Below are 71578 nucleotides of genomic sequence, written 5' to 3'. Positions count from 1 at the left end.
CTCCGTGCTGGACAAACACCTTGTCAGCCAGGTCATGACTATGTCCCAGATCTGACCATGGTAAATCCTCAGTGGCTGCTGTTGTCTGCGTAAGTGAATTCAGCTTATGCTGACCAACTCCTTTGCTCGAGTTCTCTACTCCTGAGCACCGTGAGAGTATGATTTGGCTTCTGAAAGCCACGCAGGATGTAGATGCCAGGAGCTCAGTCCCAGCACAGCTCTGGTCTCATTGCAGGTCAGCATGTTGGGGTTCCTGTTCTAAACATCAGTCTCATGAGCTTGGTTAAGAGGAGCCCAGCTCTGAGTCATCTATCCCTGGGTTCCTCACAACATTGGGTTTAAGGATGGGAGCTTGGGACTTCCCTTGCAGCCTAGAGGTTAAGACTCCACGGTTCCATTGCAGGGGGCATGGGTTCAATCCCTTGTCAGAAAACTAAGATCCAGTATGCTGTGTGGTGCTCCCTCGCTGACCCTGTCACCAAAAAAAAATTATGGGAGTTTTGAGTCCTAACACTGGGCTATGGGAAAATCAGCCAGAAGTAAATGTCCCCCTTAACACTACAGGAGGACAGCCCTGGAGGGCCTGCCCAGGCCCCAGATTCCTTGCCACTGTTATGTCTTGTGTGGACTTCCAAGCACATCAAGAGGCTCCAGGTTTTATCTGTATTAAGTACTTTACCTCTCTAGTTTCCTGACTTTGTGCAAGAATTCTTCTTTGAGTAAACAAAGTACCAAAAAACCAAAGCAAGTGTCTTCCCGGGAATAAATAACAGCAGCACTAAATTAGATGATCGATGGTTAAGTTAGCCAAGGGATCCATACAGGCAGGCAAACTTGTTCCAAACTCCATCTCTGAAAAAGCAGCGCCATAGACACAGAGCGAGATGCAGAAATGCCTTTAAATTGGTGATTCATTTGTTTCTTAAACAATAATTTCCCTCATGCTCTGTGCATTTACATAACCACGCCATGAAAACTCTTAGGAGTCAGGAAGGAGAGTCAGCGTGGGTGGTGGGGGGCTTAAGTTCATCTTTCATCATAAGATCATAAGACTGTCTCTATCTGCTAAATGTTAGCCAAAACACCCCAAACACATACTGCTTTACTGGGACCTTTCTCTGGTCATTATTAATTAATTTATTCATTTATTCATTAAAACTTTCAGGGTAATTTGCCATCTGAAAAGACAGATGATGGCAAAAGGTTTGTGGTGCAAAGTCTACAATATCAGCCTGAAAGAGCCATTTGACAAGGTTTAAAAGATTTTCAATGGTGAAAATATAAAAATCAAAGGGGAAAAAGAGGAAAACTTTTGGTGCTAACTTATAATATGCTAATGTATAAGAAATGCAATTACATATTCATCACTTGCAGTGAAATGGTTATTAAAACAGTATGGTATTCTAAAAATGATAGGGTTATTATAAAATAATAGGGAATTTATCTCACCTTCTTTTGCATTAAGATACAATAAAATTACACTCTGAAAACAAATTATGCTTCCTGTTATCTTCACAAAACAGCAAGGCCTGGGCCGTCCGCTAGAAACTTTCTTTGCCTTGCCGTGTCGCAGCATCAATTTCAAAGTCAGACTTTCTTCCTTCCTTTGGTCATGACATTTGAGAACTGGAGAGAAACTTCTAGAAGGAGACTGAATCCCTTCTTAGATTGCAGAGGCCACTGTGGCTGTGTGTGGTTGCCTGACTCTGTGGGTTAGAGAGAGATGGAGTGAGGAATCCCATCTCCCTAAGACCCTTCCTTTAACCTGGGCGCTGAGCTAAGCTGCCCCATGTATCACCTGAGGCCCACCTGAACCCCAGGCTGTGGCCAGCTCTACAGGCTGCTTGGGCATGGCTGGTGTTTGTGGTGGGAGGGGGGTGGCGGGTTTCTGTGCTGCTTGTTCCTGAGACACACTGAGACACACTCTGTGCAAGGCATTATTCTGAAGCCATTGCTAATGGAAAGAAGCAAAAGACAACCAAATGCAGAGAAGATCAAGTGTTCAGAGTGGCCCTGTCCATTTCCTTTATGGTGTCAGGACAAGTGAAATACATGTCATCCAAGTCCAGGTGGTCCCTGAAAACCCCTCCCTCCAGCCCTGGCTGGGAGAGGCATGTTCAACCATGCATGCAGTGGCTCCAGAAGGAGACCCAGGGACGGAGACAGGTGTCAGGGAGATTAGAAACAAGGCATCATTGCTGTGTGTGGTCATGCAAGCTGTCCCAGGGTCCTCGTCTGGAACAGCACAATGAGAATAACCCCTTTGCACAGGGCCTTGGGAAAAATCAGAGGGATAAGGCCTGGCAGCCCACAGCTGAATACACAGCTCTGCCCTCCCCAGTAACATTACATGTCTTTACCTCTGTCTGCTATTCTCTTTCTGAACAGAAAAATCCAGGAGGTCCTGCAAAACCCCCAAGCATCACCCTGCTCTCACTCTTGCACTTCGCTGACAGCTGCAAACCCTGTCAAGTCCTGACTGTCCCCGGAGGAGTTGGAGACGTCAACCCATAGGACCCCACAGCGCCACTCACCACCCCTCCAGGAGTGCCAACCTGAGACGGTCTGATCATGTTTCCCAGGGAAGATACACTTATAATTTGTCTGGCTTCTTAATTTCTCCAAAGACAATGTGACAGACTGCTCTTCCCCTCTGTGTTGGCTTTGATGATGTCTTCCTTTGTTTTTCCATCTCGCCCACTCTTCCCTCACTCAGCCCCCACTTCTGTATTCAATTGTCACTTCAGTATTAGCCCACTGTCTGCCTGGCAACCCACTATTATGCACTTATTTTATTACTTGGTTTCCTACCCTGATCTTGTGATTCATTTCTAACCTTTACCGACTGTAACGTAACTCCTTTACTTTCTTTCCTCCCCACCAGCCCCCTCCACTTTTAACTTTCAGGTGTCAGTTTCAGGTAAAGCTTGCTGTCCTCATGTCCCCAGAAACTGGCCTTATCTGCAGTTGACAGTCTTGTTTTTTTCACTTAGAGCCATCAGTTTAATCGAATCAAGAGCTGTACTTGATGTTTTCAAGTCAATTTGAATAAGATCAGGAGACATAAACAGGAATCAAGAAAGAAAATAAGGTGATAAATTGATCCCACAGGCAGATACTGGACAAAAGTCCAGACACTCCTTTTTCTAACCTCACCTGGCTTGATTGTGTAACTAGAAGGTTACATAAACAGAGGTCAATGGTCACAATTCTGATGACCCATGCATAATGTTTCTAAATAATTTTAGAATCGTATGGGACAGTTTAAGAAGAATTAACGATGTCTGGCTTTAAGGATATCCCGTGCAAAGGAAACCCAGTATATAAAGCATTCAAAGGTATTTAACACAATAAGCCCTCTTCATGTCAGTGATAGCAGGGAGGTATCAGGTGGAATTTTCTGGGGGTGATGCTTAGGGAAAAAAAAAAAGACAGGAGGAGAATCTGGGAAATCACAGAACATTTAGAGTTGGAAAGGAACACATGGATCATTTTATCTAACTCCCTAAGGTTTAGATAAGGAAATTGAGGCCCTGGGAGTTTAAGAGATTTGCCTGAAGCCTAGAGGCAGGTCTCTGAACTCCAAACCCCAAACTTTTTCCAGCAACTCAGCAACTGGAAGCATAACTTTTGTTAAAAGAAATAACAATTATAAAAATCCTATTTCAAGTTTTTATGACCATAACTTCCTAATTCTCTCTCTCCCCCATAACACATAATTCAGACACCCTAAAATAATTCATCCTGTAAAAGTACAGTGTATAATTCAGTAGTCTTTGATATATTCACAGAAGTAAGCAACCATCACCCCACTCACTTTTAAAACATTTCATAACCTCAAAGGGAAATGAGTTACTCATTCCCAGCTACTCCTCATTACTATCTCCTAACCTCTTCAGTTCAGTTCAGTTCAGTCACTCAGTTGTGTCCGACTCTTTGCTACCCCATGAATCACAGCACGCCAGGCTTCTGTTCTGTTCTGTTCCCTCGCTCAGTCGTGTCCGACTCTTTGCGACCCCGTGGACTGTAGCCTACCAGGCTTCTCCGTCCATGGGATTCTCCAGGCAAGAATACTGGAGTGGGTTACCGTTTCCTTCTCCAGGGGATCTTCCCGACCCAGGGATCGAACCCAGGTCTTCCGCATTGGAGGCAGACGCTTTAACCTCTGAGCCACCACCACCAATCCCCTTTCCATCTCTATAGATTTGCCTGTAAATTAAATTAAATTTTCTGTAAATGGAATCATACAAAATGTGGCCTTTTGGAGCTTCCTTCACTTAGCATAATATTTTCAAGGTTTATCCGCATTGTAGTATATGTCAATACTTCATACCTTTTCATGGCTGAATAGTATTCCATTGTGCGTTTATATCACATTTTGTTTACCCATACCTCTGTTGATGGACACTTGGGTTGTTTCCATTTTGGGGCTATGAAGACTGATGCTGAAACTGAAGCTCCAATACTTCGGCCACCTGATGCGAAGAGCCAGCTCATTGGAAAAGACCCTGATGCTGGGAAAGATCGAAGGCAAAAGGAAAAGGGGGCAGTAGAGGATAAAATAGTTAGATAGCATCACCGACTCAATAGAAAGAATTTGAGCAAACTCCGGGACACAGTGGAGGACAGAGTAGCCTGGTGTGCTGTGGTCCATGAGGTCACAAAGAATGGGACTTTACTTAGCGACTGAACAGCAACAACAAATGGATGATGTTGCTGGCCTTGTATGAATTTACTTGGTAACTGTGGTGGGCCATCTTTCTCCTAATCTTGTCTTATATCAGGGCATATACTAAAGACCAAATATTCCTGGGCCAGCCCCCACCCCTCCATAGCTGGCATTGCCTCTCCAGCCTTAAACTTCACATTATCTCTAAATGGCTTTTAGAGAGCCATTTCATGTGTTTTATGAAACACCCCTTGTGACATTTCTGCTTTCTTCCATGGATCCCTTTCTGCACTCTTCTCTTAAAGATCTTTTCAGAATTCTGTTAGACCAACCCATCCATTTTCATTTTGCAGATCTGAGAGAGCCTGTGGACAGGATTTTATATGAAAACTTTCTGTTTTCTGCCTCTAGACCCCTTCTATTCTCAAATCTGATCTTTACGATTCTGAGAAGGGAGGAAAATGGAAGTTGATTCTAAAACACTGAAACTGAATATCAAAGAAATTAACACAGTTTTTTAGAGACCAGCCCGAATCTGACCCATGTCAAGATAAGCAAGCTTTCCAGGAGACCTCATGGCAATGATTCAACTTCTAAGACAAAGATCAAGGAGCTGGTGTGGATGAGCAGAAATTAAAATTTTCTGTTAAAATTATTCATTTACCTTTGAAAAGTCCATAGTTAAAGCAGGACACACACAATTAAATTGGGTGCCCCAAATTAAAGTATGTGAAGCAGCTATAAAAACGGTGTCATGACATGAACATTATGTATCTCAGAAATGTGGAAGTGTTGCCCTGTAAGTACAGCAGAGGTGGGAAGGAGCTGAGTAACCCTCATCTGTTCTGCACCTCTAACAGCAATCCTGACAGAGGCCGAGTTAAAGTTTACCTTTCAAGATCTTTTGAGAAAGCCTTTGCTAAGCAAATTAACCATGTCAACAGGATTTCTGGTGACTGTTGAAGCTTCTTGAGAGTTCCAGCTGTTCCCTAACACATTAAGCAGAACAGAGATGATGGACACACTTATGCGCTGGTGGGTACTGCACAGGGACAAAAATGCACAGGCAATCCAGATCTTACAAAATGAAGTTCCCATCTTCTTCACCCGTAGTTAACTTAGCCCAGTTCTTGCTTGTTTTGAATATGATGCTGCTGCTGCTGCTGCTAAATCACTTCAGTCGTGTCCGACTGTGTGTGACCCCATAGACGGAAGCCCACGAGGCTCCCCCGTCCCTGGGATTCTCCAGGCAAGAACACTGGAGTGGGTTGCCATTTCCTTCTCCAATGTGTGAAAGCGAAAAGTGAAAGTGAAGTCGCTCAGTCGTGTCCGACCCTTAGCGACCCCACGGACTGCAGCCTACCAGGCTCCTCCATCCATGGTAGTTTCTAGGCAAGAGTACTGGAGTGGCTTGCCATTGCCTTCTCCGTTGAATGTGATACAATACCTTATTTCTTAAATTGGAAAATTATTTGCACTTTTGCTAATTCGGCCAAGACTTCTCTGACATTAGTCCAAATTACAATGGGGCAAGCTCTTCTAGATGGGGCTTCCCTGGTGGTTCAGTGGTAAAGAATCCACCTGCCAATACGGGAGACACAAGTTCGATCCCTGGTCCGGGAAGATCCCCTGGAGGAGGAAAAGGCAACCCACTCAGTATTATTGCCTGGGAAATCCCAGGGACAGAGGAGCCTGTTGGGCTATAGTCCTTGGGGTTGCAAAGAGTCGGACACAACTTAGCGACTCAACAACAACAACAAAGTTATTCTGGCCGTGATATAGAGATCTGCAGACTACTGAGTTCTGCTGGTAAGGAATATTTTGAAACTGGATAGTCATGCAGACAAATATAGGCATTGGGAATATAGAACCAAAAACTGAAGTTTAGACACAATAACTTAACCCTGTCCTTAAAAATCACTTTGTGGTAAATATCAAGCAGTCAGAGGAGGTACAATTGAGAACAAGGTTATCCTTAGAAAAGAGAGAGAACAGGTAAAAGGGCCTGGAATCTCGGTCCACCTGCATGCAAGCACCACCTGCTGCTGCTACTGCTGCTGCTAAGTCACTTCAGTCGTGTCCAACTCTGTGTGACCCCATAGACGGAAGCCCACCAGGCTCCCCTGTCCCTGGGATTCTCCAGGCAAGAACACTGGAGTGGGTTGCCATTTCCTTCTCCAATGTGTGAAAGTGAAAAGTGAAAGTGAAGTCGCTCAGTCGTGTCTGACCCTTAGCGACCCCATGGACTGCAGCCTACCAGGCTCCTCCATCCATGGGATTTTCTAGGCAAGAGTACTGGAGTGGCTTGCCATTGCCTTCTCCGAAGCACCACCTGGGGGACACATTATTGTCCTCATTTTGCACAGGAACCTGTGGTCCAGCGAGGTTCATTCGCATCCCCCAGGATCACAATGCTAGAAGATGCCATGGGCAACCACACGGGGGAAAAGATGAGCTCTCCAGAGAAGCGATTCTCTGCAGAGAAGTTTTGACTGCGAGGGAGCGAGGGGTGCCCTGGTCCAGGCTGGAGGGAGATTCCAAAAGCTGGGGTCAAGACAGAGACCCTGTGAGCAGGAGAGTGTGGACGGAGAGTGTGAGGTGGAAGGTCTGGAGGGAGTGTCCCTGAGGGAGAGGCCGAGCCTCACTCTCCGATAAACTACCCCCCAGGTACTTGGTTCACTGTAACCATTCGGTATCTGTCATCAGACAAATGATAGCAGAGATTAGTCTGGAAATGGGAAGATCAAAGCACACTTTCGGTCAGGGAGGAGTCTGCACAGGTGTGGACACTGAAGTGTGTTACAGAGGACAGTGGACTTCTGGGTGAGGCTGTCCCTTAGACTAGAGCTCCTCCAGTGGGGTGATTCTGTCCTCACCCTGGGAATATGTGTCAGTGTCCAAAACCCTGAGTATTCATTGGAAGGACTGAAGCTGAAGCTGAGGCTCCAACACTTTGGCCACCTGATGTGAAGTGCTGGCAAAGACCCTGATGCTGGGAAACACTGAGGGCAGGAGGAGAAGTGGGTGACAGAGGATGAAGTGGTTAGATAGTATGATTGACTCAATGGATATGAGCTTGAGCAAATTCTGGGAGACAGTGAAGGGCAGAGAAGCCTGGCATGCTGCTACAGTCCACTGGCTCACAGAGTCGGACACAACTTAGTGACTCAACAAGAGGCATCTTTGGTCGTCACAATGGGGTGGTGACACTAGCATCTGGGGTCGAAACCAGAGACGCAACTCAGCCCTGGGTAACGGCACAAACAGCCCCGCACAGAGAATCCCTCCACTTGTTCAGTTCAGTTCGGTCTCTCAGTCATGTCCGACTCTTTGGATCCCATGGACTGCAGCATGCCAGGCTTCCCTGTCTATCACCAACTCCGAGAGCTTATTCAAACCCATGTCCACTGGAAATACCAATAAATGATGGGTGGAGAAGCTCTGCCTGCTACAGTCTACCTCTTCACTCAGTTTGGTGCTCACCAGGCAGCCTTCACTTCTTGCTTGTTCTGCTTGGTTGCTGGTGGTGTCACCATAGCTACTATGGTTTCTGCCAGCCAAACTACTGATTCCTCCTGACAGGGGCAGATTCTGTTCACCAGAGCCCATGCTATTCCCAGGCAGCACGATCACCACTGGGTGTCCTTCAATGTAAGAAGATCTATGCAAGAAAATCCATGCAGTGATAATATTCTGTTCAGTAAATGCTATTCTGATCCCATTTAGCAGATGAAAAGACTGAATCTCAGAAAAATGAAGCAGTTTATTTCAGGGGACAACTGCTGGAACAGGAAGCCACTCGTTGACCCTGAAGTCTATACTCTTAAACCACTGCATTTAGCTGTCTCATTAAAACCATCCAATGCTTCTTTTTTGGACCCAGCGGTTTACATATGTATTTTCCTTTAATCTTCCCAGTCATCCTATGAGTAGGAGGTCAGATGGCTGTCTTACAAAGGCAGAAAATGAGTCTCAGAAAAGTTGCAGCTTGCTGGAGATAACTAGTGGAGCTAGGACTCGCCCCTGGTCTGTCTTTCCACCAGCCACAGTTCTAATCACAGTAGCTGCAAGAAACGAGAAACCCTAGATGGTAGAGTTGGGGCCTATCTTTCTAGAAAGGGAGTGTTTTGCTGTAAATTAAGAAATTGGCACCAACTGATACATCAGTGCCTTCCTGACAGAATTAAGTTCCTAGACCTTCATGGCAGCAAATCAGACCCTGAGCCCAAGCAACAGCCTCAAGGTGATCACCCCCTCACCCTGTGCCATCAGTCACCCGTGACATCAACCTGTGACACAACCCGTACTCATTATAACGAAGCACAATGCCACACAAACAACTGTAGAAACAAATACCAACGCCACCTTATGAATATTAGCGTGTATAAGTTTGACATTTTTGCAGATAGCAACAGTGCAGAAAAACTTCCACTTGCAGCATCAAGCTCCCATGAAAAATGCCCCAGCGATATCTTTAGGCATTATTATCTAGAATAAGCGTCAATAGCTATTACTTCCTGAACATTTGCACTGATGATTCGGGCTCAGAAGCGTTCCATCAGATGAAGATGAGCATTCTGATACTGCTAAGCACACAGACGTCCTTGAAGTGTGCTCCTTTCATCAGTTCTGCTAGGTTAACTTCCACGGCTGGCCCTACTTGAACTCCACTCTCAGCAGCCAAACTCTGCCCGGCACTGTCCCCTCATTAGTAAAAGAAGCAGAAAGCTAATTGGTTTTTAAGCTGCTGATTCTCTGCATTCATCACTAAGACACCACAACCAGTTCCTGCCGGAGTGAAGGCCCATTTGAGCCAAGGCAAAGACTCAGCGGTCTTTTGTCTCAGTTTATGTGACGACCACTGGTAATTGGAAAATTACCTCTAAATTCATCTTTCAGAACACAACTAAAGTCTGGCCTAACCGTTGAAGGGTGCTTAGTCTATAACTTCCTGACAGGCTACTGGAAAGAAGCCAGATGAAAGTCTCAGGAAGAAAGTGAACATATGGTGCTAAAGCAAACAGCAAGATGAAGGGTGTTGGTACCCATCCACTCCAGAGCCCAGCGTCTTCTTTCTCTGGAATGCTCCTTGACTTGGAGAGCCTGTTTGCAAGAGCTAAATACTTGCACAGGTTGGTGAGAAGACTGAGTTTCAGGAGTCACAAATGCTTATGTCTGCTGTTGTCAAAGAAGGTCAAGATCATCAGCAGTTGAGACATGCCTGGTGGTTCAGTGGCTAAGGCTCTGAAGTCCCAAAGCAAGGGGCCCCTGTTCAATCTCTGGTCAGAGAACTAGATCCCACATGCTGTAAGTAAAGCTCCTGTATGCCATAACTAAGACTTGGCATAGCCAAATAAATTAATTTATTTAAATATTTTTTTAAAAGACCATCAGCAGTGCCTTGCTCTGTCCACCGCAGGAACTCAAGACTTAAAAGTGCATTATATCAACTATAATTCAATTTTTTTTAAGTAACTGATAGATTTATAAAGTTTTTTTTTTAAAGGACATTGACATTTGGACTCTTTGAGCTCACTCAGCAGATGAATGTCAGGTGCCGTTCACACCTCTGAGGGACAGAGGGGATCAAGGGAGTCCTTCCTTCCTGGAGCCACATTCTAAGGGGAAACAAACAATGAACAGGCAAACGTATGAACAAGAATTCAGATGAAAGAGAGACTAACACACGGGGTGGTGATAGAAATCGTGTGTTGGAGAGGGGAGTATTCTAGACTATGGTTATACCAGGGAAAGCACACTTCTGTTGAGCAGGAGTTGCCATGTTTACTTCAGAAGGAGAAGACCCCCCTCCTAGCCCTCCGCCGCAAAATGGGCCTGCATTCGGCATTTATGAGGGAAGCTGAGGCCAGGGAGTCTGCGGCCAAGAAACAGTGGGGCAGAGAGGGAGGTGGTGGGTTGACCAAGTGGCTGCTGGCAGGTGCTGGACAGGGTGGACATCGCCACCTCCTTCTAGATCAAGCTTTCAAGGTCAACAAACTGCAGACTAATTTCCTCATGCTCCAACCCAGGCCGTTTAAAACAATAAAGACTAAATGGGCCCCAGTGAGCATCTTCATGAATGGTAACCTGATGAAAAAAATGTTTTGTCTGTAATAATGAATGTGTCTTTCATGCAAGAGAGAGATGAGCTGGGTCATGTTTATGATCTTTGTGGCTGTAGGAAAATGATCTCCGCTCCTTACGAAGCTAAGATGACAGCAGCAGCTTGCCTCCTTGCCACGCAGTCATCTCATCCATCACCCTTGACAAAATGACACCTGTGTCATCTCTTTCCTGCAGTCAGTGGAGATACAGCAGGCAGTCCCATCAGCAAAGATCATGGTTACCACTGCGTGGTCGAAAGCAGGAATCTAAGCAGCCAAGGGCACAAAGAGACATGACAGCAGAGATAAGGAAAGGAGAGAACTTTGTAAAATAACTTTGGTGGCATTACTCCCTGAGGCAAAGCCCACCAGTGGCTTTCTCTGGAACCCAAAGAGAGTTCGACTTCTGACCTGGGACCATCTGTGCTCCTGTAGGAGCTGGCCCTGCACTTCACCACCTCCCAGAAGTTCGGAGAGCAGGGAACGAGGGGTAGGGGCTTAGACGGGGCTGTATGGCCCAGGCAGACACAGAAGAAGGCAGATGTGAAGGAGCCCTGAGGGAATGTTTCAGCGTTGGACTAGTGAAGAGACAGGAAAGTGAGAAAACCTGCAGGATGCAAGTGTGTGTGTGTGTGTGTGTGTGTGTGTATGGGTGTGTGCGTGCGTGCGAGTGCATGCTTTAGGGAAGATGGTAAGAGGTGTTTGATGGTGGTGAGAAAAACTTGGGCAAGACTGGATTTAGGTTCTGAACACAGTCTAAAGTAAAGGGAGTCTGAATCCACATGAAAGCCCCTCAAACAGCAGCAGGAACCTCTCACTTTGAACACAATAGGTCCAATATCACCAGCTTTCCCTCCTGAGTTGGCGAAGGTCACCCTGTCTCTGGTTAGCCCCCTGGGAGCAATTGTCATGTGGTTAGGAGCTCTGGCAGGAGCCCTGGAGTCCTGACGCCCACCTGATGTCATGCACACCTGTGGTTCAAATGTTCAGGCTGCGGCTGAACTCCCAGGCATTTGACCTCAGACAAGCCATCCTTGTCCCCATTCCACCAGGAGGAATGGAGGACACCTGCACCAGCATCGATGTGGTGAACCTGATAGCACTATACAAAGTTTAATTATTATGACTCAGAACTTTCATTTGACAAAAACAATGACTTCATAAGTTCATAAAGCGCTTACGAGTACTCTTGGAATGATCCATGGTGCCAACCATCCAGTCCTCTCCTTCTGTGACTAAGTAATAGGAAGTGATGGGAAATATCCCATTTGGCTTGGGGCCAATCTGGCTCCTGCATCCTTTTGTTTGATTGACAAGAGGACTTACAACTTCTTTCAATTAGTTGCCACGGTTTGAAACTCAGAGGAATTTACTTATACGCTTAGGCCCTGACTTGTCTACAAAAATAAGGCTCAAGGCATTGCCTCTCTGTGGCTGTGGCTGAGTGGTGCTGGGAGCACCAGACCCCTTAGGAGAGGACATCCCCCTGCTTCTGGCAACCAGAGTCACCCATGGGCCTGGTCCCTAGAGTCCATGGATTTGCTGCTTTGTCCTAGATTTTAAAACATATCCTTTATCCTTGGACAACAAGGAGATCAAACCAGGCAATCCTAAAGGAAATCAACCCTGAATATTCATCGGGAAGACTGAAGCTAAAACTCCAATACTTTGGCCACCTGATACAAAGAGCCAACTTATTGGAAAAGATCCTGATGCTGGGAAAGATTGAGGGCAGGAGAAGGGGGCGACAGAAGGTGAGATGGTTGGATGGCATCATCAACTCCATGGACATGAGTTTGAGCAAACTCTGGGAGATAGTGAAGGACAGGGAAGCCTGACGTGCTGTAGTCCATGGGGTTGCAAAGAGTCGGACATGACTGAGCAATTGAACAACAGCAATCCTTTATCCATAATGCCAGCACTCTGGGGTGCTTCATGGAAACAACTGCTATCACAGGGCACTACGTAGATTTCCAAGGGTGTGGAGGAAATGAATCTGGTAAAACAGTCCCCAATGCTTCCGCCTCCATGAGGCTCTCTTCCCATCTCCACGGACACCCGGGCACTCTGGGACCCAGCTCACAAGGCTTAGCTCCCAGACGCTATCCCCACCCCCTCGTCAGAGGCTGTCCACATGTGGACTTTGTGGGTAAGAGGACTTTGGAGTGTGAGCTATTTAGCGTTGAAGTCAGAGTCATTCTGTCACATCAGCGTAGTTCCAGGGCTGTGTTGCAAAGGCCAACATGGCCCTCAATGTCAAGATAAGACATGGGAGTGACATGGGAGTGTGTGAGTTCTGCTGCACACACACAGACACACTTCCATGCAAGTCGTATGGAAAAATACAATATCCTTCCCAAGATTTCTGTCAATTTGCAAGGGGCTTAAATCCTTATGGTTACTGGGATGGGATGGGAGAGGAGGGGGTGTGTCCATGGAGGGGGTCATTTGAGGGATCGCGGGGTGATGGTACTTGATATCTTGATGGTGGTGGTGTGGGCACGAATCTACATGTGTGAAAGAACTACACATACACACACAGAGGAGTGCACATAAAACCGAGAATTTGGGTAAACTCTGCGGACTGTGCCCATGTCTGTTTCCTGGTTTGGATATTGCTCTGCAGGCCCTGTCACTTCCTTATAGCTCAGTTGGTAAAGAATCTGCCTGCAATGCAGGAGACCTGGGTTCGGTTCCTGGGTCTGGAAGAGCCCCTGGTGCAGGAAATTGCAACCCACTCCAGTATTCTTGCCTGGAGAATCCCATGGACAGAGGAAACTGGCAGGCTATAGTCCATAGGGTCACAAGAGTTGGACACGACTTAGTGACTAAACCAACCAACCTGTCAATCTAGAATGATTTTCAAAGCAGAAAGTTTAAAAACGAAACCAACACTCTCATGGTGGCCTCTGTGTCCAAACCCTAGTTCTGGGTTAATTTTATGTGTGGACTGTTCCCCCAACCCACACCGCCCTGCACACCTGAAGACGTGGAAGCCAGCCCTTCCTACACATACACAAACATCCCATATGCACACAAATCACCCCCGAACTGAGGATTCTGTGTGTGCAGCAGAGCTCACTGACAGCTGGAAGGATAGACACACAACCTGCAGCTTAATAAGATAACCTCAGCTTAGGCGATAACCTCAGCCTTCCCTGCTGGCTCAGATGGATAAGAACCTGCCTGCAATGCGGGAGACCCAGGTTCAATCCCGGGGTCGGGAAGATCCCCTGGAGAAGGAAATGGCTACCCACTCCAGTATTCTTGCCTAGGGAATTCCATGGATAGAGGAGCCTGATGGACTACAGTCCATGGGGTCACAAAGAGTCAGACACAACTGAGCGTTTAACACTTTCACTTCTAGGCAATAGCTCAGCCATTTCACAGCACAGTTGACCCCCTGGACAACACTGGCTGGAACTATGCCAGTAGGTCCCTTAAACAATGAGTGTTTTCAGTAGTAAATATGGCAAGGTTTGTGGTGGTTGGATTCCTGGATGTGAATGTAGGGGACCCCTGATGGGCGGGAGAATTGCAAGTTACATGAGGGCTTTTGACTCTGTGGAGGGTCAGTGCCCCAACCCCGCGCTGCTCAAGTGTCCACAGTATTGTCCGGTGGTCCCTCTCCCCATTGTCTCTACTATTCTCCCTGCATGCCCTCCTCCTTCAATATCAGACAAGGAAAGGCAAACGCAGTAGAGGCGAATTCCCCAAGTCTAATGTGAGCAATTTCCTTATCTCACCTAGGGTGTTGGCTGGGAACCTCTTCTACCCTCAGGCAACTTATCAAGGTGATTATCCACGTTAGGACAGTCCTGCTCTCCAGAGATATGAGTCAAGCTGCTTTAGACAATGGGTCTCCCCTTGGGTGGCTGCCAGAGGGGCTCCTGGCCTGCCCCAAGCAGCCTCTGGGAGACCTGGCTGATCTGCCAGCCTCCCACTGGCTCATCTGGGCTTTTAGTTTGCTTTCCAAGCCCCTTCCTTCCTTCCATCTTTCCTCCCTTCCTTCCTTCCATCTATCCATTCACAAGTATTTGGCTGAAGTGCAACCCTGAGGACCCCTAAACTAAAGAGAAGCCCATTGGCTCTGCATCTCAGGAGGCAAGCCCTACACACAGAGACTCTGAGTCCCTGTCACCCACAATGAAGCCCTTGTTCCAAAGGAAAATGATCCCTTCCCCTTTCCAGAGTCATGATTCTGAATCTTAATTCTGTAGAATATATATTTTGGAACACGTCTTGATGAAAACCCAGAAGGATTTTGGGGAGAAGATATAAACCATGAAAAGACTCTCAGCTTCCATCTGGGGATTGTTTCCTGTTGCTGTTTTATGGCAGGTAGCCTTTCTAAACCCTTCAGATTGAGAAGTTAAAGAAGTATCAGACACGTGTTATGTAACAAGGTCATAGACAGCTAACCTTAAAAGGTAAATGGAACCCACTACACATTTATTCTGAACACTTGACTCTTGAAACCAGGTAAATTTATTGCGTAAAATGATTGCACAACTATTCATTCAGGTCCATTCATTCAACAGACATTTGTTGAGTGCCTTGCACGTGGCAGGCCTGACCCAGTACCGGGAAGAAACAAACAGCAGATTAAAAAGCACACACACACAGGAGGGACCTTGGCCCTCGGGGAGCATGCATTTTAGTGATATTTGTTGTGAGCACACCATGAGCCTTCAGGTTTTAGAGGTGATGCCAGCCACTCTGGAATGCTGGGGAACATGAAGCTGACAACAGACGGGGGGTTCAGGTTTAAACAGGGAGGTCAGAGAAGCATCAGAAGAACCGAGATCAAAGTTTAGGGGAGGCAAAACTTTTCCTTTGTCCTCAAAGGATCTCCAGCTGTGCCTGAGAATTAAATGATCTAAAACAGATTAATAGGCTTCCCAGGTGGTTCAGTGGGAAAGAAACCATCTGCCAATGCAGGAGATGCAGATTCAATCCCTGGATCGGAAAGATCCTCTGGAGAAGGAAATAGCAACCCACTCCAGTACTCTTGCCTAGAGAATCCCATGGATAGAGGATCCTGGTGGGCTACAGTCCATGGGGTCGCAAAGAGTCAGACACAACTTAGCAACTGAGCACTCACCCAAGACAGGTTAACAGGAGTAACGCAGATTGTTGCATGGACTTGGGTCCCCCCAAGGGAACAAAGACCCAGTAAAAGGACCAGGTCTGGGTGTTTATCCACCAAACTGGGCAAAGACAGGCAACTATGGAAAAGTAATAATATATGGGGAGACTAAAGGAAGATAGGAAGTATTTGAACAAGTCTGCTTGTTCAGATTTCTTTCTGCCTCCACGTCCCATCTCTTGACAAGACTGTTTCTCTCCTCCTAGTGTCAGGAAAGCAGCATCCATGTGGGGGTTTCATCTCCTGCTTTCAGGAAGAAAGAAAAGGAAGGGGGGGTTAGAGGGTCCTGCTTGCATCTGATCTTTTCCAAATGCCTTTAGCTCAAAATAATCCTTAGCCAAAGCAAGGTCTTTGGGGTGGCACATTCTGCATCTTTCAAACTGCAAAGTCCTTGAGGGACACCCAGTTTAGGGTGCGTGGGACAATAAGGGGCTGTGTGGCAGGAGCAGGTGGGAGAGAAGTGGTCACTTGTCATCTGGGGATGGATGGGAGACACCAACTCTCATGGCGTCTGGGGGTCTCTGTGTGGGGCAAGGTGGTGTTTTGAGCAGAGGTGAGATTCTAGTCACCTGGGCTGGGTGGGAGCAGGGGAGGGTCGGAGAGATGGTCAGAGCACTGGGAACTGAGCAGGGACCCATCGGTGTGGTTACCATTGACCTTGACAAGAGCAAGAATGGAGTAGCTCCTGCGAAAACCAGGACATCCCAAGCTCTCCTCAGGACCGGGCAATGCTGGACCTCACTCATCTTAGGTTTTAGAGTAGGATTACCAGGCAGAATATCAGCGAGATAGTGAAGGATAGGGAAGTCTAGTGTTCTGCACTTCATGGGATCACAAAGAGTGATCACACAACTTAGTCACTGAACAACAACAACCATGTTGGTGAATGTAGACCTTTTTTTAACACTGAACCTACTGGAGAAATATAAAAATGTTAAATAATACCTCTTTATCTGCTCTGTGCCAAAAGATTTAGGGATGTCATTTTGTTTTTAAGGCAGATTTAATTTTAGAACTAGCAAAAGAAATCTAAAAAGTGAAGCTTAAAAGACTTGCAGAATTCCAACAACATCAACTCATTTTATTATAAATAATAATCATTGCACAAATCAGTGAAAAATATTAATACCTGACATTTATTTTGTATTTACTATAACCCCAGCACTGTGTTATTTTTCTGCACTTGACATGGATTATTTCATTTATTCCCATAATAATAAAATTAAGAAGGCACTATTTTTAGGCTCAAGTTAGAGATGAAAAAATAGCAGCTCAGAGAGGGTGAGTAAACAGTTGAAGGTCACACAGCAGGGAAGCAGGGTACCACTTTTACTGCTACTTTATGCTTCCTCTGAATGTTGAATAACAGTGAGACACTTGCTTGGGTCATAGAGATAAATGGAACAGTCCATAAACCCTCAGCATTTATTTTAGACTTTTGATCCTCCAGAATTTTTTTCCAACAACAAAAAAGTAAACCACCTTTTCTTTTGCATTAGTTTTATGTACTATTTTTAAAAATTATGTACAGAAAAAAAGAATCCTTTCCATTGACCTCTTCAGCAGACCAGCCCACAAGTTAACTACCAATCATGGGCTGCAGTTTCCAGATTTTTACCCCAAAATATGCTTGTTATCAGACTCCAATTAATCAGACAATGTAATCTAGCATTAATTATTTATTTATCTACTGATTTCCCCACTGTTTCTTCATGTAGAAGCAGGACAAAGTAGAGGTCATAATGGTAAACTTCTGGACAATTCCAGAACACTTCCTGAACTTTTGCTTAACAGTAAAATTGGGCTTCCCTGGTGGTTCAGCTGGTAAAGAATCCACCTGCAATGTGGGAGACCTGGGTTTGATCCCTGGGTTGGGAAGATCCCCTGGAGAATGGAACAGATACTCACTCCAGTATTCTGACTTGGAGAATTCCATGGACTGTATAGTCCATGGGATCACAAAGAGTTGGATACGACTGAACGACTTTCATTTCATTCCCACGCTTGTACCCTGCCTCTTCCCTTCTCACAAACATCCCACACAATTTTAAGAATTCTCTCCCACACCTTCTCTGTCCCCAAACTCTTCCTCCGAGGCCATGTCCACCAGCAATGCTGAATGGCTCATTATATAAAAGTACATTTGCTCTGCGTTCAAACCAAAGGTCAAAGTATAAAGACCCGTATAACAACAACAATGTTTACCAAACAGGTTAACTGGCATGTTCGAAAATGGACACTCCTTGGCAACCCATTGGTTGAAGCCAGAATGACAGCAATCACATCTCAGGCAAAAGAGAGAGGCTGTTTAGGTACTGTTTCGGGACGAATTATCTACATGACATGCAGAGGAGCCAATCGAGTCCTTGTAAAAGTGGATTAAAAAATAATTTACTACCAGTTGCTAGTCAGGCTTCGGTGCAACAGAATAAACACAGAAACAACCAATTATGCAGAAGAAAACCTTGTTATCTGCTCTCCAATTCTAATATTTAACAAAGTAAAAGTTAACTTTCACTCTCCTTTTCCTTAAATTGAGTTGATTATAGTAACACCCACAGTTGAGGATCTTAGCACCTCCTAACCTATTATGTGTTAAATTCTCTTTACCTGAGAGCAGGCCCACCATCCATTCAGGCAAATGGCCCATGGATGTTGAGTCTGGAAATTCTGGGATCAGATCTGCTTTTGAAAGATCCTCTTAGCACCCCCATCTCCCCACAATGGAGCTATCTGAGTTCATTATCAACACCTACTGCATGAGTGAACAATTGTTGAAAACAGTAAAAAGTTCTAGGAAAGCTTCTTAAAATGAAGGGTTTCAGAGATGTCTTTCCATTGTTCAGGTGATTATCCCTGCAGGGCGACAGTAGAAAACCACCCTGACATTTATTTATGTGAGACTCAGGATATAAAAATCACACTCACCCTTCATGTATGCTAGAGAAGCCAGAAACATGAATGGTGAAGCGTTACAGGTGCCAACATCCAGCGATTCCACAAAGAACTGTGGAGGGTCCCCTCTGTCCCAGGTGTACTGGATACAAAACTACTGACAAAGACCCCTTGTCGCAGATTTTCTGGCAGTTCCAACCTTTAGTTAGCATTGCATCATCAAACTCCTTTTTCACTTGGGAAGCTCAAATACTTCAATGCTTACCACGTGGCTTGTAAAGATTTTGCACTCAAGTTAGGGGGGCAGGGACTCATTAAGTGGTAAGGCTCATGACATCACTGGAAGCCGTGAGCAGACAGAATAATTTCAAAAGACTATGACAGCACTTGCTGGCCTGCCTCATTTAGTGCTGTTCTGTAAGACATTCATTTAGTATTTTTTGTTGTTTCAAAATATTTTTACATTGACCACATATATCTCTGTGTAAATCTATTACATTTCCTAATAGTGTTAATAATATATATCGTGTCTGTCCCATGCATCCATGCCTCCTGGGTCAAAAACAGACTCTAGAGGTAAAGCCTGTGGCCAAGAGAGCTAAGTAGAAGGTGCTCGGACACTTGCACCAAGCACTAACGTAGCTTCCTGCCCTTGTTCGATGTAAGCACCATACCCCTCTTGGCAGGACCCTTTTTCACTCTGAGCCACAATGGCTGGTCCAAAGCTGATAATGTGGGCGGGTTGAGGAACAATACTGCCCTCGATGCTAAAAGGCCAGAGGCTACAGGCTCCTGAGTGTCTCCTAGGAACCCATCCAGCAAGCAGCTGTCAACCACACAGAAGTCCCCTGACATCCCATGCAAGAGGCATGGTGAGCATCTTTGTCTTCTGGAGGAGCCAAATGACTGACAGTTAAACATGGCTACCAGAGGCTGGCTCATCCCAACCCCAGATGTGTTTAGGAGATGAAATAGCACTTACCTTAGGAAGAGCAGGCAGGACCTCCTGGGTCTCAGCTGGGCTACATTACACCCAACAGTGCCATCAAGGACACCAATGATGGCAAAGCCCAGCCAGATGCAAAGCTCTGAATGTTAGAACAGACACACAGCTCAGCTTACACTCTGTGTGTCCACTTGCAATAATCAGGAGATGGATCTGGATGGAGCGGGGATAAGGAACTGCAGAAGAAAACATCTGGGAAGAGGTACGGGGGTAAGTGAAAGTGTTAGTTACTCAGTCATGTCCGACTCTTTGCAACCCCATGAATTGTAGCCCATCAGGCTCCTCCATCCATAGAATTCTCCAGGCAAGAATACTGGAGGGGGTAGCCACTCCCTTCTCCAGGGAATCTTCTCGACCCAGGGAATCTTCCTGACCTGGGGATCAAACCTGGGTCTCTTGCATTGCAGGCAGATTCTTCACCATCTGAGCTACCTGGGAAACCCACCAAGGAGGCAACTAAATCAAATCTGAGGCATTTAGACTTGATAGTTGTGGGCCCAGGAGTTAATTGCTTTTTTCATTTTCAACTAAATGCAAGTGGCCTGCCTCCTTCTCTATCTCTAACCCCTGATTAACAAGGATCAAGAGTTTAACTGATGGAAACTGCCCCCAACTCTGGTTGAAACAGGGTCACATCTCATTTTGCAAGTCTCCTGTGCTCCAAGAGCCTATTAGCAGAAGTTCAGCATCTCTTTCTGAAGACATCCATCCCCCAACACACATCCCGCCTCCCCTCATATTATATCATCCAAGATGGCAGGGAGGCTCAGGAAGCAGGAAGGGAAGGGTCAGTTCAGATTCCACAGAGAACCCAGAACGGACATGACAGTCACCTGCCTCCTTGAAGAAGCAAGCCCTGCCAAAATCAAGCTTCCACATTCCGGATCCTTCCAGAGACTGCCAGCCATGCCCACTGCCTTAGGATTGAGGTTGACCAACAGGTGGGCTCCAAATACTGCCCATCTTTGGAACCCAGCTCCAGCACTGCCTGGGGAGCAGCTTCACCAGCCCTGCATGGCAAGGGACAGGTTCACTTCATCGTGAGCCACACGTGAGGGCTCCTCCCCATGCCCTGGTCAGTGGGGCTACCTGGACATCCTGGAAGGAAGACAACCTTCTGGGGTGTCCCTCCTACCTCTGCCTTCTGAATGAAGGCCCTTTGGAGGCTCCAAAGTGACACGTCCTTCAGTGAGAGGTCTTCCAGTGAGTCCCAGAGATATCTGAAATGAGTAAAGGAAACACTTTACAATCTTTGCTGGAACTTCCTACATGAGAACCTGTTTGGAAAACCATAGGTCTGTCTCCTTTGCTTTATCTCCTTCTAGTACTTCATCCACTTCACCCTTCTCTCCTCTTCAAGGAGGCTCTCCCCTGCTTGCCCTCCACCCCTTAAAAGCCCCTACTTTTCCCTCCAAGCCTATTTCTGTTTCCCCTTTCTACATCTCCCCTTTCCTTTAAAAAATGTGCTTTTAATCAGTAGTTGAAATTTCTAAACACAAATTTGTAATAGAAATACTGGCAAAACATTGTAGCTGGATAAGCATTAGAGCAATAACACAAAATTATCCGAGAAGGCACTAAAGAGGTTGTGATTGTTCAAGCAGAAAAACTCATTTCAATGATTTAAAAGAAGTTATTGAAACACACTCCTCTTTTCCCAGTAACATTCAAATATTTATCTTCTCCTCATAAAGCACATAAATTGTCATAGAAACCAAGACACAGTGTTAAAACTAGCCATCCAAGTTTTTAACCCACAAACCTATTACAGCTGGTATGTGAGGGATTTTTTCTTAATTTTATTGGAGTATAGTTGATTTACAATGTTGTGTTAGTTTCAAATGAGTTTCTTTCAAAAGCAAATTTAGTTTTATTCTTTGTACTATCAAAAAAACAACCCCCCAAAATGAGTATGTACTATACACAATAATGTGAAATAAAATGAGAAGAGGCTTGGAGAACGAATGGGCAGACACATAAAAGGCACGTTGATGGACATAGTTCTCTGGTTGTGGACGGGAGGAAAACCCATCACTGGTTTGTTGGAAGATGTGCTCAAAGTCCATTGCTCCCCTGAGGTTGTGGAGGCACCCCCAAACCCCATCCTCAAGATTGCTGTCTTCTTTCTCTAGTTTTTGCTTACTTTCCAGTGTGCATTTTGTTTGTTTTCTAGTGTGGGAGTGTGCTAAGTCACTCGGTCATGTCCAACTCTTTTGTGATCCCATGGACTGTAGCCCACTAGGCTCCTCTGTCCAGGGGATTTTCCAGGCAAGAATACTGGAGTGGGTTGCCAGGCCCTCCTCCGGACTCAGGGATCCAACCCACGTTTCTCATCTCTTCTGCACTGGCAGGCAAGTTCTTTACCATTAGAGCCACCTGGGAAGCCCCATCCACGTGTATTTATTCACAATCAGAAACTAAGACAATGCCACTAAATTTTAAGATTTTGAAAAGTAAAAACAACACGGAATGAAATTTTCCTGGAACAGTGTAAACCATACCTTAAAAAAAAAAAAAGAATGAGTGAACTGAAAATGATTTTAATCATCCGTTGGCTCCAAACTTGTATTTATTTGTATCTAGTGGAGACCGAATTCCTTCTGGAGAAATCAAAAATCAGTCATCTCCATTAAAAAGAACTTATTGAGGTGAAATTCCAACAGAAAGTAACTGCTTTAAAGCAAACAACTCAGGAACACATAGCTGGTGCACCATGACTCCTTCTGAGTTTAAACTCTCCTCCTCCCATCTCCCCCCCACACCCTTTCTGCCCCTCCTCCCCAGTAATCTACTCCACTGACTTTCATTTCTCACCTCCCCACCATCATGTCCTGAGCTCCCTCCCATTCTCCATCACACCCACCATACTTCCCCCCTCTATTCCCAATCTTGCTCTCCTCCATAATCCACTGCCGGCCCCAGCCCAGGCCTCAAGATCCTCCTAAGAGTTCCCTCCTCTTTCTTCAACTCACTCCATCTGTCAAAACTCCCTTCAGTTCATTCTTGACTTTCTCCCATTGCCCCATTCATCTATCGTCCCCCAGGTCTCAGCGCCCCCTGCAGGTCCCGCTCCACTCCCCCATCCATTTCCTTTCGTGGCCTCTCAGCGCCCCCTGCAGGTCCCCCCCTACACCCCCATCCATCTCCCGACGAGGTCTCAGCACTGCCTGCAGGTCCCACCCCACGCCCCCATCCATCCCCCAAGATGGTCTCAGCGCCCCCTGCAGGTCCCCCTCCACGCCCCCATCCATCCCCCAACGTGGTCTCAGCGCCCCCTGCAGGTCCCCCTCCACGCCCCAATCCATCTCCCTTCATGGTCTCTCAGCGCCCCCTGCAGGTCCCCCTCCACGCCCCCATCCATCCCCCGAGATGGTCTCAGTGCCCTGTGCAGGTCCCCCCCTACACCCCCATCCATCTCCCCACGTGGTCTCTCAGCGACCCCTGCAGGTCCCCCTCCACGCCCCATCCATCCCCCCAGATGGTCTCAGCACCCCGTGCAGGTCCCCCCCTACACCCCCACCCATCCCCTGACGTGGTCTCAGCGCCCCCTGCAGGTCCCCCTTCACGCCCCCATCCATCTCCCCTCGTGGCCTCTCAGTGCCCCCTGCAGGTCCCCCTCCATGCCCCCATCCATCCCCCCACATGGTCTCAGCGCCCCCTGCAGGTCCCCCTCCACGCCCCCATCCATCCCCCCACGTGGTCTCAGCGCCCCCTGCAGGTCTCCCTCCACGCCCCCATCCATCCCCCCACGTGGTCTCAGCGCCCCCTGCAGGTCCCCCTCCACGCCCCCATCCATCCCCCCACGTGGTCTCAGCGCCCCCTGCAGGTCCCCCTCCACGCCCCCATCCATCTCCCCTCGTGGCCTCTCAGCGCCCCCTGCAGGTCCCCCTCCACGGCCCCATCCATCCCCCCACGTGGTCTCAGCGCCCCCTGCAGGTCCCCCCCTACGCCCCCATCCATCCCCCCACGTGGTCTCAGCGCCCCCTGCAGGTCCCCTCCACAGCCCCATCCATCTCCCCTCGTGGTCTCAGCGCCCCCTGCAGGTCCCCTCCACAGCCCCCATCCATCTCCCCTCGTGGTCTCAGCGCCCCCTGCAGGTCCCCTCCACAGCCCCCATCCATCTCCCCACGTGGTCCCGGGGCCCCCTCAGCTCCCGCCACGTCTCAGTGCCCTTTGCAGGTCCCCCTCCACTGTCCCTTCATCCATCCCCACTGGCCATTGTCTCAGCACTACCTGCAGCTCCCCCCGCAGCTCTCACCTCCACTCCCTCACTTTCTGCCTCCTCCATCATCCTCTCCCCAGGCCACGCCCCTTGCATGCTGCCCCGCCTTTCCCACTCTGCGCCTGCGCACTGCCGTCTTTGACCCTCGCACCCAGTCGGCGGGCAGCAGCAGGCAGTGGCCTGCAAGCATGCGGCACGAGGCGGATTCCAGTGGACTTGGCGGGCTGGGCGTCCAGGCCACGCTTCTTGGGTGAGGATCCTCCCCAGTGGGGCCAGACTCCAGCCTCCTCTGGAGGAGGAGCTGCTCCGCGTGAGCGCGGGAGTGGGAGTGGCAGAATGGCGGGAAAGGTTCCTGAGAGCTGCACCAGAGAGGTGGGGGAGGGGCCCAGCCATGGAGGGGCAAGCGGAGAGAGGTGGTCCAGGGAGGGAAAGATGCCCCACGCCTTGAAAGGGCATGTGGTGAGCCTGAGGCCTGAAGGCCAAGGCTGCCTGGGTAGAGGCCCTAGGCCTGAAGCCTCCATGGCTCAAAGGGTGCTTAGTCTGTAATTGTGCGCTGGTGGGAAGCTGGTTCAAGCCACCCTTCTGGACCTGGAATGTGCCTTTGCTGAAAGCCTGGCTAGTCTCAAGCCTTCCAGGCCTGGCATGTGCATTTGCTGAAAGCTTGCCCAGGCTCAAATCTTTTGGTTCTAGAATCTTCTAGACAAACACCTACCTTAGCCTAAATACTGCTTAGCCTCAACCCCTTCTCAGCCTAGGCTGAGTTAACTTAGTCCTGACCCATGTGAGCCCCCAAGTCTTTGGGGCCTGGAACCTTATTGGGCCTTGATCAGCCCCAAAGCCTACTAGGCTGAACCCCGCACTGTGCCCACCCAGACAGGCTTGCTTCTTTCTCTGACAGAGGCGGAGTCATAATGGCAGGGGCTGAGCTCTCTGTCCCCCCTGAGCAGTTCACCCAAATCAAAGAACCAGAGTTGATACCAGACAGAGCCCTGGAGAAGGAGGAAGAGGGAAATGACGGGGTGTGCCGAGTAAAGGAACAGTCGGGCTCTGCGGGTTCGGATGTGGAGAGTGCTCAGGGGCCCCTCCAGACCACGATCCTGGAGGAGGTGCCAGAGCTGGTGCTGGCCGCCCCGGAGGAGAGCGAGAGGCACATCCTGACCCTGCAGACCGTGCGCTTCCCCTCGGAAGAGGCTGAACTGCAGGACCTCAGCTGGCTGGATCCCCAGCAGGAGGACGAGATGCAGGTGATGCTGCACCAGGCCGAAAGTGGGGTGCAGTCACTGCTGTGGCTCGGGGAGGCGGCCCAGCAGAGCCTGCACCAGTGTGTCTTCAATGTCCAGGAAGAGGTGTACTCACTGCAGGAGATGGAGGTGATGCAATTTCAGCTTCTGGAGGAGAATGTGACCGGGGCCATTGAAGACTATAAGTCTGCAGTGAGCCTGGAAGAAAGCACTGGATCCATAAAGGTACACCTGGTTTTAAGAAAAGGAAGGGGGAGCCAGAAAACTATTTTTTAGAGTTCTCCTTCCCTGGGTTGGGAAGATCCCTCAGAAAGGCATGGCTACCCACTCCAGTATTCTTTCCTGGAGAATCCCTTGGACAGCGGAGCCTGGCGGGCTATAGTCCATGGGGTCGTAAAGAGTCAGAAATGACTGAGTGACTAACTTGTGCAATTTTACATATGGCCAAGCAGTTTAAATTTTGTATTTTAAACACAGGGACTTCTCAGGTGGTCAGTGGTTAAGACTTCTCATTTCAATGCAGGGGGTACAGGTTTGATCCCTGGAAGCTAAGATCCCATATGCCTATGGCCAAGAAACCAAAATATAAAACAGAAGCAATATGTTAACAAATTTAATAAAGACTTTAAAAATGGTCCACATCCACACACAAAAAAAATCTTAAAAAAAAGATTAAATTGTTGCAATAGTAATATGTCCCAGAAAAATCATGGAGGAACTTGTGCAGTTTTTTGAGAGCTTAAGAAGTTACACTTTACAGCTTTTTATACAAATATGTTATCACTCGTATTCCAGGTTATCCCAGATAACCTGGAAAACTCATTTCAACTTTCCAAAAGATGTAGGTATGGCAGAGTCAGGTGGATAAATCCAAAACTCTGTGCTCCCTCTGGTTGTTTCTAGGAAGAAACTGCCTACCAAGGATTACATTTTTCTTCTGTGTGATCAGTTCATGCCAATGAAATTTAAATAAAATAATGTGTATCAACTCCTAAAAAAAAAAAAAGTTACACTAATTAGAATATGATAAAATCCATTGAGTTTTTAAACTGTATTAATGTTCCATTCAAACCCTTGATGCTTAATAATTACAGTTTAAGCAATTTGGTTGCAACAGACAATTTTCTGTACATTTTTGTGTTTTCCTCTGTGGATGTTATGGTTTCATCAAGGCAAAGAGTTAAATCAGGCTGTAATTAACAGTATTGTACTTGTTTGAATACTTGTTTTTGTGTTTTAGCTCCAGAAAGGTCAGGAAGAGGAACAGCTGCTGGCTGAAGGTGGACTCAGTGAAAAAACAGAAGAGCAGTTTTTTCTTGTGGAAGCAAGGCCAGATGAAAGAAGAGATGAAATTGTTCTGACATTTTCAAACTTTAATATGGAAGAACAAAAAGAGGAACCTGAACTGGGTCAAGCACACCTTGAAAAACCCAGCACTACGAAAAATCAAAACAAGGCGAAGGGTAGGCCAGTTCATTTGGTTCAAGAAGCTCTGCAAACAGGGCAACTGATTCTCTTTAGTGGGGGAGATGACAATTTGAGTTTGTAGTGGTTGCTTTAGTCATTTTCAGAATGGCAGGAAATTTTGAACTCTGTCTTGTGAATCAAATGCAAAAGAGTTTTGAGTTTTGTGACCAAATGTTTTAAAAGCATAGTACAGAGACTCCCTTCTATTTAGGTGCACTTAAATAGAAGCTTGGATTTCCAAGGTGGCTCAGTGGTAAAGAATTTACCTGCTCGTGCAGGAGACGCGAGTTTGATCTGTGGGTTGGGAAGATGCCCTGGAGAAGGAAATGGCAACCCACTCCAGTATTCTTGCCTGGGAAATCCCCTGAGCATAGCAGCCTGGCAGGTACAGTCCATGGGGTTGCAAAGAGTCAGAAAAGACTTAGCAACTAAACAACAGCAACAGATAGAAGCTTGGGCTCCATCTGCTTCCTACTTTGCAGCCCTGGGGGTTGGGTGGTCTGATGGAGACCAAAGCAAGTGTGTCAGTGCTGGGAGATGGACAGAGTGATGCCCAGAAGTCAGCCAAGACACCTTTTAAGGGGAGGGGATGTTTAGGTGAGGCTAGGAAAGTGGATAAACCTGACCCTCAAAAATGATTTGTTCAGGTTTTTTAAAAGTTTAGTTTCTCTCTTATCTAAATCAAGAGATTTCACCCTTGAAATTTCAACTTTTAGCTCTTTTATAAAAAACTGTATATGGCCACCCTTGACTGTTTGCTCCTTCTGGCAACAGTTGGTCAGGGCTAAAAAGTGATTCAGTTTAGAAAACCACACTGCCACCACTGTCCCTTCTTCCTTGTGGTTAGCATCATCTCAAAGTATTTTGCAATTTCTTCTTTGACCCGTTGGTCCTTTAGGAGTGTGTTGTTTAACTTCTATATATTTGTGAATTTTCCAAAATTTCTTTCTTTTATTGATTTCTGACTTCAGTCTGTGATGGTCAAAGGGCAGATTATTTCTGTCTTTTAAAATTAATTGACACTTGTTTTCTGGTTCACCCTATTGTCTTTCCTGGAGGTTCCATATACACCTGTGAAGAATGTATATTTTGCTCTTGTTGAGTGGAGTGTTCATAGAAGTCTATTCTGTCAAACAGGTTTATGTTGAGTCTTCTGTTTCCTTGATGATGTTTTGCCTCGGTGTGCTCTTCATTGTTGAAAGTGGGTTGTTGAAGTCTCCAGCTGCTATCAAAGGCTCTCTTCCTATTTTCAGTTCTTTCAGTTTTTGCTTCAAGTATTTTGGGGACCTATTATTAGGTTCACGTGTGTTTATATCTGTTATATCTTCACGATGATTTGACTCTTTTACTATTATCTTCTTTTTAAAAAATTCTTACTTATTTATTTTTGGCTGCAAGGGCTTTTCTCTAGTTGCAGCAGACCAGAGGCGACTCTCTAGGTTCGATGCACAGGCGTCTCATCTTGGTGGCTTCTTTTGTTGTAGAGCACAGGATCTAGGGCGTGTGGGCTTTAGTAGTTGTGGTACATGGGCTTAGTTGCTTTGCAGCAGGTGGGATCTGCCCTGGATCAGGGATTGAACCCCATGTCTCCTACACTGGCAAGTGAATTCTTTCCCACTGAGTCACCCAGGAAGTCTTATCTGTTCTTATCTGTCTCCTGTAACAGTTTTTGTCAGAGTCTATTTCTTCTATTAGTATAGCCACCCAGCTTTCTTTTCGTTACCATTTGCATGGAGTGTCTTTTATTGGGTCACCATGTTAGGTTAAAAAAAAAAAAAGGATGTGCCAAGTTACTTTGATGTATTTAAGTGGAATTTGAACACCTAAAGGAAAATGTTTACAAACACATAAATGTTGTCTCTCCCTCCTGCAGAAATAAAGCGAACCTTCCACTGCAACTTCTGCAAGTTCGCCTCTTCTAGAATTTCAAGTTTCAATCGTCATATGAAAATTCACAGCACTGAAAAGCCCCATGTGTGTCACCTTTGCCTGAAAGCTTTCCGTACAGTCACCCTCCTTCGGAATCATGTCAACACCCATACAGGTAAACAGCTGAGGGGGGCATTTCCCTTGCAGGATGCGTGTTGAGACTTGTGTAAGAAGGCAGATCCACCTGTTTCTAAATTAAAATGGTGTCTTTTTTAGACTTTAGTTTTGTCTTTTTTTTTTCCACTTTGGTTAAAAACATTGGATGGTCCAAAGATTTTTCTCATATCTCTCTGGAGCATTTGGTTTAAAGAGCCTCTTCTGAATTTTTAAAGCATTTTGAGACTATCATTTATACGTGATAATTGCCTTGAAAAACTGTTGTTAAATCTTGTTTGAAAGAATAAACTGTGTGATTTTACAGGAACCAGGCCGCACAAGTGTGGTGATTGTGACATGGCATTCGTCACCAGTGGAGAACTCGTCCGGCACAGACGTTATAAACACACTCATGAGAAACCCTTTAAATGTTCCGTGTGCAAGTATGCTAGTGTGGAAGTAAGTTCACTCTTTGTACTTAGTGTCTTATTAAGAAGTTTCTGTAAATCAAACTGGTAATAGCATCTCTTCCAATATCTCATTCTCATTTCTAAATTTAATTTTTTAAACATGATTTCTTTTTTTTTTCTTTGATACCAACTAGTGAAAGTAACAGAGAAGGCAATGTCACCCCACTCCAGTACTCTTGCCTGGAAAATCCCATGGACGGAGGAGCCTGGTGGGCTTCAGTCCATCAGGTCACTAAGAGTCGGACACAGTTGAGTGACTTCACTTTCACTTTTCACTTCCATGCATTGGAGAAGGAAATGGCAACCCACTCCAGTGTTCTTGCCTGGAGAACCCCAGAGACGGGGGAGCCTGGTGGGCTGCCATCTATGGGGTCGCACAGAGTTGGACACGACTGAAGCAACTTAGCAGCAGCAGCAGTGAAAGTAATATATTATGGTGTACAGATTACAAGTAATCTATGGTCCTTGAGAAACAATTCTCATTTTTGTTTAAACATTCTACCCAGCATTCCATGTAGCACTCATTCCACAAAATCGAAATGTATTTGCTCTAACACAGAACACAGATCCGGTTTGAATTTTTGCTGAAATCTTTGAGCTTTCTTCAGTGGTACTTTGTTCCATGCAAAGCAACTTGCCTAAAGATTTAAACATGGCCGTTTCTGCTCTTAAGGACAGAGACCCGCTTTTTCAGTCTTCAGCTTTGTCATGATCATTTCAACTAGATTGGTTTATTTATACCTTCCAGAAAACTAAGCTCATCCTCAGTAAAATGACAGCAGAAGAGTACAGTTACTTTTTAAATTTTTTATTTATTTATTTTTATTTTTGTCTGTGCTGGGTCTTCGTTGCTGCACTCAGGTTTTCTCTAGTTGCAGCGAGTGGGGGCTCCTCTGTAGTTGTGGAGCAATTGTCTCTAGGGCATGTGGGCTTCAATAATTACGGCTCCTCGGCTCTAGAGCACAGGCTCAGTAGCTATGGCTCACAGACCCAGCTGCTCTGCGGCATGTGAGATCCTCCCAGACCAGGGATCAAACCAGTGTCCCCTGCATTGCAAGGCAGATTCTTAACCACTGGACCACAGTTACTTTTGAATGTCACTTTTCTGCAAGTTTTAAGGACTCCACCGTCCAGTACAGCACATGCTGGGTCCTGAGCAAGGAAAAGACACTCAATCTCAATGAAGCCAAAGGGGACAGTGAGAGTTTAAATGCAATAGTGATGCAACTGTGTTTCATCAACTAGGAAATTTCACAGTGTAAGAATTTGATTCCAAAGATAATTTTTTTTTGCTATTACTATTTTAAAAAATTGTTTCTCATCTGAGTTAAAGGTTGTAACTATATAATGAAAATGTAACCAAAAGAATGTGTGTGGGGTCCAGCCACTCAAAAGCCAATAAACAGGCCAGGTTGGTGGAAAGGAAGGTTTGCTTTATTTCAGGTGCCGGCTTAACTCAGTCAGTAAAGAATCTGCCTGCAATGCAGGAGACCCAGGTTCGATTCCTGGGTTGGGAAGATCCCCTGGAGAAGGAAATGGCAACCCACTCCAGTATTCTTGCCTGGAGAATCCCATGGACAGAGGAGCCTGGCAGGCTACAGTCCATGGGGTCACAAGAGTCAGACATTACCTAGCGACTAAACCACCACCACCAGCAACTTGAGGGAGAGGGTGGCGGAAATCTCTCCAAAGGCCAGCTCCCCGCACCCCGACAAGCAGAGGGTGAGAGCCTTTATAGACAGAGCTGGAGGTGGGGAGCTACATGCAGAAACAGCAGTCATCCGTAACACTCATCTTCAAATTGGTCGTCACTGGTTGGACCAGCATCATCTTGGTTGTTTTCAGTACAGTTAATCTTTCCGGGAGTTGGTGATGGACAGGGAGGCCTGGCATGCTGTGATTCGTGGGATCGCAAAGAGTCGGACATGACTGAGCGACTGAACTGAACTGAATCTTCAGTTCCGGGATCGCTTTGTTCCCGTTTCTTTGAGGCCATTTCTCAGAATTGTGGCAGCTCATGTCCTAGGTACCGTCTGGCCTTCATGTAGTTAACTTTTCCACCTGGTGTTTTAGTATCTGTAAGACAGTTCACAGGATATGGCCCAGAATATCATCTATAGCCCTTGAGAAAGAACTAAAGGCCTTTCACTATGCTTAATGAAAACATCGTTATTATTTAGTCTCTTTTGACTTTGTTTTTTCGTTCGTTTCAGCATTTCTCACTTTCTGATTGAACTTATTCTTTGACTAAACTTCTCCACAACCAAAAGGCAGGCAGAGAACCTGTTGCGGGGGGTGGGGTAGGGGCGGGCAAGGACCATAGGATCCTGAAAGTGAAAGTGTGAGTCACTCAGGTGTCCAGCTCCTTGTGACTCCCCCATAGACTGTAGCCCCCCAGGGTCCTCTGTCCATGGAATTCTCCAGGCAAGAATATTGAAGTGGGTTGCCTTTCCCTTCTCCAGGGAATCTTCCCAAGCCAGGCATCGAACCTGCATCTCCCGCATTGCAGGCAGATTCTTTACTGTCTGAGCCACCAGAGAAGTGTAGGCTCCTGCTCCATTTCAAAAACACAAATGGGGGGTTTCACAGAATGAAGCCATCTGGAGGTCGTAAGCATGGTGTGGACTTTTGCTTGCTGTCCTGCCAGTTCTCAGCACACACTTCCCAGGTTCGCTGAGCCCTGTCCCCGGGGTTAGCCTCAACACCAAACCTCTGCTGCTGCCATCATCTTGTTGTTGGTTTTTTTTTTTTTTTTTTTTGTACTTTTGAAGTCTAGCATGCTGGTCTGCTCTAAGGAGGAGTAGCCCAAGTCCCCTCCCTGACATCACCCCTATACACAAGTGCCAACAGGAGTGAGTAAGGTTGGGGCACAGGTAGAGCAGCTTCTGAACTCCCCTCTCTTCCTATCCTCACTTTCACAGCCATCCAGAGAAGGTTTACACACAGCCTTCTTTGATGGGCTTCTCTGGTGGCTCAGACAGTAAAGAATCTGCCTGTGGTGCAGGAGACCTGGGTTCGATCCCCGCATCAGGAAGATCCCCTGGAAAAGGGAATGGCTACCCACTCCAGTGTTCTTGCCTGGAGAATTCCATGGAGAGAGGAGCCTGGCAGGCTACAGTTTATGGGATCACAGAGTCAGACACGCCTATGTGACTAACACTTTTCTTTGATCATGCACACTGTGCAACTTATCAAATCTTTCATGCTATGATTTTAAAAGTTCTTTTTGTTTTGCTTTCTGGTACACCCAAAGATATCTTTTTTTTCTTCTAAAAATCTAAGCTGGGACTTCCCCGGTGGCGCAGTGGATAAAGAATCAGCCTGCCAGTGCAGGAGTTCAATCTCTGGTCTGGGAAGATCCCACAGGCCCCAGAGCTACTAAGTCCGTGGGTCACAACTACTGAGCCCATGTGCCGCAACTCCCAAAACCCGTGTGCCTGTGCTCTGCAACAAGAAAAGCCACCGCAGTGAGAGGCTGACACGCTGCAACGAAGAGTAGCCCCCACTCACTGCAGCTAGAGAAAGACTGCCCACAGTAACGAAGACCCAGTCCACCCAAAAATAAATAAATAAAAATGAAAATCTAAAAGCCGAATTTTTTTGGCTTCGCTCTGGTTTTCCAAGTCTTCCCCTGTTCTAGAATGTTCTTCAGGCTTGTGTGTAGTTGCCGCACATCAGGGAACCCAGCCCTGTACAGCCCTCCTAAAATTACAAAGAGTCCACTCAGCGCTTTCTGACATCTGTATTCCAGGCATGGGTGATTACCTTCTGTTCTACTAAAGGTAGATAAAGGCCCCAAATAAGTGATCACAGAGTAAGAACAGTTCTTGAAGGTAATAAAATAGGCAAAAAAAAGATTAAATGAGAGGCGTGTCTGCCTTTTAACTGAATAGGCTATATACATTCTAATCAAATTAGAATGTAGTGTATTTTTTTTCTACTTAAATGTTACTTTTCTTCTACTTAAAAGTTACTTCTCTGGTGGTACAGAGGATGAGAATCTGCCTGCCAATGCAGGGGACACGAGTTCAATCAATCCCTGATCTGGGAAGATTCCACATGCTACGGAGCAACTAAGCCCATGCATCACAGCTTCTGAAGGCTGAGCACGTAGAGCCCTTGCTCCACAGCAAGAGAAGCCACTGCAATGAGAAGCTCGGGCATCACAACCAGAGCTCGCTCTCTGCAACTGGAGAAAGCCCACGCACAGCAAGAAAGACCCAATGCATTCAAAAATAAAATAAATAACTTTTTTAAAGTTACTTCTCATGGAGAAACTACTGCCGGTGGAACCTGTTCTTTTGTTAAAAGATAGTTATTTGACTGCTCGAGGCTTTAGTTGAGGCACACAGAATCTTCACTCTTCGCTGTGGGTTGTAGCATGTGGGATCCAGTTCCCCGACCAGGGATCAAACCTGGGCCTCCTGCATTGGGAGCATAGAGTCCTAGCCCACTGGACCACCAGGGAAGTCCCTGTAACCTCTTCTTAATTACCAAGAAGGCTTTCCTCCATCCCTGGACTCTTTAGGGTCCACAGGACTTGGAGCTGTGAAGTGCCTCCAACAGACGCAGGTCCATTCAAGAGCTCATGTTTCAAGTTTCTCTATTTACACAAACAATAGTCTTGTGGCCTTCGTGCTTCTGCAGCATAATCTAAACTTTGTCGCTTTTGAGAGGATGTTGCCTTAGAAATGAAAATAAAATCGTGTTTGCACTGAGCATCTGGATTTCCATCTTCTCTTGCAAAGCAAAGCTGAAGATGAGAGTCTCTTGATCCTCCCGCTCATTATCGCCCAAGGACCTCAGCACACACAACTCAGATGAAGGACACCATCCAACCCAGAAAGAAAAATGAAAGGCTTAGCGTGTTTTCCGGGGTATGAAGTGGGCTCTGATGTTAACGCTGGACTCATTTACATATCTTTTATAATGCTGCTTTATTCAAGAGTCCGCAGGTTTGACGTTTCCCTTGCAATGAATATCTTTCATTTGTTTACCAGGCGAGCAAGCTGAAGCGCCACATCCGCTCGCACACGGGTGAGCGCCCCTTTCAGTGCTCCCTCTGCAACTACGCCAGCAAAGACACCTACAAGCTGAAGCGGCACATGAGAACACATTCAGGTAGGAGTTTCTCCTGCTTAAGGCCAAATAGGTAAAGCATTGCTTTCTCTGAGGGCTTCCCAGGTGGTGCTAGTGGTAAAGAACCTGCCTGCCAATGCAGGAGACACAAGAGACGCGGGTTCCATCCCTGGTTCAGGAAGATCCCCTGGAGGAGGGCATGGCAACCCACTCCAGTATCTTGCCTGGAGGATCCCATGGACGGAGGAGCCTGGCGGGCTATAGTCCATAGGGTCGCAAAGAGTTGGACACGACTGGGCGACTGAGCACACAGGCACGCGTGGTTCTTGAACCATGAGCAGCCACCAGATGTTAGGAGAGTCGCTTCTTCTGGCCCACTGTCCACACAGCTGGACGTGACGTTGTCGGGCTTGATTTAGGAATCTCGTGCTCATTGGGGAGTCAAACGTAGGATGAAGGAACTGAAAAGGGAATATTGAGGGAAAGAAAGGCTTTCGGCTCCAGGTGTCCTTTGGGGAGCACCAGGGTTTTCGGGGTGGAGCACCTCAGCAGAGGGTCACTGTTGTCCTCCGTGTCCCAGGTGAGAAGCCCTACGAATGCCACATCTGCCATGCCCGCTTCACCCAGAGCGGGACCATGAAGATGCACATCCTGCAGAAGCACAGCGAGAATGTCCCCAAGTACCAGTGCCCACACTGCGCCACCACCATCGCCAGGAAGAGCGACCTGCGTGAGTGTCTGGCACCCGGAACCTCCTTTATTGTGCTTTTCATTGGTGTGTAGTTGCTTTGAGCTTCCCTGGTGGCTCAGACGGTAAAGAATCTGCTTGCAATGCAGGAGCCCCGGGTTCATTCCCGGGATCAGAAAGATCCTCTGGAGAAGGAAATGGAAACCCACTCCAGTATTCGTGCGTGGAGAATCCCATGGACAGAGGAGCCTGTCAGGCTACAGTCCATGGGGTTGCAAGACTTGAATATGACAGAGCCACGAAGACTTCCACTTTTCATAACTGCTTTACAGTACAACGTGACTTAGCTATATGTATTCATATATACCCTCCTTCTTGAGCCTCTCTCCCACCCCGCCCCATCCCAGCCTTCTAGGTCAATCCCACTAGGTCTGCCCGGAGCACAATGAGCTGAGCTCCCTGTGCTGTACAGCAGCTTCCCACTAGCTCTCTGTTCTACACATGATACTGTATACATGTCAGTGCTGCTGACTTCTTTTGGCTGCACTGTGTGCAGCTCTGGGATACCTGAGGAGCCCTGGGCCTGATGCCATGGAGGCAGTAGGATTCAAGAACTGCTCCTGGGGTTGGGTTTTTTTCCCTTTGGTTGTTGGTTTTTTCAGAGGTCCTATGGTGCCATCTTGTGGCTATATCTCATAATTGCAGTTTCAGAGTTTGGTCCAGGTCCCGTCTAGGTACACAGATGAGCTCTCACAGGCATTTGAGCTCATAATGGGCTTCCTTCAGGTGTTACGTGGCTCCGTATTGGGTCTCTTTTTTTACAAATGACGAAGGGGATCAGAGACAGAACGCGAACTTACCCCAGAGTCCCGTGACCAGGATGCCAGGACATGTCCTCGTTGCAGGTTCTGAATCTTTTATCAGTGCTCTGTCCAGTAACACTCAGCAAGCTTTTCTTAACCCCCTGATGTGACCCTGAAAAGTTCTGAGAACTAAGGTACAAAAGTAAGAAGTGAGACATGGTTCTTCCCATAAGGAACTTGCTTCAGTGAAAGAGTCCTCTTCCTGTGACGTGAAACCCACATTGTGACCAGGTAAACCATCAGAACAGAGGAGGCACCTTCAGCACCTCTGAGTGCCGGGTTGAGAGCTGGGATCACATGCCACCTTCAGGGGAAGCTGGTGTAGTTGGTGTCAGGGGTCGGGGACAGGGAGAGTGAGTGAGCCAGCCTCTCTCCTTTGTTCCAGGGTTCCTGGTGCCTCGGTTTCCACTGCCTCTGTCCTCTTCCTAAAACACATAACACTGTGATGCTCAGAATATGCCAGCAGAGACAGAGGCTCCGGTTTGCCCAGAGAAATTCTAGAGACAAGAGACACTATTTTGAAAACATTTCTGAAAGGGTAAAGGTGTTTAGTGAAGCCTTAGCTTTTATTTTTCTTCAAACTTTGTCACTTGCAAAACACAGCCCAGTGGGACCTTGTAGGGTGTGAATCATGAGCCAGTTGCCTAGAAGGGACATTTTCGACACTGCCACTAAGAAATACAGGTTATGGCCCATCTGAGTCAGTGACACCCTCCATACGTGTCATGAGATGCTCTATAAACAAGCCCAGCCTTCCTTCTTGTCTCTGTAGGAGATTCCAAGCTCTTTAAATTACTGAGTCAGCACACCTGGCGTGTGTACCTCCACCCAGCAGTTGTTGATTTTAGTTTAGCCACTGACACAAAGGATCACAAAGCCAACTCACGCGAGACTCAGTTGACAAGAAATTATCTTAGAGTGTGTCTGTCAATTACGACATAGGAAAAGTCAGAGGATTGACATCTAACAGAACGTCTGGGCTTTTAAGTCAGAATACAGAGGTTAGGGACTTCCCTGGTGGTCCAGTGGTTAAGACTCAGAGATCCCAATGCAGGGGGCCCAGGTTTGACCCTTGATCAGGAAACTAGATCCTACATGCCCCAACTATGACCTGGTGCAGCCAAATAAAATATATATTTTTTAAATTATGCAAAAATTGCAGAGGTTATATCTTTGTTACGTAAAAACCATCCTAGGCGACACAGTGGTAGAGAACCCGCCTGCCAATGCAGGAGATGCGAGACATGGGTTCTATCCCAGAATCGGGAAGATCCCTTGGAGAAGGAAATAGCAACCCATTTCAGTATTCTTGCCTGGGAAGCCCCGTGGTCAGAGGAGGCTGGTGGGCCACAGTCCATAAGGTTGCAGAGTCGGACACAATCAGCACTGCACAGACACGCACATAAAACCATCTTAACATTATCCTAAAAATCCACCCACATAGTATGGTTTTCCAAGTGCTTTCTTTCATGAACACGTTGGGTCCGATATGCCCTACCTTATGTCCTTAACTCCATGAGAAAGAATATTAGCATGAGATGTCAGTACACTGTGCACTTAAAGCAGCAGTTTTCCTCTGAGAATGACTTTATGGCTGGGGAGGTGGGCATTTGGCAGTATTTGGAGGCACTTTGGTTGTCACCCTGGGGAGGAAGGGATGCGACTGGCGCTAAAGGGTGGAGGCCAGCAATGCTGCTAAACATACATGCTACAGCACCCAGGATGCCCCCACCCCACCCGGGACAACATCAGCCAGCTTCAAGTGTTACTACCAGCGGACCCCATTCTATTGTACTTTGCTTTATTGTGCTCCTCAAATGCTGTGTTTTTTACACATTGAACGTTTGTGGCAACCCTGCATTGAACAAGTCTATTTGCACCATTTTTTTCCAACTGCATTTGTTCACTTCTTATCTCTGTATCACATTTTGGTATAAATCTCACAATATTTCAAATCCTCCACCAGCAAAATGGTTATGACTTGTTGAAGGCTCAGATGATAATTAGCATTTTTTAAAGCAGTAGTTTTAAATTAAAGTGTGTATCAAGTTTTTTAGACACAATGCTACTGCGCACTTAATAGACAATAGTGTAGCATAAACATAAGATTTATAGGTACTGGGAAGCAAAAACATCCATGTATTAATATTTGTTTGGTTTGGTTTATCATAATGGTCTGAAAGGGAACCTGCAGTATCTCTGAGGTCTGCCTGTAGTTCCAAGGTTGAGAAACTCTATTTGAAGGGTAGGGGAAAATCGACGTCACAGAAAATAACTTCTTGCACATGATGCTCCATGATGCTTTTAGGTGTCCATTTGCGCAACCTGCACACATACGAAGCTGCAGAGATGAAGTGCCGTTACTGCCCTGCTGTGTTCCACGATCGCTACACTCTTATCCAGCACCAGAAGACTCACAAAAATGAGAAGAGATTCAAGTGTGAACACTGCAGCTATGCCTGCAAGCAGGTACTGTGTATCAGGGACTCCGGGCAGATGCTGGGGCGCAGGGGGAGATGGAAGAAGGAAGGGCTGGAGTGGGATTCTTTTTCACTTTGAACATATTCCGAAAAATCGTGCCTTCCATAAAAGAGACTGTTCAGAATAGCCAAAAGACAGCTGTGCGTGAGCCAAGTTGTTTTTACAGTGTGGGTTCAAAAGTGTGGCTCACAGACCCCTTGAGGTCCTTGAAGCCCATCAGAATCATAAGGTCGAAGTCACTGTCATTAAGTAGTTATGCTGCCAACACACTCTCTGCCCTTTCTCTCTGTGACGTTGGCATCGATGGTGCCAAAGCCGTGGGGCTGCCCGAACGTGAGTCAGAGCAGCCACACCAAGCAGGACTGTTGTGTGTCTTGTTTTTTTAATTCATTTATTTAGTTTTGGTTGTGCTGGGTCTTTGTTGATGCGTGTGGTCTTTCTCAAGTGGTGGAAATTGGGAGCTACTCTCTAGTTGCCGTGCGTGGGTTTCTCATCGCAGTGGGTTCTCGTTGCAGCACCTGGGGCTCTAGGTGCACAGACTCAACAGTTGCAGCACGTCAGCTCAGTTGTCCCACAGCATGTAGAATCTATATTTTTGTGTTGCTTCCCCAAATGAGTTACTCATGTAAATCTTGGTTAAAATTTCTGGTGATTTCTTTGCTGAGAACAATGATTTTCACCACTGTGCTTTTAAATCGATATGGAGATTTGCTGTAACAACATTGCATAATAGCCAGGAAAATGTTTAGGTGTTTAACTTCCTTCGACCCCCAAATATCCGCTGAATTGAAGCTCTAACGATAGGTTTTCAAGTTTGCAGGATCTGTCTGCTCTTTGTAAACTCGGATCATGGCAAATAATTATAGAAATGAGGCTGCAGCTACATGAGCTCTTCTGGAGAGGAAATTGATTTCGGTTTCACTCTTCCAAGTGTGGTCTGCCTCATCCCCCCGGGAGTGAAGGACCGGCTGGGATTAATCGTGAGAACTTGGTAACCTGGTGGCAAGGACCGGGTAAGACCTTGCTTCCTAGAGGCCATACTGTGCTGCTTCCGTGGTGGTGCTGTGTCAAGAATGCAATGGCTTTGTTTAATTCTTTAAAAATGCACACATCTTTGGAGGAGGGGGGAAAGGTATGCAATTAATAATGGAGCTTCCCCAATGGCTCAGTGGGGAAGAAAACGCCTGCAATGCAAGCAATGCAGGTTCAATCCCTAGGTCAGGAAGATGCCCTGGAGGAGGAAATGGCATTCCCATTCCCATCCTGCAGGCTACAGTCCATGAGGTCACACAGAGTCAGACACGGCTGAGTGACTAAACACACACAATAAATAATGCTGATACTAAAAAATTGTCAGTAGCTAAGCCTGTTTGTTTTCCTTGCCTTCCAGGAACGTCATATGATAGTTCACATACGTACCCATACCGGAGAGAAGCCATTTGTCTGTCTCTCCTGCAATAAGTGTTTCCGACAGCAGCAGCTTCTAAATGTGCACTTCAAGAAATACCACGATACCAATTTCGTCCCGACTATTTATGAATGCCCCAAGTGTGGCAAAGGTTTTTCCCGCTGGGTAAGCTCACTCAAGTCACAATAAATCCTCCTTGAAAAGATCCCGGGATCCCCCAGGCACAGTGTCACACCCAGGCAGTTTAAACCTGATTATAGAAACTTGCTAGGATTTAAGATAGCATCTCTCATGCCTTAGGAAAGTGGTTATTAGCTTTTTGGAGTCACGAAGTCTTGGAAATCTTACATAAACGTGTCGTTTCCCTTCTGTGGAAAAAGACAATCCTGCAGACAGAATCTTGCAAATGGCTTTAGGAAGTCCTCAGACTAAAGAACCCCTGCTTTTCAGGTAACACTTTAAAGAATTGTCCTTGTGGATTCAATTTAGGCTACTTCATATAGAGAATGCTGTTTTTCATATGTTTTGTAGATATTCTAAGACTCGTGCCATTGGTACTATGCTGAGAAATACACTTACTCTAATATTTATCATTTTTTAGATGTTGTATTGGTTATCTATGGCATAATGAATTACCCCAACGTGCTGGCTTAACACAACCCACATTTGTCCTGTCTCATTTTCTGTGGGTCAGGAAGTTGGGGTGGTTCTGGCTCTGGGTCTCTCATGGGTTGCAATCAGCATGTTGTCAGGGCTGCAGTCATTTGAAGACTTGACGAGGGCTGGAGGGACCACTTCCAAGCTGGCGCTCTCAATGCAGCTATTGGCTGGAGGCCACAGTTCCTGGCCACATGGCCTCTCCATTGGGTTGCTCAAGTATCCTCATAATGAGTGAGAGAGAGCAAGGAGGAAGCCGTGGTGCCTTTTGTCCCCTAGTCTTAAAAGTGACACAACCCTACTTCTCTTCATTGCAAATGCATCATATAATTCAGGCCCTATTCCAGGGATGGAGGATGAGTCCTTTTTGAAAGAAAAAAGTGTCAATTTATGGACATTTTAAAGGCACCAGAGATGATTAGCCAGATTCCTAGATATGATGTGTGCTTCACTCTAACTTTATAAAAGTTCAAAATGATCTGAATTTGACTATTTTATGGAGGAAACTCTTTCTTCTTAAGAGACGATAGTAGGGTCGTTGTGTTTTGGGGAAAGTGTCATGGGACAGTTTTACAGTGTTAATGCTAAAACTTCAGAATTTCAAACAGAAGCAGTGGCAGTGCTCCAGAAACAGTGTCATTCATGCTGAGTTAAAATTGTTAAGAAGCCACAGGAAAACAGAGAAGAGAATAAGTCAGCTTCATAGACTCCTTCAGAACATAAAATCAGAAGTTTTGAAACTTTTCCTCCTATTCAAGCAAGCACATTGGGACTTGTGTCTAGAATATATAAAGAACTTTTACAGCTCAATAATAAAAAGATAAGTATTCTATTAGAAACAGGCAAAGGATCTAAGTAGACATTTTTCCAAAGAAGACATACAGATAAACTATAGGCTTGCGAAAAGATTCCTCACTAAGGAAATGCAAAGCAGAATGATGGTTAGTTACCATATGGGACAGCCAGCAGGATAACTGATCAGAGAAGACAGATAATAAAAGATGTGCAGAGACTGGACCCCTCATACACTACTGGTGACATTTTTAAATGAAGTCACGTTGTAAGATAGCCTGGCAGGTCCTCAAAAAGTTAAACATAGAGTTACCATGTAACCTGGCAATTCCACACCTAGTCATGTACCCCAAAGAAGTGAAAATTTATGGCTATACAAAAATCTGTACACAGCCGTTCACAGCAGCATTATTTATTAAAAAGTGGAAACTACCCAAATGTCCATCAACTAACAAACAGATAAAATGCTGCCCATCCGTTTGATAGAATATTTGTTGTTCAGTCGCCAAGTTGTGTCCAATTCTTTGGGACCCCATGGACTGCAGCCACCAGGCTTCCCTGTCCCTCACCATCTCCCAGAGTTTGCCCAAGTTCATGTCCTTTGAATCAGTGATGCCATCCAACCATCTCATCCTCTGTCACCCCCTTCTCTTCATGCCCTCAGTCTTTCCCAGCATCAGGGTCTTTTACCAGTGAGTTGACTCTTTGCATCAGGCAGCCAAAGTATTGGAGCTTCAGCAATAGTCCTTCCAAGGAATATTCAGAGTTGGTTTCCTTTAGGATTGACTGGTTTGATCTCTTTGTAGTCCAAGGGACTCGCAAGACTCTTCTCAAGCACCACAGTTCAGAAGAATTGATTCTTCAGCGCTCAGCCTCCTTTATGGTCCAACTCTCACATCTATACATGACTAGAAAAACTATAGCTTTGACTATATGAAACTTTGTCCACAGAGTAATGTCTCTGCTTTTTAATATGCTGTCTAGGTTTGTCATAGCTTTTCTTCCAAGGAGCAAGAAGCCTTTAATTTCATGGGTGCAGTCACCGTTCACAGTGATTTTGGAGCCCAGGCCTATTTACAGCAGTTTCTTTTATACAGTATATCATGTCCAGCTAACAAGAAAAAATCCCAAGGTGTGCCAAACAGCAAATATAAATAAATAAAAATTTTAAGAGAGAGAGCGAGCATCAGGAGGCCCAGGGACCTTGGAATTATCATCAGACCAGGAGTTTAAAACAACTATGATTCTATGCTAAGAGCTCTAACAGAAAAAATAGGCAGCACACCATGTAAGCTGAGCTGGAAATGCTGAGAAAGAACTGAAAAGAAATGCTGAAGATCAATAAGACTGTAACAGAAATGAAGAATGCTCTGATGAATGAAGTCAAAGAAGAACCAAATGAGTAGAGAAACATTCCAAGTTTATGGATAAGAAAATTCAGTATCATCAAGGTGTCTACCTATAGACTCAGTGCAATTCCCATCAAAGTCTTGGCAAGTTACTTTGTGGTTGCTGACAAACTGATTCCAAGGTTTACAGAGAGAGCAGAAGACCCACAATATTGAAGGAGAAAAAGTTGGGAGACTGATGCTCCCTGACTTCAAGACTTAACATAAAGCCTTAGGGACTTCCCGGGTAGTCCAGGGGTTAAGAATCTGCCTTCCAGTGCTAGGGACGCAGGTTCGATCCTGGTCGGTGAACCAAGATCCCGCATGCCACAGGGCGACCGAGCCTGGGTGCCACATCTACTGAGCTGCGTGCTCTAGAATTCCCAGGACGCAACAAGGGATCCCGAGTTGCTGCAGCTAAGACCTGATGCGGCCAAATAAATAAACTTTTTTAAAGTATAAAAACTATTAAAAAATAAAACTTCAGATAGTGTGATACTGGCGCAAGAACAGACACAACAGATCAATGGAACAGAATAGAGACCCCAGAAATAGACCTCCAGAAACACTCAGCTGATCTTTGAAACAGGAGCAAAGGCAAGACAATGGAGAAAAGATAATCTTTTCAACAAATGATGCTGGAGCAATGGGACACCCACATGCAAAAAAAAAAAAATCAAGATCCAGGCCTTACACTCTTCCAAAAATTAGCTCAAAATGGATCACAGACTTAAAGGAAGGTCCTAGAGTATAACATAGGGGGAAAGTTCCAGATGACCTTGGTATGGTGATGTTTTTACAGGAGAAACACCAAAGACAAGATCCATGAGAGAGATAACTGATACAACGGGCTTCAATAAAGTTAAAAACTTCTGTGAAAGACTGTCAAAAGAATGAGCACATAGCTACAAACTAGGAGAAAATATTTGCAAATGTCATATCTGATAAAAGATTTATCCAGAATACAAAGAACTCTTAAAACTCAACCACAGGAAAACGACCCAATTGAAAAATGGACCAAGGATTATAACAGACACCTCAGCGAAGAAGATGTGTGCCATTGCTGTTCAGTCTGACTCTTTGCACCCCCACAGGCTGTGACACTCCAGGCTCCTCTGTCTTACACTGTCTCCAGAGTGTGCTTAAATTCATGTCCACTGAGTCAGGGATGCCATCCACCCATCGCATCCTCTGTTGCCCTCTTCTTTTGCTTTCAGTTTTCCCCAGCATCGGGGTCTATTCCAGTGAGTCAGCTCTTCACACCAGATAGCCAAAGTACTGGAGCTTCAGCATCAGTCCTTCCAATGAATATTCAGGGTTGATTTCTTTCTTTTAGGATTGACAAAGGTCCCTCTAGTCAAAGCTGTGGTTTTCCCAGTAGTCATGTATGGATGTGAGAGTTGAATAAAGAAAGCTGAGTGCTGAAGAATTGATGCTTTTGAACTGTGGTATTGGAGAAGACTCTTGAGAGTCCCGTACTGCAAGGAGGTCCAACCAGTCCATCCTAAAGGAAATCAGTCCTGAATGTTCATTGGAAGGACTGATGCTGAAGCTAAAACTCTGATACTTTGGCCACCTGATGCAAAGAACTGACTCATTTGAAAAAAACTCTCATGCCGGGAAAGATGGAAGGCGGTAGGAGAAGGGGACAACAGAAGATGAGATGGTTGGATGGCATCACCGACTCAATGGACGTGAGTTTGAGTAAACTCCTAGAGTTGGTGATGGACAGGGAGGCTTGGTGTGCTGCAGCCCATGGGGTCACAAAGAGTCGGACATGACTGAGCGACTGAACTGAACTGAATTGACTAGTTTGATCTCCTTGCAGTCCAACGGACTCTCTAGAGTCTTCTCCAGCACTACAATTTGAAAGCATCAATTCTTCAGCACTCACCCTTCCTTATGGTCCACCTCTCACATCTGTACAAGTCTACTGGAAAAACCATAGCTTTAACTAGACGAACCTTTGTCAGTAAAGTGATGTCTCTGCTTTTTAATATGCTAAGTTTGTCACAGCTTTTCTTCCAAGGAGCAAGCGTCTTTTAATTTCAGAGCCACAGTCACCATCCTCAGTGATTATGGAGCCCAAGAAAATAAAATCTGTCACTGCTTCCACTTTTCCCCCATCTATTTACTGTGAAGTGATGGAACCGGATGCCATTATCTTCTTAGAAGGATATACAGATGGCAAATAAGCCTACGAAAAATTATTCCCCATCATATGTCATCAGAGAAATGCAAATTCAAACAATTGCTATTTTACTGAAACATATATAATAACTTGTTAGAATAAAAGTCATTTTGTTTAACCCTTTAAAAAAAAAATGAGATGCCACGACACACCTATTGGAGCAGCCAAAATCCAGAACACTGACAACACCAGATGCTGGCAAGGATGTGGAGCAGCAGCAACTGTCATTCGTTGCTGGTGAAAGTGTAAAACAGTGCAGCCACTTTGGAAGACAGCTTGGAAGTTTCCTGCAAAACTAAATGTACTCGCACAGTACAATCCAGCAACCCTGTTCTTTGGCATTTACCCGCAAAGAGCTGAAAGCTTATACTTACATACAAACCTGCTCACGGGTGTTTATAGCAGCTTTACTCATAATAGCGCAACTCGGAAGCAACCAAGGCTTCCTTGAGTAGGTGGATGGACACATAAACTGCGGTGCATCCAGACAGTGGGATATTATTCAGTGCTAAAAAGGAATGAGCCATCAAGCCATGAAAAGACACGGAGGAACTGTACATGCTCATTAGGTGAAAGAAGCCAGTCTGAAAAGACTACAGATTGTATGATTCCAACTACATGACTCTCTAGAAAAGGCAAAAGTATGGAGACAATAAAAAGATCAATGGCCTCCAAGGGTTGGGCTCGATGGAGGAACAAATAGGCAGAGAACAGAGGATTTTTAGGGCAGAAAATCTCTACCTCCCTCTCAATTTTGCTGAGAATGTAAAACTCCAAAAAAAAAAAAAAACCCCACAAAAACTGTGTTTAGATAAAAATAAGCAAATAAATGAAAGCATATCTGGATACTCAAATTCAATTTAATTTGTAAAAAGTAGTAGAGAACAGACTAGTGGCCACAGCAGGGGAAGGGGAGGGTGGGACGGATGGAGAGAGTAGAACTGACATATATACCCTACCATGTGTAAAGCAGTTAACAGTGGGAAGCTGCCATATAGTGCAGGGAGCCCAACCCAGTGCTCCATGATGACCTAGAAGGGTGGGAAGGGGAGTGGTAGAAAGGTCCAAAACGGAGAGGATATGTGTACACCTATAGCTGATTCAGGCTTACCCGGTGGCTCGGTGGTAAAAAACCCGCCTGTGAGGCAGAGGATGCAGGAGACGCGGGTTTAATCCTTGGGTGGGGAAGATCCCCTGGAGGAGGGCATGGCAACCCACTCCAGTATTCATGCCTGCAGAATCCCATGGACAGAAGAGCCTGGCAGGCTGCAGTCCACAGGGTCGCAAGAGTTGGCCATGACTGAGCACGCGGGCATGCACAGCTGATTCACTTTGCTGCCCAGCAGAAACTAACAATGCTGTAAAGTAGTCATGCTCCCAAAGTAAGTGATTCACAAACTTCCTTTAACACACAGTGGACCCTGTGTATTCCTTGAGGCAGGAATACTGGAGTGGTGCCAGAATGTCACCCCCCTTTCTCCCCAGAAAGGACCCCACTGTGGATTCGGAGTACCAGGGGCCTCCTCTCTTGAGAAACATTTCCCTGACACGAATGTTTGTTGTATTATTACACTTTGCTCTCTGGGCCCTAAATGTTGACGTGTGCTGAGTCACTCAGTCATGTCCGACTCTTTGTACACCTGTGGATTGTAGCCTACCAGGCTCCTCTGTCCAAGGAACTTTCCAGGCAAGAATACTGGAGTAGGTTGCCATTTCCTTCTCCAGGGGATCTTCATGTCTTATGTTTCACGCATTGGCAGGCGAGTTCCTTACCACTAGCGCCATCTGGGAAGCCCCAAATATCGATATGTTTACTTAAAATCTTACCTCACTTACTTTTTAAAGGCTCAATGTTTTTATTTGTTTTATTTGTTCATCCAAAACTGGTATCAGGGGTCCTTAGCCATGAACTTCGTGACATTGTTGGGAAGTCAGTGACGTTGTTGGGAAATCGTAGATGGAGATTTTTGAACTTTGCTGGGGTTGGAGCCATTGCTTTTATCATATTCACAGAAGAATCTTTGACTCCAAAAGGCTTGGTTTTACAGCCATTATCATTCTGTTAACCAAGGATTGGTACATTTTTGTTCTGTAAAGGGACAGAAAGTAAATATTTTCAGATTCACAGACCAGTTTCTGTCCCAGCTACTCAAGTCTGCTGTTGAAGCAGTGTTCCAACCCCTATGGCTAAGCATAAAATGGAAGAAATTTAAATAATATTTCCCCTCCCCTGACATGTGAATCCTCCCTCCTCCTCCCCACACACCCGGACGGTCCTTAGCACCACACTGAAGTCAAAATGGAAATTAGGAGACGTGTTTTATGTAATGGACGTATTTCATGACATGCTGCCAGTATCTTACTGTAGTTTATGAACTTGTCAGATAGTGTAAGTGTTTTCACTTATTTTAAATCATCCTGAGTGTTTGCTGACAAAACTATATGGTTAATAGGTCTGATATGAAAGCTCTGAGCTGCCTTTTTAACTCCATATGTTGTACAATCTTAATACCTTCCGGAGGAGGGGGAAGCTGACAACACAGTGAAATGTACATGGTATATCATTGATTTTCATAAAATCCGGGATCCAGTCTATTGAATTTTTCAAGCCTCGCTTCATAAACAGTCCAGAAAAATAAATTTTGTCTTCTCACTGATGCCTATGATTTTTTAAATATTTAAAGATGAGCTGGATTTTGGCTAGACCTAAACACAACGAAAGCAGTCTCCTTTAAAAATTTGTCGTGTTTGTACGAACTGTGTGAGGCACGCGCTTTTCCCTGCGTCCTGTCTCTTTAGCCGTGGGTTTTCCAGGCCGTTCCTGGCAACAATGACTTGCCCCCCTGCTGTGTCGTTTCCCTCTCCCACCCCACAGAGCAACATGCACAGACACTCGGAAAAATGTAACTCTGGGCAGGAAAAGCCGACCACTGTGGAAAAAGAAAGAACAATGAAGAGGAAGCCCGCCAACCCAAGAGAGCCAGCCAAGGAAGACGGTACCTCCTTTTAAACCAATTGGGTTTTATTCCACAGTGGTTTCTGGTTGTGCCTTTCCCTGGGTGCTGGGAGTTACTGTAAAGGGAGCCCTAAGTGCCCGACCCCGGCAGGCGCCTGTTCCTAGCATTGGTGCTACTGCCACCGTAGTGGGTGGCTTGGTAAAGTGGGGGTGATGACGGCAGTGAGGAATCGGAGAGGAATGGGCCTGGGGGCCTGGTGGATCCACACCCGCATCTCATGGGGTCCTGGCCAGACGTGTGAGCCAGGCGATGACATCCTTGGCCACCCTGGGGGACTGTCCCTGGGCCTGATGGAGCTGCTGGGCACCGTGTCCATCTCCTGGGGCTGCTACAGCAAATGACCATGTTGTTGTCATTGTTTAGTCATTCAATCGTGTCCAACTGTCTGTGACCCCATGGACTGCAGCACATCAGACTTCCCTGTCCTTCACTGTCTCCCGGAGCTTGCTCAAATTCATATCCATTGAGTCGGTGATGCCATCCAACCATCTCGTCCTCTGCTTGCCCTTCTCTTGCCATGAATCTTTCCCAGCATCAGGGTCTTTTCCAGCACTTCGCATCAGGTGGCCAAAGTATACGCCTTCCAATGAGTATTCCCAGTTGATTTCCTTTAGGATTAACTGGTTTGATTTCCTTGCTGTTCAGAGGACTCTCAGGAGTCTTCTCCAGCACCACATTTGTACTGTTCTATAAACGGAAGGATTGCTCTCTAAAACGCTTACTGCTGTGCTAAAAATTCAGCAATCACTTGCAAGACACAGTTGCACCATCTATCAATTTTAATTTCTCAGCTTTATTTTAAATATAACAACCCTGTGCCTTTTTCCTCAAGAAGCCACAGCTGAGGAGGTATCCCTGATGAGTGGAGAGCCGATCCCAGGAGAGATGGTGCCCATTGACTTCATGGACGCCAAGACCGGAGGTGAGGACCTGGAGGAAGACCTGACCTGTGACATGATCCTGGCCTTGATGGATAAGTGATAGGAGGCAGGGCTCAGTCTCACAGCCACAGAGTTCTTACACAGAGTTACAAGGTTTTAGCACTGTGTTTGAAACAATTGAATTCATCATAGCGAATTATCTTAATTTTTTCTAGAACTTGTGGTAGTACCTAGAATTGTTTGCCTATTTTCAACTGGATGTTGCAAAACATTGCAGGTATTTGATAAAGGGCCCAAATCCTGAATTGGAGGATAAAACCTCAAACCTATGAATTCATTTGCTTAATGCAGACAACGTGGCCCATGATGAATGAGCAATAATTTTTGGATAATAGTTACTTCCATGATAGTATAGACTAGTGCTTCAGCAAATAGTGTCAAACATGGGAAACTATAGGTTACATTGTACACACACATGATATTTCCGATATTATGAGTTTTAACATTAAAGATTACTTTTATGTCCATTTTTTAATAAAAATAAATTTTCCATAAAATTTAAGGCTAAATTTAATGTAATATAATAAAATGTAATGCTTTTAGTTAGTTTTAAATTCAACATGAAATATCTTAATGTTATTTTAAAAACTGAATAGAAATAAGAAACTTTAAACAAGTAAATTTTTTATTCTAGTTGATGAGCAAGACTAGATTTTAGATTTTGTATTCTTTCTTCATGTCATTCTTTGGCATGTATGAAACCCCTCCTTCCCATTACATTCCATTATTGCTTATTAATTACTAGATCAATTGGTCACCCTTTTGTTTTGCTAAAACCTTTGTTTATATTTTTTAAATAATTGGCAGAGAAAAAACATAAAAATCCAATAATGCGAATGTGTACCTGTAAAGAATGTGTACTTTTTTAGAGCTTCCTATAATGAGTATTTCTCTTTTGCCAATTGAATTTTCCCACATTTGAGTAGCACATGAAATGCCTCTTTTACTTAAAATTAACTAGTACCTATCTTTATAGTGAGGGTTTCCCACGTGGCTCAGGGTAAAGAACCCGCCTGCCAATGCAGGAGATTCAGGTTCAATCCCTGGGTGGGAAAGAGCTCCTGGAGTAGGAAATGGCAACCCATTCCAGTATTTTTGCGTGGAGATCCCATGGACAGACGAGCCTGTTGGGCTGCAGTCCATGGGGTTGCAAAGAGTAAGACATGACAGCAACTAAACAAGAACAGCTTTATACTGAGTCATATTTTTCTTCTTAGTTCAGCAACTGCTTTTGCTGTGAACTCTTCCCCCACATATTTTAAAATCATTGATAGGCCCTAAATTCTTTTTTTTTAGCTTTATTGAGATACAATTGACAAATAAAACTGTAAGGTTTTTAAAGTGTACCTTGTGATGACTTGATAAACAATTTGATGTACATACACATTGTAAAAGAATTTCTCCCATCTAATTAACTAAATTCAAATTCTTAAAATGCTGATCTGCTGTTAAAATACCCCAAGTTCAGAAGGCCCATGTAAGGTGAACATGTGGAAGCAGTTTCCTAGCAGGAAAGACAGTATATTCATTTTATGACAGTGAATTAATTGAAATCACACAATAAGACTTAAATCCCATGCTCTGCTGTATGCTACAATTGGATCTATTTGAACTTCTGTAATACTTTCTTATTCTTCGACTGTTGTTTAAAGATGTTTTTTGCAAAACTCAATAAAATGAATTGACTTAAATTTGCTGTCTTTTGTTATGTGTGAATGACGGTTCTAAAAACTGTTTTCTTCGCCTGATGAGAAGATGGAGAAACTGGAACCCTTGTGCATTGTTGGTGAACGTATAAAATGGTGCAGATGCTAGATGCTATGGAAACAGTATCGTGGTTCCTCAAAAAATTAAAAATTGAATTACCACGTGATTCAGCAGTTTTGGGGATAGACCCAAAAGAATTGAAGCAGGGGATTGAAGAGATACTTGTATACCTGTGTTCATGGAAGCACTATTCACCATAGCCAGAAAGTGGAAGTAACACAGATGTCCACGGATAGATGAATGGAGAAGTCGAATGTGGTCTCTCTGTACAGTGGAATATCATTCAGCCTTAAAAAGGAAGAAAACTTTGACACCTGCTACAAGGTGGATGAACCTTGAAGATATTATTCTTAGTGATATAAGCCGGTGATAAAAGGACAAATACTGTTTGATTTCACTCATGTGAGGTTCCTAGAGGAGTCAAATTCACAGAGACAGAAAGTAAGATGGTGGTTTGCAGGAGCTAGGGGGAGGGGGCAGGTGAGTGTTGTCTAATGGGGACAGTTTCAGTTTGGGAAGACAAGAAGGGTTTTAGAGATTGGTTGCAAAGTGAATGTAATGAACCCTACTGAACTCCACACTTAAAATGGTTAAGATGCTAAATTCCGTATCATATATTTTACTAAAATGTATTTAATTTAATTTAAAAAGAACAGATAAGAAACGTGTTTGATAATGGATGCCGGGGGTAAGGATGGAAGGAAGGGATAGTTGGGAGTTTGGGATTGACATGTACACACTGCTGTGTTTAAAATGGGTAATCAACTCTGCTCAGAGCTATGTGGCAGCCTGGATAGGCGGGAAGTTTGGGGAGAACAGATACACGTATATGTATGGCTGAGTCCCTTTGCTATCCACCTGAAACTATCACAGCACTGTTAATCGGCTGTGCTCCAATGTAAAATAAAAGAGTTTAAAAAGAAAAGAAACTTGTTTGAAAAATGTAAGTCCAGTTGGTATTGAACAGTTCAGTTCAGTAGCTCAGTCGTGTCCAACTCTTTGCGACCCCATGAATCACAGCATGCCAGGCCTCCCTGTCCATCACCAACTCCCAGAGTCCATCCAAACCCATGTCCATTGAGTCGGTGATGCCATCCAGCCATCTCATTCTCTATTGTCCCCTTCTCCTCCTGCCCCCAATCCCTCCCAGCATCAGAGTCTTTTCCAGTGAGTCAGCTCGTTTCATGAGGTGGTCAAAGTATTGGAGTTTCAGCTTTAGCATCAGTCCTCCAATGAACACCCAGGACTTATCTCCTTGAGAATGGACTGGTTGGATCTCCTTGCAGTCCAAGGGACTCTCAAGAGTCTTCTCCAGCACCACAGTTCAAAAGCATCAATTCTTCGGCGATCAGCTTTCTTCACTGTCCAACTCTCACATCCATACATGACCACTGGGAAAACCATAGCCTTGACTAGACGGACCTTTGTTGGCAAAGTAATGTCTCTGCTTTTTAATATACTATCTAGGTTGGTCATAACTTTCCTTCCAAGGAGTAAGCGTCTTTTAATTTCATGACTGCAATCAGCATCTGCAGTGATTTTGGACCCCAAAAAAATAAAGTCTGACACTGTTTCCACTGTTTCCCCATCTATTTCCCAGGAAGTGATGGGACCAGATGCCATGATCTTAGCTTTCTGAATGTTGAGCTTCAAGCCAACCTTTTCACTCTTCTCTTTCACTTTCATCAAGAGGCTCTTCAGTTCCTCTTCTATTTCTGCCATAAGGGTGGTATCATCTGCATATCTGAGGTTATTGATATTTCTCCCAGCAATCTTGATTCCAGCTTGTGCTTCTTCCAGCCCAGCGTTCCTCATGATGTACTCTGCATATAAGTTAAATAATCAGGGTGACAATATACAACCTTGACGTACTCCTTTTCCTATTTGGAACCAGTCTGTTGTTCCATGTCCAGTTCTAACTGTTGCTTCCTGACCTGCATACAGGTTTCTTAAGAGGCAGGTCAGGTGGTCTGGTATTCCCATCTCTTTCAGAATGTTCCACAGTTTATTGTGATCCACACAGTCAAAGGCTTTGGCATAGTCAATGAAGCAGAAATAGATGTTTTTCTGGAACTCTCTTGCTTTTTCCATGATCCAGCGGATGTTGGCAACTTGATCTCTGGTTCCTCTGCCTTTCCTAAAACCAGCTTGAACATCTGGAAGTTCATGGTTCACATATTGCTGAAGCCTGGCTTGGCGAATTTTGAGCATGACTTTACTAGCGTGTGAGATGAGTACAATTGTGCGGTAGTTTGAACATTCTTTGGCATTGCCTTTCTTTGGGATTGGAATGAAGACTGACCTTTTCCAGTCCTGTGGCCACTGCTGAGTGTTCCAAATTTGCTGGCATACTGAGTGCAGCACTTTCACAGCATCATCTTTCAGGATTTGAAATAGCTCAACTGGAATTCCATCACCTCCACTAGCTTTGTTCATAGTGATGCTTTCTAAGGCCCACTTGACTTCACATTCCAAGATGTCTGGCTGTAGGTCAGTGATCACACCATCATGATTATCTTGGTTGTGAAGATCTTTTTTGTACAGATCTTCTGTGTATTCTTGCCACCTCTTCTTAATATCTTCCGCTTCTGTTAGGTCCATTCCATTTCTGTCCTTTATCGAGCCCATCTATGCATGAAATTTTCCCTTGGTATCTCTAATTTTCTTGAAGAGATCTCTTGTCTTTCCTATTCTGTTGTTTTCCTCTATTTCTTTGCATTGATCGCTGTAGACACCATCAAAAACTTCCTGGAAACAGTATTTTTTGTAGGTTACTTGCAGAGTCTTGAACATATACCACCTGTATGAGCTATTTGGTAGAATAAAGTTCAGAGGCCTGACTTAGATTCTCTTATGTGCCCAGATTCCCAACAACTTTTCTCAAAGGAAAAATTCCCAAAGCCTGACTTCTGTGGCCAGAGCAATGACACAAGTGCCCACATGAGGGCGATAGTTTCTTGCTTTTCAAACATGGAGCTGGACTCCAGTTCTTGGAGATAGTTAACAAAACACAAGTTACAAAAAAGTCTTGGTGATTCGCTTGATCACTTTCGTACCGTACAGAAAAATGAATAAAAAGCTGTGTGTCTTTTAATAGTAACAGGAGGGTTTCTGGCCCTTTGCTCAGTGAGACAGGGGCCTTTCCCAGACCTGGAAGAGAAGATACTTCGTGGGCTTGGAGTCAGGATGCCTGGAGAGAGACCGCCTTCAGCACACTTCTGCTTTAAGTAGTTGTGAGATCCAGCAGGAAATTATTCTGGAATGCATGCCTCTTGCACAATTTAATGTCTCTGTTTGGAGGCAAGGGTGTTCAAACTGCAGCCTTGTTTGACAACAGTTTTATTATATAAGAGATGCTTTTTAAACACACCTGAGGCTTGTCTGATGCCTCTATTGTTTGAGGTTAGTCTCTGGTGGCTCAGTGGTAAAGAACCTGCCTGCCAGTGCAGGAGACACAGTAGACTTGGGTTCAATCCCTGGGTCAGGAATATCCCCTGGAGAAGGAACTGGTAGCCCACTCCAGTATTCTTGCCAGGAGAATCCCATGGACAGAGTAACCTGGTAGGCTACAGCCTGTTGGGGTCTCAAAGAGTCAGACACAACTAAATAACAAACAGCAACAACTGAAAGAGTTGGTACCGCAAGGGGGTTAACCCTGATGGAAAGCAAGCGGCTTATATTAGAAAGTTCAATAGCCTTATGAAAATGGCAGGAATTTCTTATTTTCCAGGCATTATTTCCAGGACAGTAAGGCCCCTACATACAAACCTGGGAACTTTCAAAGACGTGAACCTGCATTCACACGTCCAATCATGTAAGTTAGCTCACGTGTCTGGGGTACTTTATCACGTACCCCAGGTACCCTCTACAAGTGATTGGGTTTTGTGTACATTGCTGTGCAGTACTGCATAGAGTACAGTAGTTTAGTATCTTTATTTCAAGTCTAGGATGTCCAGTTAGTGTTAGTCTCTCAGTCATGAGACCCCATGGACTGTAGCCCACCAGCCTCCTCTGTGCACGGAATTCTCCAGGCAAGAATACTGGAGTAGGTTCATTTCCTCCTCCAGGGGATCTTCCCAACCCAGGTATCCTGCATTGCAGGCAGATTCTTTACTGTCTAAGCCACCAGGGAAGACCAAGATGTCTGGAAGAAAGGGTTAAAGCAGTAGTGATGTAGCTGGTACTACTGTACTTTTCAAGGTACTGTACTGTAAGATTTAAAGTGTTTTTTTAATGTATTATTTGTGTGGTAAGTATTAGAAACCTATTATAGTACAGTACTATATAGCTGATTGTGTTAGTTGTTTATCTAAACTAACTTTGTTAGACTTATGAACATGCTCTCAGAATAGAACTCGTTCGTCAGTAGGGCACTTACTGTATAAATGTTATGCTTTTGGTTGACCTTTGATAATCTCACTGAATAGTCCCTGGAAATGTATCCTTTATAGCAATCAGTCCTTTTAGCGGGCAGTTAAGGACTTAACAGCATTGAACTTAAACACGTTCAATGAAAAGCCTTAGGACCTTTGGCTTATCAAACCAACTATTTCTACATTTCCCCATCTTTATTTGCACTTTACTTTTAATGGGGTGTATCAGATAAAACAGATCTTAAGAGGCAGCCTCATTCCGGGTGTGACTTAAGTAGCTTTTGTATCATTTCCAAGGCATGGCTGTGATTATAAGCCTTGTTTCCATAAATCATTGTCTTTTATAGTAAGCGCAATTTAGGATGTCAAAAGACACATGTGCTTGTTTTTCTGAGCAGTTGCAGATTAACTACTGTACGGGATGCTCACCGTGCTTGTTGAGACAAAAAATGCAGTAAAGGAAAAGAAAAACTCTTTATTGAGCCCCGGTGGCTAGGAGCCAGTCACAGGAGACGAGATAGGATGGCTGCAAATAGCTGTCGTGGTAGAATACTGCCCTGTGTAGCAGCCAAATGGCTCGGCTGGAACGTGATGTCATTTCCTGTTAATGAAGGGTGACAGTTTGTAGATGAGTCCAAAGGTCGCTGATTAAAAGACTCATCCTGATAATTATTATAATTATATCCCAGTGCCTGAACTACCAACATCAGGAAGATAATAACAGAAAACAGTGCACTAGAAAATGAAGTACTTTAAGTCCATCAGCTTTGGTCACTAATTCAATCGGAAAAGCTGTGTTTAACCTTTTCTGAGATAGCCCTTTCACTTAATGACCATCTGAAAACTAAACACGAATCTGTTTGTAGCAAGAAGCCCATCTAGTATTTTAAAGCATGAGAACCGCTTCACCCCCTTAAAAATGAGAGTAGCCGGTTGATGGCATTGGAATCGTCGGTGAACACTGACAAAACAATTCTAAAAGGGATTCTAGGATTTTTCTACGACATAAGAGTATTTTGTCAGTTAAATAATTTGTCTTAAGCAGAAAAAAATAAAAACCTTTCACGACACAGGCATGCCCGAGTTTGCTGCTGGTGTAGCAAGATTTAAATACAGCTGCCCCAGGCGTCAAAAATCAATTTTAAATGGAATACAGGAACAGTTAGGTTTTTTCCATCCTGGCTGTGGAGTGTTGTTATCAAGCCTGTTGCCAACTCCCTAAATAAAGAAGCTAATATTTGAAAGTAGGAGTCTTTCAGAGGAGCAGAAGTTGAGTTTTATTAGCGGACATGCCCAACTTAGCAGTGAAATCTCTGGAATGATTTTCGCTGCGAGGAGCCCTGGAGGCCAAAGTGTCACCTGGTGTGACAATTGCTGGCGCTCTTTTTTCAACTTTGTGTGCCTGGATTTGAGGATGTGATCCTGAAGCTGTTCATAATAGCATGAACCCAACTGAATTCCCTTGGAAGCTCCAGCACGAAATCAAAGTCCTGTTATCAGGACTTGGTCACAAGCGGCAGGGGGAGCCCAGCGCCTCTGTTGGAAGAGGCAGAGGGGTGGAGGGAGGGTGTCCTCGGGAATAGATGGAGTGGCCGAAGCTGTAGGCGGGCAGTGAGGACAGCTGATGGCCCTGCCTGGACTGGAGCCTGTGTCTGCAGGCAACACCCCAGTTCTCTGGGGGTGCTTCTGCTCAGCAGGCAGCCTGTCTGTGCAGAGGGCCTGGGTCCCACTTGGAACAGCATCACCTGTCACCTGGAGTGGGGGGAGTGTGTGCTTCTCGCTGCTCTGGTCACCTGGTCCCCCATTGGCCAGCGTGGGTCCCCTCCTCGAGTGCCACCGCACAACACACTTGTCACTTGATCCTGTCCTGGGGGCGGGGGCGGAGTCCCTGCTCCTTCAAGGCCCTCGATCACAGAGTTCAGAAAACTCTCTGGGCGCTGGGACTGTCCAGGGGCTTGTGAAAATCACAGACTCCCAGACAGGACACCCCGGCACACGAAGTGAGCAGCCCTGAGTGACAACCAAGAACTGGCATTTTCCACTGGCAGTGCTGTGGCTGAGCCAGCTCGGCGTCACCTGCCCTCCAGGCTGCGCTGCTTCCGTGCTTTCACCGATGTCGGAAAAACTGAAGATGTTTTCAGTACCAGGACCTGAGGGTTTTGCTCTGCATGGTTCTAGCCCCCAAAGGGCACCTCGGCAGCACTCTGGTGGCCTGCAACTGGCTTTTGCGCCCCTGGGAACAGAAGGAGACAGAGATCTGGAAGTGACAGGTGACCTGGGTTCTGGAGTCTGCTGGGCCTCCCCCGTGGTTCAGCACTGAGATCCCACACTCAGGTGGCCTGGGACCTCTGTTTCGTGGTGGCAGAGCACGAGGGGAGGGAGACAGCAGTAAGAGTCAGGGTCTGCTGACCGCACAGGAGTTTCTACCAGGCTGAAGGTAAACATGTCATGTAGAGAATGGACATTTGAAAATGCATTGGTCTGACTGCCTTTGCCCTGTGTCGGAGTAATAACACAGACCCATTTCAGAATAAGAAGAGCTGGATCTTCTTAAAAATTATCCTTACCATGTATTGCAACAGGTAGGATAACGTCAGGATGGATGGATGAACAGGTAGGTACAGACAGATACTTGCTCACATTCTTTTAAAATTTTGACTTTAAAAAGTTTCTTGAAGGGACCTCCTTGGTGGTCCAGTGGTTAAGATTCTGCACTTCCACTGCAGGGGTCATGGGTTCTATCTCTGGTCAGGGAACTAAGATCCCACACCCTTCATGGTATGGTAAAAATAAATAAATAAAAATAAATAAACGTAAGTAAGCATCTTTAAAAAAATTTTTCTTGAAGAATCAGAAATTAGTCATGGAAATATGGAGCCTTCAAACGTTGGCCAAATTGAAATTAGTTTACTGATCACAACTTTTTATCTACATGATACAGATAGAATTCTCAGTGCTATTTTCCAACACTATATTTTTTTACATATTTTTTATTTTTGAGGTATAACTTACAAATAATAAAAGTCCCCCTTTTAAATGCACAATTCTGAGTTTTGACAAGAGAATGGTCATGTAAACACCACCCCAACCCCCACAGTGCTCCTCTGTTGCTACACTGCTCCTGGCCCACAGCAAAAACCGTTTCCTTTCTGCCCCGACAATCACCATTTCCAGAACATCCTATAGATGGAATCACATGTTTCTAATCAAATACACTATATTTTTGAGTCTGGCTTCTTTCATTCAAGGCAATGACTTTGAGATTTAGCCTTACTGTTTCCTAGATTATTTGTTAATTTATCTTTATTATGGGGTAATCCATTGTATGGCTATTCCAAAATTTGCCTCTCTATCCACCAGGTCAAGGGCATTTGAGTTGTTCCCACTTTGGGTAGATTATGAATAAAGCTATTATAAAACATTTGTGTACAGGTTTTGTGCAAATCTATATTTTCATTTCTCCTGAGGTGAGATCTCTGGGTCATAAGACAGATGTTTGTTTACCTTGGTAAGAAACTACCAAACCAGTTCTCAAAGTGGACGCACCTGTATTCCCACCAGCCAGAAGCGGTCAAGTCACCCCACATCCTGGCCGTCACTTGGTATTATCGGGGTTTGTTTGGTTTTGTTTTAAGCTGTCCTAGTGGGTATAGTGATATCTTACTGTGGTTTTGGTTTGTACTTTATTAATAACTCGTGAGTCTGAAAACCTTTCCATAGACTTATTTGCCATCTACACATCTTCTCTAATGAAATATCTGGTCAAATCTTTTAACCATTTTTTCAATTAGTTTGAGAGTTTATAGATTCTGAACACAGATTCTTTATCAGACATATGCTTTGCAAGTATTTTCTCTCTGTCTTCTCTTTTCATTCTCTTAAAAGTGTTTTTCGAAGAGTAGGTTTTTCTTTTAATTTGATGGTGTCTAATTTATCCTTTTCTTGGGATGAATCATTCTTTCAGTGTCTTGGCTAAGACATCTTTGCATAATGCAGCATTACAAAGATTTATTTTCCCCTAGGTTTAGTTCCGAAGTTTTGTAATTTTATGCTTTGCATGGGAGTCATGGATCTATTTTGAGTCAAATTTTGTTTATGATGCAAGGTGTGGATCAAGGTTTCTTTTTTCACACATGGATGACCAATTGTTCCAGCACCATTTGTTGAAAAAACTATCCTTTGTCCATTGAATTCCCTTTGCAGCTGTGTTGAAAGTAAATTGGCCACACATGTGGAATCTATTTCTGGATTCCACTCTGTTCCACTGATCCAGGCTTTCATCAGTACCACACTGTCTTGATTACTGTAGCTTTATAGTAAGCATTGAAATTAGAAAATGGGAGGCTTCCAAAGTTGTTCTTCTTTCCCCAAATTGTTTTGGTTATTCTAGATCTGTTGCCTCTTCATGTAAATTTACAAACCAACTTGTTGATTTGTACCAAAGATGTACAAATTCATACATTTTGTTGGACAAAAAGTACATTTTGGAAGGGAAGAATTTACAGACTTTAAAGAACCTATCACTTTCACAATATTGAGTCTTCTGAATCTCATGGACAGAGGAGCCTGGCAGGCTACAGTCCCCAGAGTCGCAAAGAGTCAGACACAACGGAGCAACTAAGAGAACACGCACTGATTCATGAACACAGTATCTCTCTCCACTTGTTTATGCTTTTAATTTCATTTATCATTGTTTTATAGACTTCAGTGTATAGATCTTGCACAGACGTTGGAATTTATACTCAGTTTTCGGTGAGATTTTTCTCTTTTTTTGGTACTATTGTAAATTGTGCTGTTTTTAGAATTTCAATTTCCTACTGTTCATTGCCAGTACAGAGAAATACTGCTGAGTTTTATATATTGACCTTGTATCCTGCAACCTTACTAAACTCACTTATTATTCAGTCTGGCAATTTGTTTGTAGATTCCTTGGTGTTTTCTAAATAGACAGTCATGCCATCTGCAAATAGAATGATTATTTTTTTTTCCTCTCTCCAATCTAGGTTTTACTTTCTTGCCTCATTGCACTTGTGAGGGCCTCCACTGTGACGCTGAATAGGAGTGGTGAGAGTGGACAACTTTGTCCAGTTCCCAGTTTAGGGGGTGAGGATCGACCCTTTGCCATTAACTAAGATGTTAGCTGTAGATGTTCTGTAGATGCCATTTAATGCATTGAGGACATTTCTTCCTAATATCAGTTTGCTGAGAATTAATCATGAATGAGTACTGAATTTTGTCAAATGCTTTTTCTGTATCAATTAAGATGATTATATGCTTTGTCTATATCTGCCAATGTTTTAGATTACATTGACAGATTTTCCAGTGATGAACAGCCTTGCATTCCAGGATAAACTTCACTTGGTCATGATGTATTATACATTTTATATTTGCTGGATTTGACCCCATGATATTTTGCTGAGGATTCTTTTATTTATGTACACTAGCAATACTGGCCTATAGTTTCCTTTTCCTCTAATATCTTTGGTATCAGCATATTCTAGCCTCAAGAATGGAGAAGGCATGGCACCCCACTCCAGTACTCTTGCCTGGAAAATCCCATGGATGGAGGAGCCTGGTAGGCTATAGTCCATAGCGTCGCGAAGAGTCGGACTCGACTAAGCGACTTCACTTTCATTTTTCACTTTCATGCATTGGAGAAGGAAATGGCATCCCACTCCAGTGTTCTTGCCTGGAGAGTCCCAGGGATGGGGGAGCCTGGTGGGCTGGCATCTATGGGGTCACACAGAGTCGGACACGACTGAAACGACTTAGCAGCAGCAGCAGGTCTCAAGAAATGAGTTGGGAAGTGTTCCCTCTTCTTCAATTTTCTGGAAGAATTTGTGTAGAATTAGGATTATTTCTTCCTTGAATGGTAATATTTACCAGTGAAGACATCTGGTCTGGAGCTTGCTTTGCTAGAAAGTTTTAACTATGCATTCCATGTCTATAATAACTATCGTTAACTATTCCTTCTTGAGTGAGTTTTGGTTTTCTAGGTCTTTCAGGCATTAGTCCATTTCACCCAAGCCGTCAAATTTTAGGTCATAACATTGTTTGCTACCTTTCCTTACTATCTTTTTCATGCCTGTAGAGCCTTTAGCAACATTTTCTCTTTCATTTCTAATATCGCTAATGTTTATCTTCTCTCTTTTTGTTATTATCTGTCTGGCTAGAGGTTTATCAATTTTGTTGGCCTTTTCAAATAGTCTGATTTTTGTTTCATTAATTTTTCTCTTTCATGTTTTCTTAATTACATTGCTTTCTGCACTTATGTTTATAATTTCATTCCTTCAGCCTAAAGTTGCCATTCTTTTTCTAGCTTCTTAAGGTAGAAGTTTGGATAATTCATTTGAGATGTTTCTTATTTTCTAACATAAGCACTTGACGTTATGAAACTCCCTCTCAGCACTGCTTTAGTTGCATTTTACAAATCTTGATATATTCTTATTTTTGGTCAGTCCAGAATATTTTCTACTTTCCCTTGAGATTTCCACTTTGACCTAGAAGTACATTTAATTTTTAAATATTTGGGAATTTTCCATGTACCTTTCTGTTTGTGAACTCTAGATTTATTACCTTATGGTCAGAGAATGAACACTATATGCTCTCATTCCTCTTAAATTTGTTAGGGTTTGTTTGGTTGCCCAGAATACGGTCTGCCTTGGTGACAGTTCCATGGGCACTTGAGAAAACTGTGTATCCTGTTACTGAGTGGCCTGTTCTAATGCATCACTTAGGTCACATCACTGCAGTGCCATCCAGGTCTATTCTATCCTCACTGATTGCTTGTCTGTTTTTTCAATAACTTAGAGAAGAGTTTGAGGTCAACCAGACTTGTGGATTTGTCTATCCTTTCAGTTTTTGCTTTGTGTATTTTGAAAAGCCATATTGATGTTCAGTTGCTCAGTCATGTCTGACTCTTGGCAACCCCCATGGACTGCAGGATGCCAGGCTTCCCTGAACTTCACCATCTCCAGAAGTTTGCTCAAACTCATGTCCATTAAGTCGATGATATCATCCAACCATCTCATCCTCTGCCACCTGCTTCTCCTCGTGTCCTCAATCTTTAGAGACCTCGTGTTATTAAATGCTGCACCCATCACTTGCTAAAATCAATTTGCAAAGCTGCAAGTTGTTAAGAAATGGGTACTCAGAATAAAGAGCTTTAGGGCCGCTGGGAAGGGCAGAGTCTTCTTCATTGCCTTAGGCCGAGCATTTGAGCTCAACTACCAGCTGGGCCTCTCAGTCCTCCAGGGGTCAGAGATGACTGGACAAGAAGGGTTGATTCCAGGGTGAGGCACAGAGTCTGTGCTCAGGATCCTACCCTACCACCAGGTGACCTTGGACCCCAATTGCCTCAAGTCAATCAACCCACATAAATGGTCCGCGCTAGATGCTGGTGAAACCAAAGTGTGAATCTTGCTCCAAGGATGATTACAACCCCTCCTTCCTGGTACTTGGGGTCCCTGAAGAGCAGATGGGGCCCCGCATGTGTTATCAGACCTCCTTACAGCACTATACTGGCAAACGTTCAACCACAATTTGGGGTGGGGTAGCCCCATTTGCAGCACTTGCCAATTTCCATGGTGTGAATACTCCCAACCATGATGGGTTTCAAGCTACCAGCCTGACTCCCTATGTATGGAGCAGGGAGACACAGAGGCAAACACTGTCCAAAGCATTTACACTGCACAGAGGCAACAGAGATAAATACCCCAAGGGCATGGATAATGGTAAAGTGTACTGAGGGACTTTCCTCCTGGTCCAGTTGCTAAGACTTCACTTTCCACTGCAGGGCTACAGAGGGTATGGGTTCAATCCCCGCTCGGGGAGACAAGATCCCACATGCCACAGGGCCAAAAAAGCAAAACATAACACAGAATCAATACTGTAACAAATTCAATAAAGACTTTAAAAATGGTCCACATCAGGGCTTTCCCTGGTGGCTCAGTGGTAAAGAAACCACCTGCCAACACACAGGTTCCAACCCTGGGCCAGGAAGGTCCCACATGCCACGCAGAGCAACTAAGCCCATGCACCACAACTATTGAGCCTGTGCTCTAGAGTCTCGGAACCGAGACAGCTGAAGCCCATGCACCCTAGAGCCCATGGCCCACAGCAAGAGAAGCCACTACAGTGAGAAGCCTGTGCACCACAACTACGGAGTACCCACAGCTGGAGAAAAGCCCATGCAGCAACGAGGGCCAGGCACAGCCAATAAATAAACACATTTTTTCACTGGTCCACATCAAAAAACATTCTTTAAAAATAGTAAAATGTAGTTAAATACTTAGGGAGAGAAAACAGGTTGGTTCCAAATAGGAAAAGGAGTACATCAAGGCTGTATATTGTCACCCTGCTTATTTAACTTATATGCAGAGTACATCATGAGAAATGCTGGGCTGGAGGAAGCACAAGCCGGAATCAAGATTGCCGGGAGAAATATCAATAACCTCAGATACGCAGATGACACCACCCTTATGGCAGAAAGTGAAGAGGAACTCAAAAGCCTCTTGATGAAAGTGGAAAGTGAAAAAGTTGGTTTAAAGCTCAACATTCAGAAAACTAAGAACATGGCATCTGGTCCCATCACTTCATGGGAAATAGATGGGGAAACAGTGGGAACAGTGTCAGACTTTATTTTTGGGGGCTCCAAGATCACTGCAGATGGTAATTGCAGTCATGAAATTAAAAGACGCTTACTCCTTGGAAGGAAAGTTATGACCAACCTAGACAGCATATTAAAAAGCAGAGATATTACTTTGCCAACCAAGGTCCGTCTAGTCAAGGCTATGGTTTCTCCAGTGGTCATGTATGGATGTGAGAGTTGGACTGTGAAGAAAGCTGAGCACCGAAGAATTGATGCTTTTGAACTGTGGTGCTGGAGAAGACTCTTGAGAGTCCCTTGGACTACAAGGAGATCCAACCAGTCCATTCTAAAGGAGATCCATCCTGGGTGTTCATTGGAAGGACTGATGCTGAGGCTGAAACTGCAATACTTTGGCCACCTCATGTGACGAGTTGACTCACTGGAAAAGACTTTGATGCTGGGAGGGATTGAGGGCAGAAGGAGAAGGGGACGACAGAGGATGAGATGGCTGGATGGCATCACCGACTCGATGCACATGAGTTTGGGTGAACTCCGGGAGCTGGTGATGAACAAGGAGGCCTGGCGTGTTGCGATTCATGGGGTCACAAAGAGTCGGACACGACTGAGCTGAGCTGAACTGAAGTGCTAAGTATTGATTACCTTTGTTTTTAATATAACTCATTTAATGATAAGTTCATACAATTCAGTTTTAATGTTGCCCATGTTTCACAAATGATATGCAAAATTCCTGCCAATTCAGCCATCATTTTGTGTGGATTCACTGGAGTGCTGACCCAATCGCCACTCAGACAAGCCTCAGACAAGCTCAGCCGACAGAAATGAATTGGTTCATGTGAGAGGTTCCATAGCAGCTCTTAAGCAGAGGGTCTTGGGTTCTCCAAGCTTAGCAGTGTCTGCAGTAACCTCCCTGCGAGCTGTGAGATCTAGCCCTAAAGCACCAAGGCCATGCAGTGCTCTGATTGGTCATCCCTGGCCATGCCTCCTTCCTGGAACTGGGAGTGGAGTCAGCATCCAGTGGACCAAAGTCCGGAACAATAGTGCTCCTGGCACATTTAACAGGCATCAGGAGATGGAGAGAGGATGTCCAGCTGTCCAAAAGAATGAGGGTCCATCACACAAAACCACAAAAGCCCTTTGCTAACTGTAAAAACCCATATAAACATTCAGTTTGGGATTTTTCAATCTTGAGATATATTTAAATTTTTTGGTGTTCGATGTTTTCAAATTTTGAAAGTAATCCATACTTGTTTTAAACAATAAATACAAAGCTTTGCATAAGGACAGAGTTACTCACCTCCCAGGCTCTAACTCCAGCCCCTAACCCACTCTCCCCCTGGTTCCCCCATTCCCATAGTTCGCAGTCTGCCCCATGCCCCGCCGAGGCTAAGCAGTCCCAGACACATATACACATGGGGGTTGTTTTGTTTCTGCAGAAGTAGACCCAGACACAGCTGTGATTCTGCAGCTGGCTGCTTCTCACCGTGAGATAAATCTTGGGCTTCTCAGCAGTCGGTACAGGTTAGGGGTTTGCTCTAGCTGGACTGGCAGGGGCTGGGGCTGGGGGCCTTTTCATCCATACCTCCTACCGAGGGCATGGAAGTGCAAAGACCTCTTGTGATTTCTAAATTTGGTCAGAGTGCAGGAGGCAGTGCAGGGTGCCTGTGTGCTAAAAATACCAGCCGGGGTCTGGGGTAGAGGCCACACATTCAGAGCAGATAAGACGGGGAAGCCCAGGGTGGCAGAGCATCGGGGTCCTTGGCAAAGCATCTTCAGGTTTTTCCAAAGAGCCTCAGCCTCTACACTGACACCCTCGCCCACGCCACATGTCCAAGGGACCAAGGTTCATGTGCATGCTAAGTCTTTCAGTCGTGTCCAACTCCGTGCGACCCTATGAACTGTAGCCCACCAGGCTCCTCTGTCCATGGGATTCGCGAGGCAAGAATACTAGAGTAGGTTGCTATGCCCTCCTCCAGAGGATCTTCCTGACACAGGGATCGAACCCAGGTCTCTTATGTCTCCTGCATTAACAGGCAAGTTCTTTACCACTAGCACCGCCTGGGAGGCCCAAATGACCAGGGTACAGATTCTAAAAGCTGCCTCCAACTGAGTCACCATCACCCTGTGGGTCATGTTAACCCATTGTTTGATACCACCTCAGGATTTGGACCCTATCTGGGTGCCACTGCACAGAAAGTTATTTTCAACTTACTTTTTAAATATATAGTTTTATTTATTTCTTTTATTTTTGTCTGCGCTGGGTCTTCATTTTTGCACAGGCTTTCTCTGTTTGCGGAGAGCAGGGGCTACTCTTCGCTGCAGTGCTCAGGTTTCTCATTGTGGTGGCTTCTCTTGTTGCGGAGCAAGGGCTCTAGGGCACACGGGTTTCAGCAGCTGCAACACGTGGGCTCAGTAGCTGTGGCTCCCAGGCTCTAGAGCACAGGTTCAATAGCTGTGATGCACAGGCTTAGTTGCTCCACCGCATGTGGGATCTTCCCAAACCAGTGATCAAACCTGTGTCTCCTGCATTGGAAGGCTGATTATTTATCACTGAGCCACCAGGGAAGCCCTTTTAAACTCACTTTTAAAAAATCAAATTCATTTATTTCTAAATAGAACTTCACAACACTACAGTGGATAGAACCACTATCGCTTGCCATAATTATGATACATAGAAGTAGATCATATACATAGTGATCACACATAATGTTGTTATTAACAGTTTTGAGCATTTGCTCTGTGCCAGTCTCTGTTTTAATCTAAAATATGAACTTGATCCTTATAACAGCCCCCATTCTACTGTCACCCATTGTGTAGACGAGAAAATGAGGCTCAGAGTAGCTCCACCTTAAAGTGGACAGGTCACTACCAAAACCAAAATCAGGAACTGTCTTAATCATCCAGGTGCCCATGGGTGGGGAACCTCAGCTGTGCTGGACTTTGAATTCACTTCTGGCTTTTGATTTGTTCATTCACTCATCTCTTTAACGAGGGTTTACTGAGCACTTACTGTGCGCCAGGGCTGTGGCGTGGAGGGGGCGGGGGGGGGCGGATTCTGTCTCTGCCCTTGACGAGCTCTGTCTGGTAGTGGGGAAGGTACATGTGGTGGGTGCTTCACAGCTGCAATGCTGGGGGTGAGAGAAGGCATTCACTAGCCTAGGCTAGGGGGTGGGGAGTGATGCTGGAGGAAGCTTCTAACGTTTTCAGGAGGAACAGGATCTGAGTGGAATAACGGAAGAGGAGAGGGGAACGTGGCAATTCAGGTGCATTAAAAAGGTGAATTCAAGTAATCTTCATGTCCTCACTGGAGACCCCTATTATGAGCAGATTGAAAGAAGTTAACCTCAGTTTCTTCATCTGTAAAATGGGAATGATGGTACCAGCATCACAGAGTAACATCCGTGACGAGATGGACGTGTCACAGTTTATGAAGCATTCTGGCAGCTCTCACCACAGAATACACGCTCAAAATGTCACTAATAACAATGATGATGATTATTCTTGTTTCTGGCAAGTGATCGTGTTTTCTATGTACCAATGCAGTACTGTAAAGTTCTTTTTAAGTATTTTTTATTTTTAAAAAATGAATTTAAAAGTGGCATGCTTCACCTAAAACTACCACAAATTTGTAAATCAACTATAATTTTTAAAAAATAAGGAAAGTGGCCCTCTTGCAGTGAGCTTAAGCTAATATTCATATTACCATGTTTGTCTTCATTCACATACATCCTGCAATTTTACAAGCACATACGAAAAACTTAACCTATAACTTCCACCTGTCCTTTTTGTCTTCCCCGGGCTTTATTTTGAAAGAAGTGAAAATCCAAGACCATTCTTTCAAACTAATAGCAATACATTTACTTGACAGGGGATTTAATTCCTTACCAAATGACATGACCCACCTCATAATGAACAATATTTCTAAGTAGCACAGCTCACAGCATGGGGCTCCCTAAATCTGACTTAGACGGTGAGACAGCCATCTTTCATGACAAAATTTCTCATAGAAAAGCCATGGTTTTGCAAGGACACCTATCAGAGTAGTTAGTAGGGCCTGAATTTTTCCTTATGTCTCCCACCTACAAACATGCTCAGCCACTGTCTGTGAAGAAGGTGGTATTTGGGGGAAAATTAAAAATCTGGAAGTCATTATCAGGAGCCCATGGGCAATGGGCTACTCCTGGTCCAAGGGGTTTACACTCATGATCGCACATCTTCACAACCATCCCTGGGAGAAATGCCATCATTACAGAAAGCAAGGCACAGTGAAGTTAAGAAACACAACCCAGGCCTCACAGAGCCAGGATTCAAATCTGGGCAGTGAGATGCCTGAGGCTCTCGGAGAGAATCCATTTATACTTGCCTCTTCCAGCACCTGGAGCCTACCAAAATCCCGTGACTCACGGCCTCTTCCACCTTCAAAGCCAGGAAAGGCTGGCTTATTTTTCTCCCTCTGACACTGACTCGCCTGCCTCCATTTAAAGGATTTTGTGATGGCATTGTGGGGGGGTGGGGGAGGGAAGGGGGCAGACGGGGGGAGGGCTTCCCTGGTGGCTCAGACAATACAGAATCTGCCTGACAATGCAGGAGATCCAGTTTCAATCCATAGGTTTGGAAGATCCCCTGGAGAAGGGAAAGCAGCCCACTCCAGAATTCTTTTTTTTTTTTTTTTCTCAATTCAAAATTTAATATTTTTTCCTCCATAAATAATATGTACTTAATTGTCATGAGGCAGCTATTCGGTTTTCATTAACCACATTTAGGGATACATTCATAGGACTGATTAGATAGTCCAAGTGAAATGGTTATAGAAATAGAGGCAGTGTCATCTCACAAAACTCATTTATATATCAAAATCTATTTTGACATCTGAAGTTTACAAAAAGACTGAATTCTTCAAACTAATCTTGCCTTCTGTAACTCAAGCATTCTTCTCTTGGCAAGAGCAAGCTGAAGCTTATCCATGAAGGTAAAGGTGCTCAATGCTAAACTTTTCTTCTAAGCTTAGATTTGGACTGCTTAAGAAACTGATACCCAAGAAACCAGCAAGATCTTTCTACATTTTTACTGTCTTAAGATTAGAACTCTATGAACTCACTCATCAACTATCTTCCTTTTCTATATTATTCTTGGCACTCAACTAAGACTGTCGAAGTCTATTGTACCTTGCATTTTCACATTCTCAAATAAGAACTTAAGATTATAAGATGTGCATAAACATTGTATAAAATAAATTTCTCATTCAGTGTGTTTGAAGAGATGAAACTTTTATGCCAGAATTTACACAAGAGGATAAATGTTATGAATCAACCTTCTTTTTAAAGTCAAATGACAGAAAATTCAAGCTCTGTGCATTGTTTTAAGTCTAATGAAAACATTTCTTAGGCCACTGGTATTGGCAATGTAGAAAATTTTGAATATTGGAGATGGGATTATGGAGGAAAGTCTGAAAATTTTAGAGGTCTTCTATCTTACAGAAAGTTACTGACCCATCAAAGCCACTCCCTAAGTGCCAGAAAATGATCTGGCATAAACCAGTCCTGTCAGTACAGGAGGTCACAGTGACATTTGCGTTATTAACACTTCTAGACTTCTACTTTTCCCAAGAACAGAAGCAACGTGTTTAATAATTCTCCCTCCCACAAATCCTTAAACTCAGCATCACAGGCACAGAAGGTAAGCAAATCTGCGATGCTCGCCAACAGACAAGCGACAGCACAGCCAGGTGATTCTCAAAAATACTGTCTAGGTATTCTTCCCTCTAAAACCAAGTGCTCAGTGGCCACACTTCTAACAGTCTGAGTTAGCTGACACTAAATGCATTTATTGTGCCACAAATCCATCTAAGCTTCCATTTAGGTATTTTTTTGTATGTCCAGGAGACAATACCTACTTCAGGTTTATTTAAGGGCACTGACCTATAAAGGACATAAACTCCATATTTAAGGTCTGACCAACTACTGTGGGTTTACTGAAGAAAAACAACAGAAGAAAAAAAGCAGATCACAACAAACCTCTTCAGGTCAGTTAAAGGCCATATCTCTAGCTGGGATATTAAAAAAAAAATTAATCTCACCAGCCCATATGCTAAAAGATAATGCCACTAGTAACAATCAACAGCAGGAAAAACAAACCTGCTAACCACCAGCCCACTCATTAGCAAAAAGCAGTTTAACTCACATACTGAGACCAAAGTCTAATACTACCGATTCAAACTGTCCCACCCACCTTCAGCCACCAGCAAGGAAGGAAGAAATAATTGCTTAACAGAACAAAATAAGCTCAGTATTTCTTACAAGGATAACAATGGCCCAACTCCTGAGATAATACTCAGAAGGACAAAAGGTGGAGTGAAGGCAATGTATAGGGATTTGTATCCCACAAAATCTTTAAAAACCCAAAGTACCACAAACACACTAAACTTGTCTAAGAGTTAGAGAACAAGATATTGCTGCTGCTTCTTTTTGTCCTTTGAAATATACAATATTTTGTAGGCTCTGCCCTTCAATGTGAAAGCAGGACATTAAACAGAAATAATGGAAATTGAGACTCAAATTTTTGGGGCCATATATATCTTAACTGTGAAACTAAACCGATCTATACCTTCTCCTTCCTACAATCAAACCACCTCACAAAAATAAAAAAAAACTAAAACAATCAAACATGATTAATAAGTCCTTAAAAGTTCAAAACTTTTCGAGGAAAGGGAAGCAAGTTTTGAAAGGAGGAAAAGTAAGAATAAGGAAGGGGGAAAGTTTTAAAAGAAAAGGGGGCGGGGACTCAATGGGCCTCTCTTTTATTTGGCGACAAGCAAGTGCAAGAAAGTTCATCTGCGATTTGTTCAGTTGTCTGTCTTTTGCACATCTGCGTTCTGGCCAGAAGGGACTTTGAGGTTTTTCTGCAGCACATGAGCATCTGCGGGCTCTATCCTCTTATAGTAGTTCTTCTTTGTCTCAATAATCTCAAAGCCAAACTTTCTGTAGAAGTCAATTGCAGACTCATTGCTGATCTGGACATGCAGATAGATGTTGTCAAAAGTGCCATCTTTTTCACAGATGTTTAAGACATGATTTAACATTTTAGTTCCAATTCCTAGCCTTCGGTATGGTGCCAGACATCCTAGTGTCATGATGTAAAGTCTCTTCTGATTCTGTGAATGATCCACCCTACAGCACACTGCACCCACTGCGATATCATTGAAATAGGCAAGTTTTGCTAGTTCGCCAACCTCCAGCACATCCTTGTAGAACTTGTCATTGTAGCTGACTGGAAAGATGACCTGGTTTAATCTCTTCAGCTGTTTAATATTGTGTGGTGTCACATCTCCCAGCTCGATCCGGCTACCTTTCATCTTCCCCGCCCGCTGAGGCCGTTGTTACCGCCGCTATCAACGCCGTCGTCGTCGCCGCCCTGAGCTCTCCGCGCCCTCCGCTCGGGCCACTCAACCCCACAAGCCGGCCTCCTCGCCTAAGGCAAGGAGCTGAGCGGGTGACGGAGGCCGCGAGAGTTTAGCGCGGCCCTGCGTCTCCGGAGGGGGCGGAGGCGCCTCCCGCCGCCGCGCTAGTGCCTGGAGAATCCATGGACAGAGGAGCCTGGCGGGCTGGAGCTCATAGGGTAAGACACAACTGAAGCAACTTAGCACGCACACACACCCGCACATACATAGTGGGGACATTGGTCCATCGACAGTCAGAGTCCAGACAATCTCCCTGTCTGAAAGTCAGCTGATTGGCAGCATCACATCCCTCTGCAACTTTAGCTTTCCTGCCACATAAGGGAGTGTCTCCGATTATAAGGATTAGGATGGGGACATCTTTGGTCACATCCTGGCATTTCTCCACCTGGACGCACCCTTTGGAAAGGACAGCCTGGACCATCAGGTCTCCATCAGAAGGGATTAGGATGAGGAAAAGGGCGGGGAGGGCTGGGAGGGAGGAAGAGAGGAAGAAAGAAACAAAGAGAAGAGACAGGCGAAGAGACAAAGCAGAGCGGGAGGGAAAGCCACAGCATCTCTCCCCGCCACTGAGGGGACTCTGGCTCCTCTCCTGCCCCTGACAGGGAGGCCCTAACTCAGCCC

The 71578-nt window shown here is 45.0% G+C and overlaps 2 protein-coding genes across 4 annotated transcripts; one reads left to right on the top strand and one right to left on the bottom strand.

Moving 5' to 3' along the window:
- Positions 1-24209: 24209 nt before the first annotated feature.
- On the top strand, positions 24210-48793 carry CTCFL (CCCTC-binding factor like). Of its 3 annotated transcripts, none has more exons than XM_088844391.1 (11): positions 24210-24295; positions 24944-25511; positions 26527-26749; positions 28627-28797; positions 29104-29237; positions 34249-34369; positions 34908-35057; positions 38187-38347; positions 39750-39932; positions 47671-47791; positions 48645-48793. In XM_088844391.1, the coding sequence occupies exons 1-11, from the start codon at positions 24234-24236 to the stop codon at positions 48791-48793; spliced, it is 2043 nt and encodes a 680-aa protein (XP_088700517.1). In that variant the 5' UTR covers positions 24210-24233. The 3 variants fall into 3 exon arrangements, with proteins under 3 accessions (XP_088700517.1, XP_055281253.1, XP_088700516.1); XM_055425278.2 differs by lacking the exon at positions 24210-24295 and having other exon boundaries at positions 24957-25289; positions 25386-25511; XM_088844390.1 differs by lacking the exon at positions 24210-24295 and having other exon boundaries at positions 24957-25511; positions 26542-26749.
- A 21488-nt stretch (positions 48794-70281) lies between these two features.
- On the bottom strand, positions 70282-71062 carry LOC129561633 (N-alpha-acetyltransferase 50). The gene has a single exon (XM_055434369.1). It carries the CDS (start codon positions 70850-70852, stop codon positions 70343-70345), a length of 510 nt encoding a protein of 169 aa, XP_055290344.1. The 5' UTR covers positions 70853-71062; the 3' UTR covers positions 70282-70342.
- Between the last annotated feature and the right edge of the window lie 516 nt (positions 71063-71578).

Source organism: Moschus berezovskii, chromosome 15 (genome assembly GCF_049115385.1).
Source record: "Moschus berezovskii isolate FMDL1 chromosome 15, NW_MosBer_1.0, whole genome shotgun sequence".
Classification (NCBI taxonomy): Eukaryota; Metazoa; Chordata; class Mammalia; order Artiodactyla; family Moschidae; genus Moschus; species Moschus berezovskii.
This window is presented reverse-complemented; position numbering and strand designations above follow the sequence as displayed.

Excerpts from the sequence above, each read along its gene's own strand:
- CTCFL (XM_088844391.1), top strand. The coding sequence starts at position 24,234 with ATGCGGCACGAGGCGGATTCCAGTGGACTTGGCGGGCTGGGCGTCCAG. Across the intron at positions 24,296-24,943 it reads GTCCAGGCCACGCTTCTTGG|AGGCGGAGTCATAATGGCAG; the intron begins GTGAGGATCCTC and ends TTTCTCTGACAG. Across the intron at positions 39,933-47,670 it reads GCAAAGGTTTTTCCCGCTGG|AGCAACATGCACAGACACTC; the intron begins GTAAGCTCACTC and ends CCCACCCCACAG.
- LOC129561633 (XM_055434369.1), bottom strand. The coding sequence starts at position 70,852 with ATGAAAGGTAGCCGGATCGAGCTGGGAGATGTGACACCACACAATATT.